Consider the following 72,089-nt stretch of genomic DNA (forward strand, 5'->3'; position numbering starts at 1 on the left):
TTGCTAAATAACGGGTTTTTTTCTTTCTTGAAAGTCGTTTCACCAAAGCGCAATATTTTCAGTGTTTTACATTTGTGGGTGGCACGCAGCGCCATACATATCAAAGGCAGACATGATTGTACTATTGCGTAACTGCCGTAACAATTAAGCACAAACACGTTTGACATACCGCTGCAGTCTATTCGATTACACATACGACAAAATTATCTTCTTTTATGTTGATTCGACGTTTCATGACGTAGGCTAAACATGGTTGAATTTATGATACTATTAGATTGAGTCATTTGTTTTAACATTTTCCATCGGTCAGGTTTTCAATTGATTCGGCCTGATTTGTCACATTTTGCAAAAATTTCCAGGTTTTTCTAACTTTGGGCGAACGTTTAAATAAATTTTTCTAAAAATTATATTTTTATGCCTTCTTTATTCTTTTCCCCAGATGACACAATAAGTTTTAACATCCTAACATCCTCAGTAGCTGTAATCAAAATCTGCAAAATGTGACAAATCAGGCCGCATTTCCAGGTGGCCATGGATTAGCCTATATTGACAATTTTCGTAAGATAACTTGGAGGACCCCTAATTTTGTCAAATTTTTTAAAAAAATTACGCCAATGTCTTCAGCTACCCGAAGATGCAAAGCTTTGCCGTAAAATTTAAAACATTCAATGTACAATTAGCAACGTTCCAAATGGTATTTTTTCTAATTTCTAAAAACATTAAAAAATGGCAGAAAAGTATACTTCATTAATCATTATAATCTTTGCTACCCAAGCATGAAGAAATAAATGAAAGCATATGTACTTTCATATAATGCGAAAACAATTCTGCAATCTGCATATGAGAAAAATTTTACTTTGTTTCTGCGCGCAATGCTTTAGGAGATAGAGCAGAATGAATATGGACAAATTTGGAAAATTTTAAGCAAAAAAGTTTACGTAATTTACAGTTTTTTTGATCGAAAAATTTTTACATTGTTTTGCCTGAAACACCTTTTTACCTTGGACGTATGGATACGACCTTGGTTATCATGGCAAAAATCCCAAGACGTGTATATACGTCCGTGGCCACGAAAGAGTTAAAGGCAACAAATGGCAATACACTAACTATGATGCCATAGTACGTCTCGAATAAAGATTTAATCAATCAATTGATGAGTAATGTCATTACTGCTATTGTGTTCTCAAGTGTTTAAAATGTTTGGATTGATATTTTTTCAATAAATAAATAAGAATTAGGAAAATTGCGGATCCGCGGTAATTTATACATATTTTCCTATAGACCAACATCGTTTTCGGGATCCATTAAGCCAAGGTTTGTTTTTTATTCGGATGAAACTATGTGAAAATAATCAGTAGGTATGCAGGAGCTAACCATGTCAAATGGAAGCAAATTTATTCCAAAATAAATGTGCAATTGAAAGATTTGTTGTATCCACGAATTTCCCCAATTGCACATTTACGCATTAGGGATTTTTCCCCTTCCATGAAAATCCTGCTCCCAATTCACGATCTTCTTCCGTATTTCCGAAGTTGATGGAGTTTTCACCTGAAATAAATTGTTTTGTAAGGTAGATGCAAGTAGCTAGAATTGGATTATCACCAAAAAAAAATATCTTCAGAATTAAAGAGTGGGTGATGAAAAATATTTCTTTTATTAAAATTTTCATTTTGCTGAAAATTTTGCATTTTTGTTTGTGGTTACATAACTACAAACTTCGTCAGTGACGTAAATTCAAATAAAAGACGTCACTTTTTCCTACTAAATTAACCCAATTTCATTAAAAATTGACGCAACAGCTCAGGGCAGGTCCATAAAGAGAAAGACAATGACGTTTTATAGCTGGCAAAATGTCTAACGCAATTATGTATCATGTAACCACAAACAAAAATGGAAAATTTTCAGCAAAATGGAAATTTTCAGAAGCTGTGAGGAAGCTGAAGGAATAGTTCAAATGACTCCAATTTTTTTTCTTAGGCTAATTAGATATATCTAAACAATATTGTATCTACCAAACTAAAAATATTTTTGAAAAAAAATGCGTTTTTGACCCCATTTTTCGATTTTTGGGCCCCATGAGGAGGCTGAAGACAATTTTTTACGAATTTCAAATTTTGTCATGAGCGTTTTCTCACTCATTGGCACCATTTCCCCACTACCCCGAGAGAATTAAAAAAAAAAGTTCAAAAACGAGCCACCCTACTGTAATATAGTGTATAGCTTCACTGGAATCACTTTTTCATAGGTCTTTGCTATGGGTCATCTGCCTCCTCCATTGCAACAAACTTCCTTGACGCCATATTTTTAGGTACCTGCATGGAACCACAAAAAGTCAAGATTCATTCTCAGGGGTTATTGGTAGCAAACTGAATGGGCCTGTGTCAGAATGGGATGTTGTTTCATTTAAGCCCATTCGGAATCAAAATTTTCCCATCCTGCCAAACAACGCAATCGACGAGTTCAGCAGTGACCAATATTATGGGTATACAGACGAAATCGGTTAATAGTATACTGCTTATCAATCGTTTATTTGAATCAAAACCTGAAATCCCAAACCAAATCCAACCTAATGTTAAGTAAAAACACCGGTTAAACGAATACCGCTTAAAAGAATAAGTCGGATAAAAGCATCAGGATTTGCTTCTAGTTTGCATACTTCATTCATTTAATCGTATAATTGTGCCTGTTAGCAAAAAGAGAATGTCTCTTTTTTGCTTCGCATAATTGTCTGCAATGTTCAAAGGCGAAATGAAGCAGAGGTGAGACATACGCATGCGATCAAAACAAAGACAAGTGTCTGTAATCCCCAGGCCATAATCTAATAGACATCGCACTACAAAAAAAACAATTTTCGCACAGCTGGGCTTCATTAAAACAGAAGAGCAGAGAAAAGGAATAATCACACTTCCCAATAAAGAAGTTTAAATGCTTTTGATGTCATCCGTCGGCGACTGGCTTTCCAAGGAATGGACAAGGACAAATTATTTCGGCTTGAGAGGGAAGTGTTGGAAAGCATGTCCAAAGGTTTAAACCAGAAAACTTTGGAGAATTTTTTTTTAAATTGCTGAAAAAAGCAGCCTACTGTTGTGAAATGCAGTGCGTAATTTGATTTGTGCAGTTTCGTTCAGTTGAAGAACATTGCAAATTAATTATTTTACCAGACAGCGCAAAAGACTTGAAAAAAAAAACCTTTGCAATTTCAAAACAAACAATTAGTGTGAGCCGTGTTTTTCTACCATACCACTATTTTCGTAGGCTACATTCCATACTCAAAACTACACAGCTGGTACGGAGCTAAAAATAGCACGCTTGAATCAAAAACATCAACGTCAAAGTTCGCGTTGTGACGTCACAGATATTGGTGAGATTAAAAGAAGTCCGATTGCCACAGTTTGCAGAAAAATGCTTTGATCGTAACTGCTCTCCCAGTCAGCAAAGCTGGTCTTTTTTACATTGTTTCAACGTCTGCAGATGAATAAGCAATGTAAAAAGGACCAGTTTTGCTGGCTGGAACATACAGCACAGTGTTATGTAACTCAGAACTAGTAAACTCTTTAAAATTTTCGTAGGCCATGTTCCATACTCAAAACTACACAGCTGGTACGGAGCTAAAAGTAGCACGCTTGAATCAAAAACATCAACGTCAAAGTTCGCGTTGTGGCGTCACAAATATTGGTGAGATTAAAAGAAGTCCGATTGCCACAGTTTGCAGAAAAATGCTTTGATCGTAAATGCTCTCCAAGTCAGCAAAGCTGGTCTTTTTTACAATGTTTCAACGTCTGCAGATAATAAATCAATGCAAAAAAGGACCAGTTTTGCTGGCTGGAAAATACAGCATAGTGTTACGTAACACAGAACTAGTAAACTCTTTAAAGTTTAACCAGAATTGTAAACAGTTGTAGGAAGTATCAGTTGTAATGTGCGTTGCAGCCTAGTCAGCACAGACATCTCAACAATTACGCCCATTCACAATAAACCTTTTTTTTAGTAAATTGGTTAAACGAATCAATCGGATAATCGTATCAAAACGTCTGGCAAATAGGTGATTCGATTAACCGATTTCGTCTGATATATATATACAGAATCTGCATGGGCGTAATGTTGGGCACTGTTGATGAAGATCTCAAGCTTCTCGAAGTTGGAGGACTTTCTCATGCAAGGTGGCTGACTTAAATGGCCTGTTGCATACTCTGTTTCTATGTTTCTGTACAACGACTAATCACAACATTGACAACAATCGTAGAATTTTTCATTAGAGTTCACTTTCCGGCATGTTTGAAATCAAGCACAACCACACGATCACAGATGGACCGAAGTACTAATGCTGCTTCTTAATCAGAATACCAAATTTCAGATTTGTATTATACATAAATGTTTTACATGAAAAGTTGTAAAGACCCAAACATGGAGGAAAATTTACATGCAAACGCATTTTGAGGGAGCTTGGTGACTTTGAAGGGCTGTAATTTCTAAACGTCTTGAAATAATAAACTGAAATTTTTTTTGTGTTGATTATTAGGATGGAGTGAAAAAACTTTTTGTTTAAATCGAAAAAAACGGGGTTCTTAAATCCCGACAAATGACCTAAAACTTCATTAAAAATTGACTTTAGGGGGTTGCCCCCATTTTCCAGCCGGCAACCCCCCAATTTATGCGGGCGAGGGGGTAAAATTGTCTATCTCGGTAACCACTGGTCGTAGAGTCATGATATATAGCTCAAAAGCTGCCAAAACATCATGTTTCTATCTGTCCTAAGAAGAAAGTTTGCTCTATTTACAATACAAAACGAGTTATAGCCAAAAAACCAAAATATACACACATTTTTGTAAAAATTCAGCATTTTTTCTGACAAATTGTGATCTGTCATAAGTTTTTTGAAAAAAAAATCTGATATGTTGCACAAGATATAATAACACACTGATAATACCGAAGATTGGGCCCATAATCTAAAAATATTCACAACACAGTCCTTTTAACATCAGTTCAAAACATCATAATGAAGCACTCACATTAAGCATAATGTTAATTGCAGCAGTGCAAAAATATCACAGGTGTTTGGTGATGAACTTGAAAGAACTTATATTCATTTTGCAAAAACAAGTTGCTTTGCCTGGTGTGACATGTTAGCGACATGGCCGAGCGGAACTGCTCGTGGTTTTCAATACTGCAGCGGCAAAGCACGAGTTTGATTACGGCTGAAGGCAGATCGTGTTTGACATATATTTGGGGGGCTGGAGACTCGAAGAGTGGTAAACTCATATCCCAGTCGCCCCCAAACTTAACGTTTTTTCATAATTTCGTTGATTCGTAATTCCTCAGTTGAAATATTTCAAGTGTGAGCTTTGCTAATCCTAAAAGGCTCTGTTTTTAAAATGACAATTCAGGCTTTCTGATGGCACGATAATCACAAAAAAAAATTGAATAGGTATGTCAATTGGATTAAAACGGCTTATTTAAAATGCATTTTTGTGTCAAATTTTTTCATCAGTTTACGAGACTTAACTTTTTGGCGAATGAGTCCATCTCGTCTTTCAAATCCTGAAACTTGTGCTGATGCTTCTGTTACGAGCTTCACATGTCGTTCCACTGTTTGATTGTGGCATGGATAAAACAAAATAAGAGGCTTCTCGCGGCATTCTTCCAACTCTGCATCGGTTAAGTGCTCAATTGCTGGAGAAAGTTGTTGATAAGGTTCAATATCAACTAACTCGTGGCATGCCTTTGCTTCCAAGTTCAACTTTGGAACATAGAACAAACGAATTGGACTGCAGTTCAATGGGTTGGAACTGCAACTGCTATGACTTTCAATGTCCATAAGTGAATTTGTTTCAGCGGCATGTTTGCGAATTGCAAGCACCTTGGTCACACCCTTATTTCGTATGTCTTCATTATCATCCCCCAGCATTGCAATCAGAATATTTTTGGGCTGTGCGAAATAACCGTTTCTTGTCACCACATTCAAAGCAATTTCCCGAACGTTTTGGTCAGAAAAATTCAAAACTCGTTGAATCAAGTTGAAAAAGTTTATGGATCAATTTGTTATATGATTGTTTAGCTTGATTTCAAACCAAGTCGGAAAATATACTTCAAGGCAAAAACGAACCAGAATCTCCAGGTTCAAAGGCGGTTCATCCACTGTCACATAATAACATAAAATTCTGCATCCCAAAGTTAGCCAGATCTTGAATGCACAACTGGTCCAACCTCCAAATAAGCCAGATCATCATCAACGTTTCCTTCAATAATTGCCCAGCAAATTTTATAAGCATAGAACTGGTCCGTACTTAAGTCATTCACAACTTCGGATGGGAGCTTTGGAAAGGCTAAAAGTGGTGGCGAGAGCTCTTTGAATTGAGTAATTGGCCAACAGGATACAGTTCCATGTAGTTTTTTCCAATTGGACCTGCAAATGTGTCTGGGCCACTTGTAGCACCATCGAGACCTGCAAACACATGTCCCAAAGGCAATTCATTAGCTGTAGCCTATGTAGCAGACATACTATCCATTGAAGTGGCTTATTCAGCAACTCTTCCAGGCCTCGAATGCATCCGTTGTGTTTTCCTGTCATTGATACAGTGCCATCAGTACCAACAACTGCCAGTTTATTTTGCAATTCTGTACCTTGTAATGAATTGAATAGATGTTGAGCTATGGTTCTGCCCTTGCCATCTTCAGGTGAAAAGTGGGTGAGGTAATAACTCCCCGGCTCGCCAACTACAGTATAGTGTTCTTCCAATTGAACAGATCTGTAGTGGTTTTCGTTTGGACCTTGCACAACCGTTTGTGTTGTATCTTTACGTCCATCAAAGTCCATTCACTATACTGAAATTTTGTTGCTCTTCTTGCCGTAGTTCCTCCTTGCATCTTTCACATTCGGTATTATCAGTGTGTTACTATATCTTGTGCAACATATCAGGTTTTTTTTTCAAAAAACTGATGACAGATCACAATTTGTCAGAAAAAATGCTGAATTTTAACAAAAATGTGTGTATATTTTGGTTTTTTGGCTATAACTCGTTTTGTATCGTAAATAGAGCAAACTTTCTTCTTAGGACAGATAGAAACATGATGTTTTGGCAGCTTTTGAGCTATATATCATGACGCTACGACCAGTGGTTACCGAGATAGACAATTTTTCCCCCTCACGCGCATAAATTGGGGGGTTGCCGGCTGGAAAATGGGGGCAACCCCCTAAAGTCAATTTTTAATGAAGTTTTAGGTCATTTGTCGGGATTTAAGAACCCCGTTTTTTTCGATTTAAACAAAAAACTTTTTTCACTCCACCCTATAATGATTATACATCAATATGAAACTTTAGTGTGAATTTCAAGAAAATCTATGAGGGTCGAGCTTGCACACCCTGTTGAGTTGACATGGAATGACCCAGCTTTGAGATGTCTTGTCTTTAATGCATGAGCGATTGTTGAATTGTTTTGCGGGCCGCACAAAATTCTTTGACGGGCCACAGGTTTGTCACCTCTGATATTTGTCATAATAGAGACTGAATATGCATGACTTTATTTTAATGAATTTGTTATTGTTTCAACTAGGCTATGTGGTTAATATTAACACGATAGACATATGGAATATTTTGGTTTAATTAAATCCAAAAATATTGCTTCGTCTTACTATGCTTTTCTTTAATTCAGATTACATAAACTAAGATTTACTCTTTAACTTTTCAGTCAAATTAATGATCAAAATGAACTTGCACTGTTGTTATACAAGGCACCCTTGTTCAAGATTTCGGTGAGTGATATTGTGAATACTTTTTGACCTAATTTAAGGATGTAGATGTTGTAAGGGCAAGTTTATAATATTCATTAAATGGTTTATATATGTATGTTTTTTTTTGTTTTTTTTTTCAGAAGTCTAATCTGTAATAAACTATTTACATTGTCAGCATGTAGGCTATCTTCCTAGCATTATTAGAATTGTTAAGCTTATAAGAGTTTAAAATAGACTTTGTGTGTTCCATTTGCAGACTATGTATCTGGTCCCTTTCAGTTAGATAATAATAAGTGATGTAATATGGTGTTAAAAAAACTTTCAACTAAGGTGGCTACTTGAATCTACTAGAATCAACACTGTATCAGTATGTTGCACTACTTGACTTTATGAACTACTTAAGGGTGATTCTTTACGGGCCACCCTCCCAAAAGCTTCCATTTACTACAAAAACATCTTGTGTAAAATATTTTTGAAACATTTTAATATTTAGGGGTGGTCCAAGGCTCCCGAAATTTTGACGTTTTTGACGAAATACTGCAGATTTAAAACGGCCGTATTTTGTAAACCCTTGAAGCAAACATATTAGTGTTGGGGTTCATTTTCATCAGCATGGTGAGCACTGTTGTTTGATAAAGTCAAACAATTCAAAATTTGTATTTCATGTATTTTCGGTATGAATTTTATAGCAATATAATCTTTCACAGAAAGGTTATATTTTGAAAGATGAATAGGCTACTGTAGTTATGTCTGAAGTGAATCAGCTAATTCCACAATCCACACAAGGTTATTTTGGGTCCTCCCCACCATGGCCAGGTGGGTATTAGTTGTTTAAAACAGGGGTGTCATGGCAACCAACCACTCAATGTTGCCCTATTAAGGTGTTCTTGAGTGGCCGAGGAAACTTCTTGCGGTGCTAAGAAACAACTTGCATAAGATACTATAGTTGGTCCTCTTCTTCAACGCTTCTTTCTGCATGGTCATTGGTTACAGCTAGACCTGCAGAATGCTCTGGCAATACAGAAATCTTCATTTTCTTCCCACTGAGTTGCTGGAAGGTGAAGAAAGGAATCTGAATTTTCAGTTTTTGAAATAGCAACCTCGTGTTGGAATTAGTAAATGTTGGCAATGCTATACCCAAAATGTTTTCCAACGACACATTAACTTTCTTTGGTGGATCCTATTTTTCCTCAGTCTGCAATATTGCTTTTGCCATCTGGTCTTTAATGTTTGGCATAACATCATCATCAAAGAGTGAAAGACCTACCAACTCTTTGGAGAGGTATCATGAATGGCTTACCGTCTTCTCAGTTTTCACCCCAGATATTGCATCGTTGATGGCTGCATACTCCTTTAAATGTTTCAGCAAACACAAATCACTGTTAGGAGCTTTCCCAGCAAGTGGAGTGTTAATCCATGCTTTAACATGAACACACGAATAGAAAATACACAGATCTCGAAGTCTTTTCTGCTCACGGAGACTCAGACGAAACTGACTGCGGAAGAGCCACACTTTGAGTGTGTAGATGACCTTAGCCATCCAACGTGCATGATGGTTAGGCCGGGGGGTCAAAATCGGATTTTATTAGATGGTGGAGCTCCGAGAAACAGCAACAACAATTCCATAATTTCCCGATAATCATCACAGGGTTGTGTTTCCCTGGTCAACACTGTGTTAATGAACTCGATTAGTCCTTAACGTCCTTGACCACTTGCTGCTACCTCATCTGTGGAGGCATCTTCAAACTTGTCTTGATCAATAAACTCCCAGAACTTCTTAAAACGTTTGAAAAGCTGGATATCTGGTGCTGATGATGATGTCATTACTTTTTTAAAAACAGCAACTGCATTCAATTCAAGTATGTGGGGGTGACATGCCAAATATAACAGAACTTGACCCAATAACTGTTCCATAATGACACAGGCTCCATTTATTCGACCAGTGTTTGAGCTTGTGGCATCAAAACACAGTGCCTTTTCTTCGATGTTTCATTCTTTAAACGCTTGAAAAACTGCTCGAGCTTGAGCCTCACCTGTACCTAATGACAGGAGCTGCGTTTTTCTTGAAAAGTAACTAGTGTGGTAAGGCAAGCAACATTCTTGTTTCCTGTTAAATCTGGAAAAAGTTTTCCATCCCAGTGGACAGTCAAATTTGCATTAGGAGAAAAGTTGTTCAAGATTTCTGTTGGAAACTGCAACAGAAATCTTTGTACCTGCTGCGCCTTATGCTTGATGTACTCAAGGTAAACTCTTTTCACAGTTTCACTGACTATGTACATAGCAGCTCTATCTGAAACATTGGTGTGGTCACGATTTGCTGATAAAGTAGGTGTTACAATTTCTTTTTGTGGTTTTCAATATTCTGAGCATTCCAGTCATTCAATTACAATTCTTGAACCGGCACAATTGAAGCAATAGCATGTACTAGTACTCGTACTGGTAGAGTTGAGTTCTAAAATAACTGCATTATCAAGAATTTTGATCAAAATAAAAAAATCGGATATTTTAAAATAGCATGTTTTGAACTGTTGCTGTGCACCAAATGACAGTGCTCACCATACTGATGAAAATGAACCCCAACACTTATATGTTTGCATCAAGGGTTTTCAAAATACGGCTGTTTTAAATCTGCAGTGTTTCGTCAAAACGTCAAAATTTCGGGGGCCTTGGGCTACCCCTAAACATTAATATTTTTCAAAAATATTTTACACAAGGTGTTTTTGTATAAAATGGAAGCTTTTGGGAGGGTGGCCCATAAACATTTCAAAAGTCGATTATTTTGAACCACCCTAGTGTGTATTTTTAAAAACTTATTGATTGTAAGATTATATGTATTTGATTTAAGCTTTTTCAACACCAGTTGACTGCATAGCCAGCTGGTGATGAACCCTGGCCTGTATTTAATTTGAAAGGGTGTTGGTTTGACATTGCTCAAGAAATTGTTTTTAGCAGAATGTTTAAAGACATGCTTGAAAGTGGACAAAAAATTAGCTTTGTTTGCCTATCGTCTACTTCATCTAAAATTTTTAACGATAAGTCTGGATGTAAGGAAAAAAATCATCTGTCATGTTTTTATAGGAAGTGTCATGACTAGGGCAACCAATTTTTTGACCTAAAACTTAAAATTTTGACTTTATAAATTTACAAATTTTAACCAATAACTTTCTTCGTTTGCAACCCAAATGCGAAATACAAAGCATATTAGAAATTAGGTAAGGCAGGCCGTTAGGTAAGGCAGGCCTCAAAATTCGTTTTTGTTGACGGCGGACAAACGTGTCCGGTCTGAGCAGCTATCTCGCCGGACTAATTAAGTCTCACAGCGGACACACCAGTTTTTGCGTCGATCGTCATGCTTAATCACTTTATCTTGAAAATTCTTCGCCATTTGAGAACTATAGCTACGGTTTAGAATGCATTTTATAATTGCAGCGAAGTCACTCTGAAAGACGTGCGCTTGAAGAGTCAAAGCGTCATGTACCTGCTCAAAACGCCGCATAACTGATTAACTTCTACCGAACGAGGTCGTGTGGCTTCTTGCGTCACAATGCTCTGGGCACGAGTCGGAAGAACTTCTACACTCACGCTACTATTTTCTGCTGTGCGAAATTTCACTAAGCTTTTTTTTAAAGTTTATTTTTGCGTGTCATGTGAGCGAAAGTGAATTTTCCCTGGGCCTTTTCTTACAGTAATACCAAAACTTAACAAATTTTGCTGCATCTTGCTGTAATAGCCTACCGAACTCGTATATACAATCTAATTTTGTATCCAACCTTGCCTTATCGATATTACTCGGAGATCAAAGCCAGACATTGTGACGTAAAACTTGAACAAAGTTGCGCTAATTAGTGTGGAAGTACCGGTACTCCCATCGATTCTTAGCGAAGAAATCACCTTTGTTACGACGATTCAATGTCATTAATCGTTGAAGTAACGTATAAATCGAAAGTTTTCCTGCTTGAATGGAAGCTACCCAGGCAACAAAATTTATCATTTTTACATTGATTCAACGTCTGCGTCTACATTGAATTAAAATAAGAATGATAGATTTTGTTGTCTGGGTGAGAGATACAGTATTCACATTTTCTAGATGCGCGGGAAATTCTATTCTCGCAACAATTGTTAGTACTATCCAATGACGATTTGTATCGCTAGTTTGCGTGTTATTTCTCGGCGGACAAATATGACCGATCTAGATGGTATTTCCCGCGGACATCACATGCTGTGACGGCGGACATGACCGCCGTATCCGCCGTGAATTTCGAGGCCTGGTAAGGATATCTTCTTTTTCTATTGAAATAAAAGAAAACTGTGGAAGATTCGGCGACACCACAGCCAACGAACAGGTAATGAAAGTCGGGTCTGCTACTATTCGGTGAGTCCGATTCGGTGAGTTCCTAACTTCTAACCCCTAACCCTAAAACGGCAATGATAATTAGGCTACGGTACCCAACAATTAAAAAAAAATTGAAAAAATCCCCTGTTAAGGGGTCGGACTCACCGAATCGGACTCACCGAAACGGGCCATTCCGATGAAAGTCACTCGAAAAACTGCAATGGATAAATATGGAGTGTCTTCAAATATCCCTAAATTACTGAGAGGGTTCTGCAGTATTATACTTCAACATCAAGTAATGTTTCACATTATCGCTTTTGAAGTTCCTGTCTTCTGTCATTCCCCGTTAGGTGCAGGCCTCGAAATTTGTACTTTTTTCCGGCGGTCAAGCATGTCCTACCGGCGGTCAAGCATGTCCTACCGGACTGGCCCTTTCAGCGGACATTTAATATCTCAACCGGACATACTTTTTGCATGTAGATTTTGCACAAAATCGCACTACAGTATTGTGTAGTCGTGTTTGTAAAAGAAGATTTTCTACAACAGAATAACTCTGCAATGGTTGATGGCTTAATTAACCGACCCTGAAGTATACTGGAGCAGTTTGCTTGCAAATATATCAGTGTGTTAATGACAGTCGTGTAATGACGCAATAAACACAATTGAAAACAACAATACAAATTTCCTTATTACAAAAGCAACTACGATCACTTGTTCCGTGGTTTTCGCGTTATAGAGTTGTTGTGCCAAGCGATTACTGCCGGTGCGGGGTCGTAAATCTCCAGCTCGCCACATTCGCCTAAGCACGTGCAGAACCCAGCAGCTGAGACTTGCTTCTCTGTGACGTTTCTTTTTAACAAACGATCAATGTAACGCAATAATCCTCATTGTTAAAATTAGAATACATATCCTGCCGAAAAGTTCAGACAACTTTATTTCAAGGCAACATCGCAAGGCGTTGAAATGATGTAAAAATGGCTACTTTTGCTATCAGCTCGTTAACAACGCCACTCTAATGTGATCTTTAAAGCAATTGCCTGTACTATTATTGTGTCAGCTCCGTATTTGTTCGCGTTAAACAAACAATTGTAACAATTCAAATTCACAATAATTTTTTGCTGCATTAGCTCTTTTTTTGTCAAGAATTTTGCGGCGGTCAGTCATGACCGACCAATGAGTCGGCTTCGGCAGACATTCGAGGTCATTCTGGAGGTCATGTCCGCCATGACCGCCGGATATTTCGAGGCCTGAGGTGTATGTATAAGTATAATCAGGGGCGCAACTAGGGGGGCTGTCTAGTCGGCATGACAGCCCCCTTTAAGATTTGCAACTTCAAGAAGAGGGACGACTAACTAGACTGAGACTTACGTACTACCTAACGTGTGTCCGTTCAAGCTACGTTCTATGCATACCAAACTTGTTTCACGCTCAAGCCGCATAAACCGCAATACAAAATATTAACAGACCGTCATTTATTCACGCAATATGATGTCATAAAAACAAAATGGCTTGGGAAACCGGCTCAGCTTTACGCTTACAACGGCATGAAAAAGAAGCTTTGCAAAGCCATCATTTTAACAAGTTCTCATTCTCAGGTTCAATCGTTTTCTTTTTCTTTCCTTTGTTCTCTCAAAACAACACGCGCGCGCACACACGTAAGGGACCTCTGTTAATCACATGCAGAAACGGATTGGCATGCACGACGCACGTGACTTGCAGGCGTTTTGCGGACGGCGGAGCATTTTTTCAATTTTTTTTTTATAATTTTTTTCCTTTCCCCGTATTATTTCCGAATCCAATTACCCGATAAAAAGCGGTTTTTACATTCGATTCTGGATGGATTCGAATCTTAAGGATTTGAAATTCTACTTTGGGCATCCCAACTTAGGATGCAACCTTATTAACCCACAAAACGAAACTGCAGCTGGCTTTAGGCTAGTCTGATTTGTAATCTTCGTATGGTCGCAACTTCACACATTCTTAAACCAATTTTATAATTTTGGTATCAAAAAGACGGCAATTAAGTTTTCTTTACAATCTTGACGTGTATCCAGGCCCTAAGCTTGTGTGGACTACTTTTTAAAATGTGGGCTTGGAGAGCAAACAATTTGCTGTCTACTTTCGAAAGCGCGGGAAACTTTTTTGAGAGAGTAACAAGCGCGGACAGAGCGAAAACGGTCGCTTCGCACGTCACAGAATTGGATCATTGCGCTGTCAAATTACACTAGGCTAATATTCTAACAATCTAACTGTGATATATCCACTTCTACAAATAATTGTTAGTTTTCTCTCTCGTTGCCAACCCCCTTTGATTTTTTCTAGTTGCGCCGCTGAGTATAATGGTCTGAGCATTCACCTAACCAAGAACAAAGACCACATTACCTGCCTTCCTCGCCTAGCCTGCTTAATATGCAATCGTCAGTAGTGGGCGAAACAAGATTATTACCTCAGAAATTGCAGCAAACGGATTATTATACGTCAGAATAGCAATAGAAATTGCAACAAAAATCAGTATCTGTGTAGCTTTAATAAAACGGAATGGCCCGTTTCGGTGAGTCCGATTCGGTGAGTTCCCTATTCGGTAAGAGCCTTTTTCGGTGAGAGCCCTATTCGGTGATTTTTTTTTAGACTATTGGGTACCGTAGCCTAATTATCATTGCCGTAATAGGGTTAGGGGGTAGGAGTTCGGAATGGCCCGTTTCGGTGAGTCCGACTCGGTGAGTCCGATTCGGTGAGTCCGATCCCTTAACGGGGGATTTTTTCAATTTTTTTTTTAAATTATTGGGTACTGTAGCCTAATTATTATTGCCGTTTTAGGGTTAGGGGTTAGGGTGAAGGGTTAGAGGTTAGGAACTTACCGAATCAGACTCACCGAATCGGACTCACCGAATAGTAGCAGACCCGTAGGAGTTAGGGGTTACGGGTTAGGGTCTTATTTCAACGTTTAGCGATGTTAAAACGATGTAAAAACGGCAATGATAATTAGGCTGCGGTACCTGATAATTTTCAAAAAAAAATTCAAAAAATCACCGAATAGGGCTCTCACTAAAAAAGCCTCTCACCGAAAAGGCTCTCACCGAATCGGACTCACCGAATAGTAGCAGACCCTTAATAAAATATCAATAGAGAAAAGAAAAACTATGTTAAAAGAAATTTTTGACCTAACCATAAAATTTGACTAATTTTTTACTTAATAACTTTGGAACTTCGTGTCAGTCTGAAATTTAGTTTATGGACGTTTTATAAATTTGAACAAGGCAAAAATTTTTTTACTTTAGGGTAAGTCTTTGTCAACTTGACCAAGCTATGTAACCCATGGTCTCAGATTTTGATGAAACTTAGACACTTTGCAGAGCAAGTCATTCTGAAAAAAATGATACCAATCTCAGCAAAATCGGTTCAGCGGTTTTCGGGATATGGCCATTTAAAAATGAGGTGTTTTCGCGTTCGCTCAAGCATGAAATTAGTGAAAAGTTGGTACAACAAATTTTAAACGTAAATAAAACATACACCATTAATGTTACAAACTTCAAATTTTGTGAGAACTTAAGTTTGGTTGAAGTCAACACATTTACAAACTTTCAACAATTTTGGTCATGGTTGAATGATTTTGAAGACTAGTTAACATTGTTGTGGAATTGAAATCAATCAACCGTGACGTAACTTCCAAGCACTATACTGAAAAAGGCCCCTCGTCAATTTTTTCGAGTAATACATCATTTGAAAGGTCTTGACTTCCCCTATACAGTGAAACAAAGATATCTTTGTGTATTTGAGAAAATCTAGGTGTAGTAAGTCGAAATGTAACATATACACAAAGTGGCTAAATTGATTGTTTTTATAATTGTTCAACAGTGCTTTGCTTCCCTTTTTTCCAATTATGCACAAAATATATACATTAGTAGACATAATAGGTAAGTTGAAAGCTTTGAATATCTTGCTTAGTCAATTAACCATACTAATTACTATGACTACTGAAAATCAAAGCAAAGATTATTGAAATTCAATGTGTAAAATGTTTTACTTGAAATTGGTTTTTAATGATTGTATAGTTTAATGCCAGAAGGAAATAAAACCAAGAATACTAATAGAAAAGTGGCTCTTTTTACCTGGTCCAAAGATGCAATTTAATCAACAAAAAAGGTTATCGTGCTTTGAGAAATTTTAAGAAAAACATAACGATATATCACAAAATTTGTCAGCAAAAGCCAAAGGATAATTATATTGAACTCTCATTGCAGTTTTGAACCATGATAACTTTTGGGCTGCTTTTCAATTTATATTCCCAATTTAAATAATTGGTTAAACTGGATATTAATGTATATATAATATATTCCAAAGCATATGTGTGACAGAAATTTATTAGCTGATCTCCAATGAGTTTGAATTTGTTGCTAACATTGCATGGAAAATTGATATTGGTCTTGAGTAGTTGCAAGGGTTGGATTGTCTACAACACACAAAACATGTTCAAAAGGAATCCAACATACGTCTTTGGTTCTTGGCCAATGAAAAGATGGAGACGGTCCATTAGGGTGCAGAAAATTTACAAAGATGTCACCATTTTCTGTGTCAACTACCAAAGTTACTCCAACATAACCACTTTCCATCATACATGGCTGCTACAAAGTTACCTTGATTGATGCTTTTGTTGCTGTACTTGGTATCAAAGTTGAAAGTGTAATTATATGTGAGTTCATTGCTTATTCTTTTGATGCCAATTTTAGACTTGTCAACTGGTTCAAAGTAATGAAATCCTCTGGTTCCTTTTATTGTACTTGCTAGCTTCCACCTTTCTTCCAGACGTTTTCTTTCATTCGTCAAATCTTCCTTGAGAAGTTTGATGAAATGTATTGAAGGCAACTTTTCAGTGCAGTGATCCATCATTTCATCTAAAGTACCAATTTGATGATGTAGAGGTCTTCGTAAACTTTCCATAGCTATTGAATGCTTTACAGTGCCTCCAGTGCCATCGCAAGGTGACTTACCATGACTTGTGGCAAAGAAAGACCATGATGTTTCCAGGCCAAAATCATGTTTGTGCAGGCACAAATGAAATTTTCTTTGCCAACAAGCTAGCAAGTGCAATAAAAGGAACCAGAGGATTTCATTACTTTGAACCAGTTGACAAGTCTAAAATTGGCATCAAAAGAATAAGCAATGAACTCACATATAATTACACTTTCAACTTTGATACCAAGTACAGCAACAAAAGCATCAATCAAGGTAACTTTGTAGCAGCCATGTATGATGGAAAGTGGTTGTGTTGGAGTAACTTTGGTAGTTGACACAGAAAATGGTGACATCTTTGTAAATTTTCTGCACCCTAATGGACCGTCTCCATCTTTTCATTGGCCAAGAACCAAAGACGTATGTTGGATTCCTTTTGAACATGTTTTGTGTGTTGTAGACAATCCAACCCTTGCAACTACTCAAGACCAATATCAATTTTCCATGCAATGTTAGCAACAAATTCAAACTCATTGGAGATCAGCTAATAAATTTCTGTCACACATATGCTTTGGAATATATTATATATACATTAATATCCAGTTTAACCAATTATTTAAATTGGGAATATAAATTGAAAAGCAGCCCAAAAGTTATCATGGTTCAAAACTGCAATGAGAGTTCAATATAATTATCCTTTGGCTTTTGCTGACAAATTTTGTGATATATCGTTATGTTTTTCTTAAAATTTCTCAAAGCACGATAACCTTTTTTGTTGATTAAATTGCATCTTTGGACCAGGTAAAAAGAGCCACTTTTCTATTAGTATTCTTGGTTTTATTTCCTTCTAGCATTAAACCATACAATCATTAAAAACCAATTTCAAGTGAAACATTTTACACATTGAATTTCAATAATCTTTGCTTTGATTTTCAGTAGTCATAGTAATTAGTATGGTTAATTGACTAAGCAAGATATTCAAAGCTTTCAACTTACCTATTATGTCTACTAATGTATATATTTTGTGCATAATTGGAAAAAAGGGAAGCAAAGCACTGTTGAACAATTATAAAAACAATCAATTTAGCCACTTTGTGTGTATGGTACATTTCGACTTACTACACCTAGATTTTCTCAAATACACAAAGATATCTTTGTTTCACTGTATAGGGGAAGTTAAGACCTTTCATATGATGTATTACTCGAAAAAATTGAAGAGGGGCCTTTTTCAGTATAGTGCTTGGAAGTTACGTCACGGTTGATTGATTTCAATTCCACAACAATATTAACTTGTCTTCAAAATCATTCAACCATGACCAAAATTGTTGAAAGTTTGTAAATGTGTTGACTTCAACCAAACTTAAGTTCTCACAAAATTTGAAGTTTGTAACATTAATGGTGTATGTTTTATTTACGTCTAAAATTTGTTGTACCAACTTTTTACTAATTTCATGCTTGAGCGAACACAAAAACACCTCATTTTCAAATGGCCATATCCCGAAAACCGCTGAGCCGATTTTTCTGACATTGGTATCATTTTTCTCAGAATGACTTGCTCTGCAAAGTGTCTAAGTTTCATCAAAATCTGACACCATGGGTTACATTTTCCCTTTTTTCTGGTCAAGTTGACAAAGACTTACCCTTTATTGACTTTTGGTTGCCCTAGTCATGACTTGTTAATTTTGTTTTTCAGGTACCGTGATTACAGGTTTTGCTTTCAGCACATCCTTGAAGACAAATCAGCCCCGTTTGTTGCTTGCCAATACATATCAAATACTACAAACCGTCGTTGTCACAATCCAGCTCTCAAAACCGATAGCAGCCAGTATGAATGAGCTTATGAAATATATATATATATATTATATAGTAATCCAGAAATTGATTGCAGCAGTTGCAAATAAAAGTGCTCAATGTTTAAAAGACAGAGCTAATGTAAACCATTATTTAATCAACTATAAAAAGTTTGCGCTACCATTGGTTTCGTTCATTACCAATGGTACCAATGGTTCATTACCAATGGTAGCGCAAACTTTTTATAGTTGATTAAATAATGGTTTATATTATATAGTACATATTATATATATTATATTATATATTATAGTATATTATATATTATATTACTTACTGGTTTATATATTATATTATATATAGGCTACTGTAGTTTAAATCAAAAGTTACAACTTTGGATTAAAACTTTTATCCGCAAAATTGTTTGCTGTGTGCATCTTCTTCGTCGTATGAGCTTTCTTCCGGACTATATGTTTGGGCATGAGGTCATCAGCCACTCGACAGTCTCATCATCCAGGGCCTTCAGTCCAAGCGTTCCATGTGGTGGTTGATGGATTGGGCAGTCATGGACGACATGGTCTACTGTCTGGTCTGTGGCACCACACTTGCATCCCGGTGAGGGAGCCAGGCCATCTGCACATGTCTGAACGAAAGCGACCGACGCCGGTTTGTAGGCGGTTAAGCCAGACCTACGCAAGTCTTGCGAGGGACATTTCCGGAGGGTGGGGATTGCATAATTATGAAGCATAAATTTTTTTAATTGTAAGCTTTTCATTTTTATTGCTTGTCTCATTTAGTAACATTTTATGTAAAACCTTTACCATCATTAATTTGCAAATTTGATGCTTATTGATTTCTTATGGTTGAAATTAAATGTATATGTTATATATAATATACAGTGGGTGTATATCCACCTGAATATCGCCCCAGATAAAATCTATCTGGTACATATTTCCCGGTTAACAATAAAAACTATATAAAATATTTTCCAGAGTTGGTTTTTAGGGGGATATTTACCAAGGTTGATTTTTATTGGTTACCACTGAAACTGATTTGGTTACATCAGCATCAGTTTTTATCTATCATGCACAATGTTCATTGTAGCATACTGAGATGCCTAGTGTCTACATTTTATTTATTTTGGAGGCAAAATGCAAGAATGTTTCAATTCAACTCCGCAAAGTTGTAATTCAGCATTTTTTTGCACAGTTCCACCATAACTTTATGTGAAGTTCATCAACAACGTAATTCAAGCATCGCTGATCAAGTGAGCAGAAAAAGAACAAAGAAATCATGGTATAGAATTTCCGAAAAGGTTTATCAAGCATAATTAAAAATAGGTTTAATCACTCATTAATACAGTAACATATCCTAAGTTTTACACTTCGAAATTGTTTAGGTTCGGTAAAGAAGATGAATCTGCATTCATAAGAAGATCTATGTTTAGATCATTAAATATTTTCTATCATTGCTGCATGTTTTGTATGAATATTGCTCTTTTTTGTTATCTTTTCTGTGCTACATGCTTTAACCAGGGCTGTGGAGTCAGGCAAAAAATATACGACTCCGACTCCTAAGTTTATAACTGCTTGACTCCAGACACGCTAAAATCCCTCCGACTCCACAGCCCTTGGTGGGCTGTGGAATCAGGCGAAAAATATCCGACTTCGACTGTTTGGTTCACGCCATAACATCCAGACACGCCAAAATCTCTCTGGCTTCACAGCCCTGGCTTTAATTACTCTTTTGTATTTGGTTGTTTGCACTATTTTCAGTCATACATCTCGTTTGGATTCTAGTCCAATTGGGAAGTGTAAGAAGTTTAAGAAAACCAAGTATGAAAAGACAGATGCAGTTCATGACAGTTTGAGTAAGAAATTTTTATTTTGAATTTCTTCCTGCAACAAACACTAACAATCTTTTACTTTAAAATCATGTTTGCTTAAATTACTTGACAAGAATATTGTTGCACATCATTTTTTCAGCAAACCAAAACTTGCTGTTAAATTATATAGTTATTTCTCTTGATGCTAAAGACATTCGTTGGCAATACAAATGTGCGTCAGAAAAAGATTTAACTTACTGGTATTCTTATTTACTGGTATAGTTAACTTACTGGTATATTTCAAATCCTTCAAATTTTCTCACTGGAAGCAATCATTCCTTCTTGTATATAGTAGATTATACATTTAAATGTCTTTTTACCGATCTGTTTACACTGTACAACTTCATCTGCAGACTACACGAGCGAAATGGCTGATGACTCCTATGAATATGATGCTGACGCCAACAGCAGGTGGTTAACTGCGAAGTCTCCCAGTTGGAAAGGTGGTGAACCTGACATTGATGCCGATTCCACTGATGAAGACGAAAATCAATTGAAAAATGCAGGTAAATTTATTTAAAAAAATATTGCACAGATAAAAGTAAACAAAGAAATAGCAGGTAGTATACATAAAAAGGTGAAGCAAATACTGTATAATAATAATATACCGGTATTGAAAGAAGTATTCTTGATATCAAAATCTGAAACGTCCAGCTTGATGTAAAAAAGACAACTTTTGTCCAAAACGGTGTTTCTCAACCTTTTGAGGTTCTGTGAAACTGGTCTGCTACTATTCGGCTAGTTCCCTATTCGGTTACAGTCCGATTCGGCTAGTTCCCTATTCGGCTACAGTTTTGAATTGTATTTTGTATTTTATTCCACAATATCGTTTCTTTTGCATTCCGACAAAGAAAAATAAATTGAAATGAAATTTAGCGCAAAATGTTTAAATTATTATATTGAAATGTTTACTCACATAAAATGTATATATCCTACGTCACCGTCTGTATGCAAACTTAGATTCTTCTGTTTATTTAGAGAATTTTGTATTTTATTCCACAATATCCTTTCTTTTGCATTCTTGCATTTTATCCAGTGTTTATCTTTGAGTGCTTCCCAGACGGCAAAATCCGTCGTTTTTACATTGATTCAACGTCTGCAGACTATTTGGCAACTGTCTTTTTTTCGTTGACACGTTTTCTCTGAGACTTTATCTCATAAACCTCTATTGTTACTCATGAAAAATGTTGTTTTGATGTAAAACACTTATTTTGAACGAACCCAGACAACAAAATTCGTCATTTTTGCATTGATTCAACGTCTGCAGACGGATTTTGCTGTCTGGGAAGGCACTCAAAGGTAAACACTGGATAAAATGCAAGAATGCAAAAAAAAACACGATATTGTGGAATAAAATACAAAATTCGTTTTTTAGTTTTAAGATCTCAGTGGTTAGGTCTAAACCCCACTTATTTAAAGCTTCGATAATTTCAACTATATATAAAAGAAACGATGTTTCTCGGCAGCCGATATTGTGGAATAAGATACAACATTCTCTAAATAAACAGAAGGCGTCGTTGGATTTGGAATTTTGTAATAGTTGAGGATTCTAATATATTCTAAGTTTGCATACAGACGGTGACGTAGGATACATGTCGATTTTATGTGAACAAACATTTCAATTTAATATTTCAAACATTTTGAGCTAAGTTTCATTTCAATTTATTTTTCTTTGTCGGAATGAAAAGAAACGATATTGTGGAATAAAATACAAATAACAATTCAAAACTGTAGCCGAATAGGGAACTAGCCGATTTGGACTGTAGCCGAAACGGACTAGCCGAATCGGACATGCCGAAACCGGCCATTCCGCTGTGAAACAGCACACCATTACCCGAGCGGACAACGTTGCACAAAATTTGTGAGTGAAAGTGTGATCACAATATGGTCTTCATGTTTTTTTGGATTTGTCTAATCATTCTAATCATCTAATGGATAACACTTAACCATTAGCCTATCCATTAGACAAACCCAATAAAACATGAGGACCATATTGTGATCAGACTTTAACTCGCAAATTTTGGGCGAAGTTATCTACCTGGTCAAAGTTGTGCTGTTTCACGGTTCTTGATTCCTTTTAGGAGTTTAATACTGGCTGCGACCCCCTTCTTGGTATATCTTCTAACGTTTCAAGAAACTACAACGCCACGGCTGAACTTAAAAATGCTGCTATTTTTTGTTACAGTGTTCTACACTAACAGTTTTAATTTATGATAGCTATTAGATGTTTTTCTATACTGAGTGACACCTTGAATCGTTAACAATTGTGTCTCTAGGTGTATATACTTTCGAAGAGGTTGTCTCCAATTCAAGGCATTGCTTGGTCAAGCTGCAGTCTCTCTATGTTAAGCAATTTAAACAACTAAATCGCAAGCTTCAAGCTAAACGTAGGGAGTATATGCTTCATATGAACCACGGCCACACATCAGGTAAACTCGCGTAAAGCGAATACTTTACCTTTTTGAAGAAGTTTTATTGGCGTGAATTTCCTTGAACGGTTATTTTCTATGCTAGGCTATATTATGTACAGTAAAAGAAAAAATTTCAGTGTACTCCTTGGCGCTTGCTAGTTGTTGTTTTGTTTTTATAACGATGAGAATTCACAAAGCAGCGGCCGAGTGTCTGTGGCATGAGTTAGTGGTGCGATTCTGATGAGCCCAGCTTCATGGACGAAACACGTGTCTTTCACTGTCAATTCTTGTTACTGAAAATTAATTCTACGTTGTCTTTTCTTGGCTTGTGTTCTTAACGCATACTTGTTAGTTGTTACCATTGTTTACACTTGATTTAGCTCAGGGGTCGGCAAACTTTCTGTAGTACTGGGCCAAATCTACAAACTTCTGGTAACGTGCGGGCCGCATAAATTTCAACATATAAACATTATCCTTACATTATCCTTAAAATCATGGCGCACCTGCAACCCCTGTTCCTGTGTCTATTGCACAATGAGACGTGTTTGTTGCCGTTTCATATTTATTATCAAACACGTATTAAAACGCAATGCATTGTTTTTATTTACTTATCATTTATCAATGTGAAGGATGATGTTGTTTCTGTGTCATGGCCAAGGTGTTTAAATCAACTGACAACTTTGTTGATGATATTTGCAATACGTAACTTAATTCAAATGACGATCTGACAGGCGAGTGCGAAGTTTATTCTTTGCGTAATTCATTTTTGAAAAAAGCTGCTCGCAGCATTCGACACAGCAATATGTGCTTCCAAACATGCACATTACACGTTTTGCATTGTCATACAGGGTTATAGGCGAATTCTTCGTAAACAATTCTTCGTAAAGCAATTCTTCGTAAGCAATTCTTCGTAAAACAATTGTTCGTAAACAGTTGTTGGTGAAATGAAATCCGTAAAAGAATTTTTCGTAAAGCATTTCTTCGTATACATCAAATCTCCATTGCATGCACGAATAAATGCTTTGGGAAGAATTGTTTTACAAAGAATTAAGTTCAAGACACCGTCATACAGATGAGGATAGGTGGATTTCTGGACATATTCTTTATGTATAAAAGTTAGCAATTGGAACTGAATCGTATTTGGCCTTCAATATGTTGGATGATTGAAGTTCAATTATTTCTATTTGCATCTCATTTGGCATAGTATTGCAGGCCTCGAAATTCGTTTTTGTTGACGGCGGACAAACGTGTCCGGTCTCAGCAGCTATATCGGCGGACAAATTAAGTCGCACGGCGGACACACCAGTTTTATTGGCAATCGTCATCTGAGACTTTTCGGTCATTTGTCCGAAATGACTTGAAAAAATTCGGACAATTTTTATTTATTTCGGTCATTTTTTCTGATGAAAATATTTTCTTTCAAGTAGCTGACACCAACCAAAATTTGCACTTCCTGACTAGCTACAACATTAAGTTTCGCTCAAAAATGTTGCCTTGTTTTATCTGAAAAAGGTTTGAACAGACAAACGTTTCTTCAACGTTCATCAGCGAAACTCAACCTTGCAACACCCGGCCGCAGACATCTTTTATTGTACACTAACATACGTTCAAAAATAACGCAAAACAAAAATACAGTACAACGGAAAGGAATAAAAACAAGTAAGAATGACCAAATAAAAAAAACACGTTAGGCTACGCTCTAATGGTTCGCAAGTACAAAGTGATTTAATTTAACAATGTCACCTCTCACGTTGTGGCGTGCTCGCTTCGCGTTACTGTGCCAGTGCGCGTATGCCGTGTCATAATTGAATGTTTTGTATGATGCAGCATTTAACCTCAAACGCATAAGTTTATCTGCAGTTGAACAACGCAAGCGATTTCATGTTGGAGTTCGCAACCGAGAAATTTTGACCGAATTGACTATATATTTTTCGGATATTTTGCTAAAAAATCGATTAATAACCGATAAATGACCGAAAAAAAAACCCAGATTGTCATGCACAATTACTTCATCTTGATAATTCTTCGCCATTTGAGAACTATAGCTACGACGGCTATTTAAAATTTCAGCGAAGTCATTCTGAAAGGCTTTCATCAGACCAACGACGTGCGCTTGAGGAGTCAAAGCGCCATGTGGCTGCTAAATACGCCTCATAACTGATTAACTTCGACTAAACGAGGTCGTGTGGCATTTGCGTCACAATGCTCTTTGTTACGGTGATTCAATGTCATCAATCGTTGAAACAACGTAAAAATCGAAAGTTTTCCTGCTCGAATAGAAGTTGAAGGATACAGTGTTCACATATTCTAGATGCGCTAGAATGCGAGAAAATTATATTCTCGCAACAATTGTTCGTGCTATGCAGTGACGATTTGTATCGCTAGTTCCTCTGTCATTTCTTGGCGGACAAATATGACCGATCTAAATGGTACTTCCCGCGGACATCACATGCTGTGACGGCGGACATCCGCCGTGTCCGCCGTGAATTTCGAGGCCTGTATTGACATCCATTGAAAACGTAAGGCAAATAAATCGAATCTGTTTTTTTGATTTTTCAAATCGCAAAATCGAGATTCAAAGTTAGTTTTAGTGGAAACGATAAGTGATATACGTACTTATTAGGGTGCATCAGCTGCCCCATATTTTTGAAAAATACTAACATCGCATTTCTTCTATTGCCTAAACTGTTAGACTGGGTGAGAAAATCAGTGTGTGAAAATGGTATAAAGTTTCGTGAACATTTAGGTATGCCACATGACCCTAATGTTATTGAACGGTAACTCTTGTGCAATTTAATCTCTTTTAACTCAAAAAGTCACATTCTAGTTAACAACTCTGAATTTAATGCCACTATAGTATGCGTGTACGGAACAACATTTTATACTAATTGATATTTAGAACATCATAATGATTGGGTTCCATCCTGTATAACAGGGTAGGCTGCAAAATCATGCAATGCACAAACATTCACAGTCTTGGGTTACTGGGTAGCTAAATTAAACTCTGAATAATCTGGTGTTCCAGTAAGCTTAGTTTAAGAATATATATGATCTTGGCCATCCAACGTGCCTTTAAAGCCCCCGGCCTCATGAAATTGACTGGTTTATTTGGATCAAGGTAGCCCAAGCATAAATGAATAATTTCTTTATACATACTTATCACGTTTAAACTTCTCCTGCGCTGTGCATAACCTGAGAACATCTTCTTTAAACTGTAATACTAATACTTTTGCTTGTTCATCAAAATTAGATAGGTCCAATCTAGCTAGTTTTTCAGCCGAGCAATGTGGAATCATTCCCCAGTTTTTGCGTAGTCTTACAAACAACATCACATGAAGGAATTTTGATGTCTCTATTTTTAGCTCATTGAAAACATGAGTGATCACCACTCACCTATATGGTGCCTGCATCCACACCATAAAATCGGTCGACCAACTGCTGCTGCAGGCTGATGCATGCTGCCGATACATGTCCAATGTTACTTGAAGTGGTATCAAACACTAAATTTACAACGCACTTCAAACAGTTCTATTGTTTATTGTTTAATCAAATCAGCTGAAACTTTTGCAACTATTTCACCTGTTTTACGGTCTGTTTGAGGTTCATAACTAGGGATGCTCAGAATTTTTATTTCCTTTGTAGTGCCAGCTGCTATAACTACTCGCTCCCCTTTCTCATTTATATAAGTTAGTTTGCATTGCAGCTTCGAATCCCAATGGAGGGATAACAGTTTTGGTGGATTCCATTTTTCTTTCACAGAACTTGCTATTTTTTTCCCACCTTTTGTCCGGTGCAATCCGCTGAAGAATATGATGTCACTACCTTCGATGTGTCACCTCCAACTTCTTCTATAAAAACTTCAAATGCAACCTGCTGAGCTGGGATCATTAATTCATTTTCATGCGTGTCGCAAGAGGTACTAGCTTTGGGACTGTAATATATAATGAGGTATAAATGCCTGTGTACCTGCTACCTTTTTGGCTTCGGCTAGCCTTTGCTTGATCGGACGAGGTACATGTATTTTCACTTTCACTATCGTCTAAGACTGCTGTGCTGGTGTTTGCACTCATATCAAAAAGTGGATTTTCATGACGTCGAGTCTCAGCCTCCTTGCGTGCTTGGCAGCGCTGAACCAAATAAGCTTGTTTCTTATCACACGACCCAAAAGTGGCTACTCTATCAGTTTGCATGGATTTTAGGAACTTTATGTCATCTTCATTTTTCATCAGTTTTTCAACATCTGTAGGCCACAGTCGAAAAGTCTTTGACAAACTCAAATTACTGGCTCCTAATTTCTTCATCACTAATGGAGTTTGTCTTCTGTTAGCTGGAATGGCACGAAGTTTCTTATTGCCGTCGAAAAGTTTAATGATTTTGTTACAGGCATAAAGTTCGGTTACCATTGGAATGTTGGCTTTATATTAAAATGGAATGATTTTTGATAGAACAATTTTAGAAGCCTGAAATTTAGTTCGATTGGTTTTGGCTTCATCTTCAATGTGATACAGCATGTAACGTTATACTTGCATAGACGATGGCAGTTTGCTCCCTGTAATTTCAGCAGCATTAACAGACAGTCCTTTACCTACACAAAAATGTTTGAACATTGTCGAGTTTTTGGTGTTTGAGTGGGTGATTTCACACCTGTTCCACTTGTCTTCAACAGAGTTAGTGGTGAAATTGACTCATCCAAAGACATATATAATTATATATATTAAATTTACTTCAATCACTGTTAGTTATAAATTTACCTGATATCACAATAAAAGCAATTTTAAGCAACAGAAAATGCTGAAAGGATGTTGAAACTGGTATCTACCATACCTGAACCTATCCTATTTTGCACTATATAATATAACAACGAAAATCAGCGATATTACCTTAGTACAGTTTATCTGAGCACCTAGCAATTTAATTGCACACAGTTACTGGATCAGGGTTGCCAGATAAAAATTTGATGTTCTGCCAAACAGTGTCCAAAAATCTTTCAAAATCATCTTTAATCTGCCAAACCAATTATGCTTAGTTTACTCCTAAGATAAACTGAAATGAAACCCACTAAAATGAACTAATATGCTTTCCATTTTTAGATTTCATAGTTACTTTGTTAAAAGCAAATGATTACAACCAAAACATAATCACCATTTACTTCACAAACAACAAGATAGAACCACAATTTTGTCACAAATTCAATGGAATTCAACTAATCTTATGAGTTTTGTGAATCTGCCAAACTTAAAAATTCTGCCAACTCAAAATTTCGCATCCAAACAGTTAAAAAATTTGCAAAATTTTTCAAATTTTGCAATAAAGTCTGCTAAGTGGCAACCCTGTATGGCCTGTACTGGATCAATCTTTATGTTCTGTGTGGCATACCTAAACGTTGAAAGAATTAAATAATATTTTACCACACATTCTAATTCATATAGCCTAACAATTTGAACAATAGAAGAAATAAAAATTGCATGGTCGGGGCTCCTGATGCACCCTAGTACTTATCAGGGTTGGAAGGTTTACAAAGGCCAAAATTGGGAAAATGAGCAAAGTTGGAATTGATTAATTGAGTTTCCCAAAGACGTAGCTTGTTTACGAAGGCAGTAATATGATCATACATCTGATTGATAAATTGCTCCTTTCCTTGTAGTTGTAAGTTTAGCTTGTTCATATGAGAAGTGAAATCAGTGAGAAAGGCTAAATCTGTTAACCAATCAGGATCACTAAGTTCATCAATGCCGAAACCTGCATTCTTTTGTTTCAAGAAAGTCACTATTTCCTTTCGCAAATCATAAAACCGTGTAACATAGCATTGCGACTTAGCCATCTAACCTCGCAAAAATACACCAGATCTTGATTCACAGCATTCATCTCTTTAAGTAAACTTTTGATTTGGCTGTGGTTAAGGCCTCTTGCCAAAACAAAGTTGATTATTTTAACAACAGTAGACATTGTTATGATATAAAATAAATTCATGCGTACATAATGATGACACTTTAGTTTATGCACTAAAAGTAAGATCGTTCGAGGGCCGCAAAAAGTTTGTCCGCGGGCCGCATTTGGCCCGCGGGCTGCAGTTTGCCGACCCCTGATTTAGCTGTTCGAAAGCTACGGTACTTCAGTTGTAACAACTTGTTAGATTAAAGTTGTTTTAGATCTCCTGAAATCTTAGGCGTCATACTGTATCCTTCAGTTCAGTATATTTTTTTCACACCATGTTTTATTCAAAGCATTATCCAGCTTAAATGTTACTCTGAGTTGAAATGATATAAAATTATAAATAAAAGTTTTATTTTCTTTGTGCGCTAACAGCACGGGGCAATTCTAAAAAAGGAATTGTCGAAGACACGGAAAAGAAGGCTGAACTTCAAGCTCTACTCAGCTATCGTCGCCATTCCAAAACGAGCATCTTATTACAAAGACAGGCGAAGCGTCGTAGAATTGATTTGAGCAAAGGATCCGTAAGTAGCCTTTGGCTGTGATATACAAATGGCTTAAATTCGGGTGATTTAACTTATTTTGTAGAAGACTATTTTTACTGTATCTGGCAGACTATCTATACAATCTTTTGTCCTAAACGTTTATCTTTGCAGAACGTAGCATCCATTGAGCCAGCAGTGAACAAAACGCGTTGCAGCCTCGTCAGTAATCACACTAGATGCAAGAGTACCAGTCTCCCTTATACGAAATATTGTACCATGCGTAAGTTGAATATACTGTGCAGCAGACCTTTTATAATTATTTTTTAGTCAAGATATTGTTTCAACTTGTTGGTGGAGTGTTTCTACGATTCAGGTTTAGTTTCTACGTCGTCGTTACTGGCAGGTTTGAGCTGATTTTTACATTGTGCATTGTGCAATACCACAGAATTCAAAACTATACGTGGTAAAAGACCGTACGTCAGTCCGAGAGGTATTGTGATCAATATGACACAAACTTGAACGGGTCTGCTACTATTCGGTGAGTCCGATTCGGTGAGTCCGATTCGGTGAGTCTGATTCGGTGAGTTCCTAACCCCTAACCCTAACCCCAACCCCCTAACCCTAAAACGGCAATGATAATTAGGCTGCGGTACCCAATAATTTAAAAAAAAAATTGAAAAAATCCCCCGTTAAGGGATCGGACTCACCGAATCGGACTCACCGAGTCGGACTCACCGAATCAGACTCACCGAAACGGGCCATTCCCAACTTGAACGGTGGGCACTTTTACGTATTACACTGCCCGAAGAGGTAACCGCAACCATGCGTATCGTATATGACATTACTGGTGTTTTAGTCACAACTTTTCTCATAAACTCCATTGTTTGCAGTCACTACGATTCTTCTTGCACTCAGTTCAGTTGAAGAAAAAATAGTATTAGCAGAGGGTGGGAATCGAACCCATGCAATCGAAATTACTACCCCTCTGCCCTAACCATTAGGCAACGTTGGTTGTGGCGATGCATTCAGTTAAATTTCTTTGTATCAAAATCTTTCGATAAAGACGACCAGTTAATCACGTGTTGAGTCATGTCACGCATGATAGCGCTACCAACATCAGCGATGTCGTATGTCACGCATGGTTGCGGTTACCTTTTCGGGCAGTGTAATACGTAAAAGTGCCTACCAACTTGAACGCCACTCCGTAGTCGCTAAATAGCCTTAACAATTGTATGTTTGAGGGTAGAATATTTATTAATGTAATCGTGGAGAAGTGTGCGACTTACAGTAGAAGACCAACTTAGTCAACCTTTTGTCGCAGACATTCTTGAAGACCCTCTTCAAATGCTATACAAGAAATGTGCTTTTGACTCGTGCAAAACTCCAGTTTGTACGCTGCCCTATGCCGTGAAGCGTAAGGGTGAGGATCTCACCCTGTTCTGCCCAATGCATGAAACATTTGGTCCTATAAGTGATGGTCTGTTGGCCAGTATGAAAAAAATCGAAGCTTTTAACTCAAAGGTTAGTTTCAAAGTATGGATAATATTTGTCAATTGTATATTCTTTTTCGCTAATTATGACATTAATTATTTCTACCGGCTAGAGTACTACACTCTAAGTTTGTTTTTCAAATGGATTGTCTGGATCCAGTTGTGTATCCATACGTGAATAAACTGAACATTGATTGATTAGTCATGATGTCCCACGCTGAAAGCGGCTTTTGAGAACAGATTCACGTTGATAGTGTTTTATCTTGCATTCTTATTTGCCAATTGCTGTTATGTACAATCTGGGAACAGTTGCCGTTAGTGACTTATAATTTCAAACTGGTATTCCATTCCCACAAATATCTTTCATTCAGATTTCACATGAAAAAACTTACCTTTTTCAGAGCATCACCTCTGATGCAAGCTGTAATGATGACGTAGTTGTCGTGCCTGAAGAAGAAGCTAAGAGTCCGTTTTGTGAAGCTGAACCTGCACCCCAGCCCAAGCCTGAGGGCAGTAAGTGGATTCTAAAACTAAGTTTTGTTGTTGTTGTAGTGGTAACTCTCAGTTATTATACCCAGTTAGTCTTTCTGGATGAAGTACCCTTGGCGCATTGCTAGCTGCACATATCGAGAGTTGAATCGTGACCTGTACATCTTGGAATGTGTTGCTGCTGATGCCAACAAGTAAAGTAAGGTATCGGGGCAAAACAATGCGTTATTTTTTCGCGCATGAAAGAAGTGTCCCTGCCGAGATTTTGCTAAACATTTGTTCAATTGTACTCACTAGGGTGCATTAAAAATCCCAAACCTAAAAAATGCCATGGCAATATATCAGAGTTGTAATGCTTTTAGTAAAGTCTGGTTTTATCCAATTTTCTCACTCATGTCGATTCACTTACTCTAGTTAAACATCAATGAATGAAAATTTAACTGTTTTTTTTCGATTGTGGTCCATACTTGGTTTACAATCTGTGCAATATATTTCCGCTAGATGTCACAACAGGTCTGTACACAAGGCACAGGACACCACGGTGTGTGAATTTGTTTTTCGGACGACAGTAGAAGAGGCAATTTTTAATTCGATATTTTGTTACACCTGAACTTGCTTTCTGAGCAAAACCTTAAATGATTGCGTTAAAACTAACTGCACTGCTCTTATATAACGTTAAATAGTACAATCTTTTGCACATTAGACAAAAAGTGACCCTCTTCAGAGTGACAGACAAGTCTAGCGCAGAGTAGTTCCGCATCCCTCAATCTAAAACCTCTACTGTTTACAAGCCTAAATTTTACACTTTATTAAGTAAACATTACTCCGTTTAGCCATATTGCAAGACAAAGCTGACACTGAAGCATCATCCGACAACCAGATCCTCGACAGTGCCACAGATCAGGTAGACTCTATAGCAGTGGTTCCTAAACATGGATCGCAAAATATCAAAACACGGGTCAACGCATGTAGGAGCGATCCAAATCTACTAAAATGAGGTAGAATAAAAGGGTTGAAGTAATGATACCGTGCTGAAATTGTTCATCCCGATTGTCCGTGTCTTGAGCCACGAGATGTTCATCAACTCAGGTTTGGGTCGCACTTAAAACGTTTGGGAACAACTGCTTTTAAGATTGCGTTTACTTCTAATAGCCTGAGTATCGTATCAATTATTCGTTGTGTCAATCGGTGAAACAGTAATGCACTAAAGGAATGATTCAAAAAGCTTATTTTTTAAAGCTTTAAGAGTTCTGTATTTTGGTAAAGGTAAAAGATGATTTTACATTTGTATCAGAGTTTGTATCTCATTTCATTTTCCTTTTTTTTGAAAGTTTTTCTTTGTAACTTTCACGGAATGTTCGTAAATTTGCACTTTGGTTATGTTCTTATTGTGAATTTAATGTTTATTTACCGCAGGTTCCTCTCAGCGTAGAGAATGAAATGGAGCGGCCTCTCTTGCTGACGATTGACGAAGGTATGATGACCCAGCGGCAGTATCTTTGCACACTTTTTTCCGTTTTTATTGTAGGTTTAAATTTATTCAGATAGACAGAAACTATCTAAGAATGTCTTTGGAGAATGCGATGTTTCAGAAACGTAGCTCAAGTAAAATTTGTAAGGATAAAAATATATTTCCTTTTGACCCGAGTCAAGGTAGTTGTATTTGCATGAGGTCGAAATTTTATCCGATTCAGCAATCACCATCGAACCTACTCCAGTGAGTATTGAGTATACTTTAGTTCGAATCGACAGAGCAAATCTTATAAAACCTTGCTCCTCTAAACCTAAAACCTTATAAGATCAAGCTCTGGGAAGCTTTTTGAACTTTTTCTTGCCTGGATTTTGCGTTGTCTACGGCAGTATTGTAAGTACCGTACCGCAACAGAACTGTTGTTAAGTCGCCTTTCTTCGCTTTCAGATCAAATCAAGCCCGATGTATCACAAACTGATGACGTGTTGCGTCAAAATCCAAATCAAGACGATAAGCCAAGCGCAGTTACTCTAAATAAAATAGACATATCAAAACCTAATGAACCACCAACCAGTGATATTACCCTACTCAAAACTGGCCAATGTTATGTGTTGAGTCAAGTATCGCTTTGCGATGGCGACGGCCCTCCAAAAACACCCGCCTTACAATTACAACCGGTTGGATCCAGTTCTCAAACTCTACTTGTTAAAGCTTTACCTCAAGTTCAAAATACACAAGAAAGCGGGTTTGATCTTCCCAGAGAGCAAGGAGCGGTGCTTCATGTGAAACCAGGTGATGAAAAGTCGAGCTCCTCTCATGCCGAGCTTCATCATCAAGGATCGATCATGACTGTGAGCAGTAATTTTCAGTCTGCAGACAAACAACATCAATTTAACGTAGAAACTTCAAAAGTGTCTACTTCAGCTATTTTGATACCACCGGTTGAAACTGGTTCAAACCAAACAGCTGACGACACAAGATTGAAAACTGCTCATGATTGCGACAAAGAGAAAAAGGATTCTGACGAAATGGTCGCAGCAGTGAGATACCCAATGCCACCGACAGAACCCATTGCGAGTTTCTCTGGTGTTGCTTTGGAAGACAAAATATTGAGTCCGTCAGATAATATGGCTACACCAAAACCGGAACTTTTGCCAAGTAAAGAAAATACGTCTACTCTGGAAGAAAATACAACTTCTACACCAGTCGCAGGTGATAGTAACAGTTTATTTTTCAGTTGTCAAGGATAACGTTTTTTTTTTTTTTTTAATTCCAAATCAAAATACCAGACAAAAAATTCACTTGTATGTGCTTTGCTATATGTAAAATTATTCTTTATAATAATGTAGCGTGCATGTACATTGTACATGTACAACATTGCCAGACTAACTTTGTCACCGTAAACTCAATAAAACAATTGTGACTTCACTGTCTAAAGTGGTGACGTTTTTTTAGACCTGTTAATCTTCCGTCAACTTTCATGGTTCATCGGCATACATTGCGTATTGGAGAAGAAACTTGTTACCCCAAACACGTTAATGACAAAATAAATTTTGACTAGGCTTTGAATTTTTCACAAAGTTTTCATTTGTAGTTTTGGATATTCCTCCACTGGAAGCGCTAAAGAGCAACAGTCTGCCACTTTCTTCAAACTTAGACTCCGCAGATTCAACTCCAACCGATGTACCTGCGAAAGGTAATCTTTTGTAAGCTCTAAAACAATCCAAAACTTGATAATCAATTTTTTGCAATATTACTTGCATCCTGCCACTATATTGTCCTTTACGTGGCCACATTAACAAAGCGTGTGTTTTGCTTTCGAAATGCTTTTGGTATGACGCCGATTGAAAGCATCTGGCGATTTGTTGACGAAACACTTAATGCCATGTCATAAGGGTTATCATGGTGATTGGTTGCTTTGTTTTCCCTCACTCATTGGCCATTAGTTTTCCCTTCAATGAAATCGTTAACCTCCATGTTTTTGCTTGATGTGACCAAATAAACTGCGGAAAAATGTTGTATGGTAAAAATGTTAAAATATTTTTTTAACTGATTGATCATGCTATTGCTTATAATCAGCTGTCACTTGCTTTATGAACTCCCCCACAGTAATTTCGACATGCTTTACACTGAAACAAGCGATAAATGACTTACTTTTCTAACAATTTTTATTTGCCGACTCAACAAATATCAACAAGCAGTATTTCTTTCATTGCTCTGTATATTTTTACGCTAACGACACGTTTTTATCACGTTATCTCTTAGCTCGTGGTTGACAACTCGATGTTATTTGATTTGCAGATTGTAATGCCCTGGAAAAAGTGATTACCAGTAAAGACACCCCACTGTTGACCGAATCTTTATCGGGACCTGATATTTTATGGAAAGGTATCATTGTTTTTCCTATAACACTGTGTTGCACTGCGCATATTATCGTATATTATATATGAGTGGCTTTACACAAGGAAGGCAGTTTTAGCTTTACCTTATAAAGGCGCAGTCCCAGGTCTGCTTATCTGTGCGTAGTATCAAAGCTTAACATATGACATTGTGTTGTGTTTCACAGTAAAGAGGATTGGGGTGAGAGAAGGGATAGATTCCTCAGTCTCCAATCCGTATGATTGATCTATAAAAAATGTGGGGCTATAAAACCATATCTTGATTTGAAGTGACAAGTGTCCTCTTTAAGTGCTGAATGTTTTCCAATGCTTATTTTTCCACCTTCAGGATCTGAGGATTCAATTCATTCATCACGTGATAATGACGTTGCGCAAACTGAAAACGATGTTTTAACTTCCAGTTCGTTTGCACGTGAGTTTTGATACAATTTATGTCATTCAGTTAATACCCAAACAATTGACAAGCTTCATTTACGACCAAATTTAGTACTACCACCACCACTTGGAATGCATGCTCGACTGGGTATGACTAAAGAATATCCTCTTTAGAGTCTACAATGTTAAGTTCTTATTATAAATCTTTAATCTATTTTTGTTCCTCTTCATTTGTTAAAACCAATATTACGTTTGTGAGCTAATCCCGCATGCCTTGTAGTTTCATCAGACAATTGTGATAAGCTGCCTTCACTCTTCACAACTAAAAATGACTTCATCTCTTTCCACACCGAAACATATGATCCTCTTTGACCAAATGACGTCACATGATTTCATGATTTGATGTTACAGTGAGAAATACGTCATCAGAAAGCGATCGGAAGCCATCGAGTGCTGATGAAGAAGCCGCCATTGCTTCGCTGCTGTCGCTGTCAACCGGAGCTGCGGCAAGCAACAAGACGTGAATCACCATGCAATTGCTGAACTGCAAATTTATAAGGATTGTTTTTAACGACGATGTATTAACTTGAAAACTGTAATAAACCGCTAGCTGAATTCCCGTAATCTCTGTTTTGGTTTATCGATCTTCTCAAAAATAATAAACCAAACAGAGGCCTACCAGGGATTAATGAATGCAGGATGTCACATGTGCACTGCAGCACTCGGAAGGCGCCAGTATACTAGCAGAACTAAAAAAAACTATTCTTGGGGAGTTTGAAGGGAATTAGGGCATAAAAGTAGGCTATGTATTGGATTTTTTATTGCTTTTTTTTTAATTAGGCTATTTTACTTTTTATTTTAGATAGAGATGTACCGATACCAATATGTTGGCCGATACCGATCCCGATACCGATATCACTTTTTTAGGCCGATACCGATACTGATACCGATATTTTGGCCGATACTTTGGTGTTACAAAAACAAGCAATTTTGGTATTTGCAAGGAAATATGTCAAATGTTAGGCGGCCGAGAGAAAGGAACTGGCCACCCTACTCTCCTTAGTGCCGAAGGCTTAGTACAATGAGAACCTTATCTTCTCATACCCAACACTTGAATCAAGTATGGGACCACCTTTACCTTTATATCAAATGTTAAGTTTTACCTTATTTGCATAAAACTATTAAAAAAAGCTTTGAATTGGCATAATTTATTAAAGATTCAAGAATCCAATCTCAACCGCGTTGTTGTGTCATAATAGTAGGTTTTACTATAGTAATGAAAGGCCACCATAATTGAGGATTGGGATATGAGGAAAGAAACATTACATCATAATTGGGGTTTCTGAAAAATTAATAAAGTGTTTGCGCAAACTCTCCAAATAGGCTATCATAATTGATAATGAGATGTAAAATGTAAACCAAGTGATATGTGTAGTCGTACAAAAACTATTCGACAAGTAATGTGCAACCTAAGGGCGCTTGTCGTTTTGTTGAAAAGCTTTTGCCAGGCCAAGACTACCCAGGTAGCAAAAATGCACAATTCTGCATCGCTCCCACCCTGCCAAACGCTCAAAAAACACGTGCAACTCGGCTGCCCCCAGCAAGCCGGCTCCACCAGTCGGCGATTCAACTTTCACCCTTAGCCGCAACAAACTCACCAAGCCCAAACAATGTCATGGCAGAATAAGTAGGCCCAAAAAGAAAGCAATGGGACCACGAATCCTCACCAAACCAATCAAAATGGTCTCGTTCCGTTTAAGATGACAACCTCATTGCAAAGAAAGGAGCATCCCCCCCCCCCCCGGCCACCAGCACAAGGCTGAGCACTCACCAGCACAGCAAGTTGCCGCGACCCGCCAACCACAACGGTGCAGCTTCCACACTAGCCATTTCAATTCTTGTCGATGTCAATTCTTGCTACAAAACGGCTGCCGAGAAACATATATATAGTTGATTGGATGGTCTAAATGGCTAGCGTGGAAGCTACACCGTTATGGCCAGCGAATCGCAACAACCCGCCGCACCAGTGAGCGCCCAGCTCCGTGCCGACAGCAGGGAAGGACACTCCCCCTACAATGAGGCCGCCATCCCAGGTGCAACTAGACCACTTATTGATTAGTTCATTGAGGATTCGCAGTCCCACCGCCCCCACCCCGAGCCCACCCAATCCGCCACGACATTGTTCAAGCCTGGTGGTGAGTCCACCACAACGAAAGGCGGCAACTAAATCACAAACTGACAGAACCAGCCCACCAAATACAACCAAGCCACACGGGTCCCTCAAACGTTCAGCAACGCAAAAACGATGCAAAACTACAGATTCCCGCCACCTGGGTAGTCTTGGCCTGGTTTTATCCTCTGCTGAGAGTAAAAAAGAAACACAAATGATAAATATTGGAGAAATTGAGTCTCCTTCACAACTTAAGAATCGAACAACGCAAAACTGCTGAAACAAAACGTTTTGTTTGAGTGAAAGAATCACTGTAAGCAAACAATGCCAAAAGGTGCACGCATGAAGTCATGGGAGTGTGAGGTATCAAAAATTTGAACAGGTTGTTATTTTTTTACTTCAATGTGACGTTAGTTACTACTTTAAAAAATCTATATCTCTGCTTCTGCAGAAAATCCGCAGCAAACGCCCTTTTTTTACATGTTTAGTATCGGCCAAATTTTGCCGATACCGATGCCGATACCGATACTCAAAAAATGGCCGATATCACCTATACCGATATATCGGTACATCTCTAATTTTAGACTTACGTAGGTTAAGCTACGTTTCAAGTTGTCTGTGAGCATAGCCTAAGTTGCTATTGATTGTGTGACAAGTAGCAGGAAGCTTTCTTGTTTCATTATTAACAGTTCAGTTTGTTTTTTATTTCTGACCATCACAACGAAAAAAAAAACTATAGGCCTATGACAAACATAGCAGAGTTCCAGAAAAAGGTAGACTACAGTTACCGCTTTGACTTTGTTAAATTAGCTCCTCAGCATTTTCGAAGTGAGATGTTTGCTTTTAGGCCAAATTGCAGTTCAATAAGTGTAGGTTTCGTGACTACCTGAACAGAAAGAAATAGCTGAGGCAGCCAGAAACTCTTCGCGATTAAGGTCGTGTTTGATTCAACCAAAAACATCCAAGAAAGTCACTTCCGTGCAGGCGCGGATTTATGGGGGGGGCCCGGGCCCCCCCCGAAATTTTGTGAGGAATTGTATGTTTCCGCATCAAATGGTTTGATATGCTTCTAAACAGCTAATGTTAGTCCCACGGCGGACTTAACTTACCACGGAGGGATAGGTTTTTGTTATTATGGTTGAAATTACCCATCGATCAGACTCCGTTATTTTCTTTCATACAACTTCAAATACATTTTAATAGTAACATTTGTTGGAGCTGAAACCAACGCTGAACCAAATGGCGTCAGTTGCAACAATCTGAAACCCCTGAATGGCTCAGTGGCGTAGCCAGGTGGGGTTGAGGGTTTCAACCCCCCCCCCCTTTGGCACGCGTGTGACGTCACGATATTGAGAATGATGCTTTCAGTCTCTTTATGTCTCTAAAACAAAGTTTACTTAACTTTAAATGAAACTGCATTAAATGAGCGAGTTTTGCCAATACCAAACATTCAAATATCTCAGCCAGGAATTAGCAACAAGAAAACATAGAGACTTAGCTTTATTTCCGAAAAATGCCGAAGAAAACATGATCTTATCCTTTTGTTATGCCACCGGACAGCACCATTTTATAGGAATATTCATACCTACATTTTTGTTGAAAATGCTCTCAGAATGCACAAAATTTAAAGTAAATTTTCAAAATTTTCAGGCGGAGGCCCCCCAGACCTCCGCTGCTGGGTGTCGTCTTAGGCCAACACGCAGGCGGGCTTTGCCCGCCCGACGTCATAAAAAAAAACCTTTCAAAATTTCTAGCCAAGCCACTGGAATGCCTGTTTTATAGTTTTTAGTCTTCTTTATAATTTCCATCAATTACGTATATGCCTGCAAACATAAAATATATCCAATAGGGTGGGTCGATTTCTCCATTTATCATATAAATTTGAACATAGGTGAGACTTTACCTTCTAAACATTTTGTCAAAGTTTAAAATTGTTTTGGGCACAGCAACCCCTTACCCCAATGACCTTCTGTTTCTATAACAGGGTTGCCAGATTGGGCAAAAAGTTGCGAAAAAAATTTGATTTTACCTCATTTTTGCGCTCAATCTGGCAATTCTGCGCAATGGGCGAACTTCTAATAGTTGTGCGGTTTAACTCACCACAAAAAGCTTTGTGAAACTGACTATTTATCTTATTCATTCGATAATGATCCGAGCTTCATGGAGAGTGTCTCAACAAGTCGGCAGGAGTGGCCGAGTGGTTAGCGCGTTGGGCTCGCAGTCGAGAGCCTGCGTGTTCGACTCCAGCCGCCCGCACTTGCTGTTGTTTCTCTGGGCAAGAAACTTTACGATAATTGCCTCTACCCAGTGATCGATTTCGAGTAATGGGTAGTACCAAAATTAAGTCATAAATAGAGTAGACAACCGGAAACAGACATTGCCGTCGGCTGCAGCGTGGGTCAGGTGTACGTCGGAAGGCGTACACCGATGGATAGCGCTCAAGTCCGCTTTCCCGCAATGCAGGATAAAGATAATAAAACAAAAACAAACAAAAACAAAGTAGTGCCTACAATACCATCCCAATCCCTTGTGGTGCAAGGGAAGCCGATCGAAATATGGTTTCTGATGAAACGGTTGCTGTTATTGCCACTGCTACTTTGCGGGATGTGTTAGAAGAAAATTTCTCCACAGACATCATTTTTGACCCACGGAAAGTGAGACATACCCAAGTCAAGATGGGTACTGGATTGAAACCAACCCAACATGTCGTCAATAATTTTATATCGCTCTATTTCGATGGGAGAAAGGATGAATCATATGTCCTTGATGACTACCACCACAGGAGAAAAATAAAAAAATACCATTACGTTTTACTGACATAACCTGGTGCCATCTACATCTCTCATGTCACAACACCAAGTGGTCGTTCAGTTGACATTTTAAAATGTATGATCGACGAGAATATGAACATGGATGAAATTCGAATGACAGGTTGTGACGGGACAGCAGTGAACACTGGAAATCGTAATGGAGTAATTGCTAGAATAGAAGATCATATCCATTATCCAGTATGAAGTTCAGTGGAATATATGTTGGCCTATGTTGCCCATCAATGAGTTACCATTGCAGCATCTATTTGGATTATTTGGAAAGACATCTGGTGCAGAAACATTCATAATTGGTGAAATTGACGATATTCTGTAGTCAAACCTTATAGCCGGGGAGATCGCATTGTTTGATAAAATTGTAACTCCCCATTTGCCAAAATTGGACAATTCAAAGGATCTAAGCACAGACCAGATGTAGCCTACCTTTTGGAAATCTGCCATGCAATCAGTTCTGGGGAATGCTCTGAAACACTCTTACACAGAGATCTTGGGAAATATAATCATTCACAGGAGCAAATCGAATGTCCCGCTATCATGTTAGTCAAACCCATCCATCAGAAGCTGTTAAGTCATTGACACGATTCCATTGCAACTGATAGGCCTGTATAGTTTGCCACTAAGATGGCCACAGATATCAGCGATGCTCCAGCAGTACTTTTCCTTATGATACAACTCAGTCGTGGACTTGAGCCAGTAGAAGTGCACTTTGTCATCGACAAATCTATCAAGCAAAATTGTTATGCAGCTCACTCCAAAAACTTGCTATAAGTTATACCATGTTTCATGACAATGGACCTGACATTCGTGAGGTAGCTGTTAGGCGAATTCTGAAAGCTTTCATCTACAATAATACGAAGATCCCATCGCCCTGCTTATCAACTTAATCTTAATGCAAAGGGAAAGGATTATATTGATATGATCGACTGGACACAGATTGACGTAACTGAACCGCCATTATTATCATCTAAGAGTGAGGATGAACTTTGGGATGCAATAAAGTCAGTCCCAGTAAAGTCGTCATACACACCACAGACTCAAGCCGTTGAAAGCATGATTTGTGTAGCCTAGTCGCTGACGTCAGCCTCAAAACTGTCGGAAAGGAGAAAAGGAACTCTATGATTCATTCTATCTTAGATGCAAGGAAGCAGCGGCCTGGGCTATATTTGAATCAAAGAAAGACTGTGTTGTTTAGTTTAACATCCAGGTGTGATTTTAACTCATTAAATTTCAATTGTGTTTCGTTTTCACTCCAGCCTACCTATTGAATATAATTTACCCTGAAGAAGAAAATTGTATTTTTCCATACCACCTGGGGTAAGTGGTTAGGAGCACACCATCACATTGAAATTTTAACACTTTATTTAGTATGGTAAGCCTCACCTAAATACCGATTTATGCGACAATCCGACAATTTTATGTGAAAATCGACCCACCCTAATATCCAATTGGTCATGGATACTCCATGCAGGGTTTTAAACCAGATTTCAAGTTTACTTTGCATGCTTAGCAATTTTTATTGAAGCAACATTTATTTTTTAAACATTCACAATTGATGAAAATGGCTGTTTTAATGTCTATTTTATATCATATCTAGGCTATATGTCGTAGTATCATTATTGTTCATATGTGCTTTATCTTTTTCTTTCTTTTTAATTGATTTTCAAATTTTCTGGCCCCCCCCGAAAAAAACTCCTAGATCCGCGACTGCTTCCGTGAATTGTGTTGGGGACAATCGCAATATTTTTATATCACGCAAAATCTCGATCACAGGACAAAAATTATTTTCACATTTTTTGTTCAATTTTCTGCACATTTTTTGTTCAATTTTCACAATTTTTTGTTCATTTTTTGTTTTAGACACAATATGGAAATCGTACCTTCCCAGTTGTTGCTGCCAGTTGCTGGAACTGTTTGCCTATTTGTGTGAAAGAAGCAGAAAATTTAAATGAATTCAAAACTCGCTTGAAAACGTTCTACTTCAATGAACATTATGACTGAAATTACCGTATTAATTATCACCATTGTCGTGTACAGCGCCCAGGAGCATAGTTTGACTGTGGATGTGGCGCTATATAAATGTTGTTATTATTATTATTATTAAGAAAGTTGTAGCCTAGTAGCTTAATGCCCGTGAAGCTTTAATGGGTCTTGATAATGAATAGTCCAGTCGTTGAAGGGTCAAAAGTTTTTGATGAAAAAAAGTTATCCGCTATTTTCGAAATTCCGCCATTTTTTTCAAAATGGCGGATATACAAATACAGTAGAACTCGGTTAATCCGGATTCGGTTAATCCGGATCTTCGCCTAATCCGGATGAAACTGGAAGTACAAATGATTTGTAATCTTTTTCTTAAGAAACAGCTTCGGATTATCCGGATTATTTAGTCCGGATCTTCGCCTATTCCGGACAAAAGTTGCGCTTTCTCTATCGCTTTATCCGGATTTTCCAGACAGTTTTGCCATTTTATGCTAAAACGTAACGTGGCTTATTGCGAGAAATTTCTTATCTAATGTTCCGTTAATGTGACGCAATAAATTATTGCAGATTTCTTCTTTCCATGAACAGTAATCCCTCCTAACGCAAAATTCGTGCGCAAATGCCCAAACTCGTACTGTAACTTGAAAAGATGTCAGTGGAATTTTCGGCGGTATGTCGGTGATGTTTTTCCAATAGAAGACTTTGTTTGATTTTTTGTAAGTTTTCCAAAGAAACTCGTCTTCCGTAACTGTTTTCAAAAGTTTTGAGTGACTACAGATTATTCCGACACGCATGTCTGAAGATATAACTTTTGCCAGTGTGTTCTTGCGTTAGACGCAGAGTCTACAAATACAATCGTTTTACATGCATAGGCTACTGCATTTCAAAAGAATTCTATCGCTAATATGGTGATCGCGCGTCTCGGAATTGACAGATGACCACACTAATGCGTTCAATTTCGGTGATTTTTACTGATACCCTTCTATCTAGGTAACGTCAGGCTTGATAAAAACCGTCATCGGTTAATCCGGATCTTCGCCTAATCCGGATGGAATCGCCGGTCAAATCGAATCCGGATTAACCGAGTTCTACTGTACTGAATTATTCAATTTTTATGAATTATTGTTAGTGTTGGTGCTCATTTAAAAGTAAATTTCATATTGCAATTATTTCACACTGGCAAAGTTTTGGTCCACCGTGATTGCCGGAGGAAGTTTACGGATAGGCCTACACGGAAAAAGGTTTCAGAGAAAATGCCTGCAAAGAAATCACGATCTGTGACAAGGAAATTCAAGCTTCTGAAGCCTCCAGTAGGCTATACTGCGTCAAAAGGGTGCTGATAGGATTAATGCTGCCAGTAGCCTACTAATAAAGAGGACAACACTGTTGCGACAGCTGGTCGAAAAGTAGCCTACACATAGACTGTCGTAAACGTTACACCAACCCAATCAATATACACTACAGCTTAAGAAGAACAGAGAAGAAAGTGGGTCCTGCCTCACGGGGAAACGAAGTGTTCGAATTCTTGATGGCAATTTCCACAGTAAGACTCATTGTTTGTTTTGTGGGACTCGAGTTCTCACGGACAGACCTGGCTTTAGTTTTGTTAAAACAGATGTTTTTGCAAGGACTATATTAGAGTGTTGTGAGAGACGTTCTGACGATTGGTCATTTGCCGTGAAAGGTCGTATTGAATCTTACGGTAGCGATTTGCATGCTGCAGACTGTTTATACCATCATTCTTGTAGTTTTAATTTTATATGTGGATTTAACTCTTTCGCAACCACCGAGATCACGACGTTTTAATCTATATAACCAGACATTTTTCACAAAAACCTGTTGTATTTACGCCATAATAATATCTCATGTGATCGACGTAGACGCACAATCTTGACATCAAATGAAAGCATACATCTTCAGCTACCCGAAGATGAAAAGTTTTGCAATAAAATTTAAAACATTTAATGTACAACTAGCAACTTTCCAAACGGTATTTTTTCTAATTTTTAAAAAAACTAAAAATTGGCAGAAAAGTAGCCTATACTTCATTATAATCTTTACTACCTAAGCATGATACAATAATATGAAAATATATGTACCGTAGTTTAATCGAATGCCAAAACAATTCTGTACATGAGAAAAATTTTACTTCGTTTCTGCGCGCAATGCTTTAGGAGATAAAGCAGAATGAATAAGGACAGGTAAAGACTATGGATGGATCTGCCATCATTTACATTTTTTTGTGCTTGAAACACCTTTTAAAGTTGGACGTATGGATACGTCCTTGGTCATCATGGTTAAAATCTCAAGACGCGTGTGTACGTCCGTGGTCGCGAAAGAGTTAACGTATAGGCTACCCTTGCAATGCGGCAGAGTACCTGAGGCAAAACGTCTAAAATCTGGGCGACCGAAGGATGAGGAACAGGACCAGGCATTTCTAAAGATGTGTTCCCATCTTGAACGGAATGATGAAGAACAGTTAATGATATCAGACCTCAGATCTAAAATGAAGGAGTTTTTAGCAAATGATGATTGCCTTCCTTAAGGATCAAAATATCTGAAGACCCAATTATAGAAACAGTGCGTTGAATCTATTTATATAGCTGAAGGTCAGGGCCTTCATTGCATTGTCACTATGAGAGAGAAGACATCCGAAATCCTCCGATCTCATTAGGCTACCTAAAAGCAAGGCATGAGGATGATGAAGAGTCACAAAAGAGAGAAATAATTAAAACTGCGGCAAGGCTGATCAATAATGGTGTTCCATCTGTTAATGATCACTATCCAAGCACAGACGCACTCCTAAATAATAATAATAATAATCGTGTTTTATTTGCGCCCAATGCGATACATAACATACAGTAACACTGCGATCACAGATGTGATAGCCTACAACAGACGACAGGAAGCAGCGAAGTGACATATAGGCCTAGTCTTCGAGTCAGCTTCTCCCCTTATTTTGGCTTGCCATTAAGTGTCTGTGCCTAGACACAGCCGCGTGCTCTGGAGCGATGTCGAACTCACGTCCTTTCGAACGTCGCGCAGACGTTCTCACCACTTCGCTACGCAACCGACACTCAATCTCGGTCTTGAAGACGCAAAAGACATCCTGAAGCGCAGAAGACATCACTGGCTGGTTATGTACCTTTTTCTCAGGATCAAACCCTGAGGAATATTGTGAATGGTGTTGTGGCCGAGGATGACGTTAATGTAGGCATAAACATACGAAAAAATGATCGACTTGATCAATAAAACACTTCGGAGTAACAGTCTAAAGGGTTGGTACTAAATTACCACTAAATTGAAACACTCCTGTGTGGCACAAAAGCATATATATTAAGCCTAACTGGATTCAACAACAATTTGAACTGAGACTTCAGCAATAACTGGATAACAATTGCTGAATATATCTATGTCGCCAGATTATTTGAAAAACTCCAGCTGAACTTCAATAAAAGGCCAGACCAAAAGTAGCTCAATCTTTTCATTATGAAGATAGTCCAAAGACTCAGTGTTTATAAATTTGTATTGAAAAAAAAAAAAAAACTAAAATAACAACCTATTTATAGTGATTTCCCTAACCACGAATTTATTTTAATAAACACAAACTATTTTTTTTCGTCACCACTCTTTAATTCTGAATAGCCTATAGGCCTATATATTTTTTGGTGGTAATCACTTCTAGCTACTTGCGTCTACTTTACAAAATATTAATTTCAGTTGAACAACTTTAATGATATACCGACGAAAATCGTGATTGAGAGCATGGATTTCGCGGTTTAACAAAATATCTCTATTGGGCAGTTGGGAAAATTCGTGGAAACTACAAATCTTTTAATTGCACATTTATTTTGGAAAAAAAACTTGCTTACATTTGACATGGTTAGCTCCTGCGTCAGTGGTTTAAAGCCTCTACATCAGGGCTACAGCCTACAGGGCTACTACTAATTCTTCAGGAAGCCCCGTTAGCTCAGTGGTTACGCGCCCGGCTCAACAAGATCACGCGGTGCTGGTTCGACTCTCGGAGTGTGCGCTTGAGCAACGCATTTCAAGGACTGCTCTCCATTCAGTGGCACCTAGTGAATGGAATAATTCCCCGGCAACAACACTTCAACAATCGGAAAAACTTCACTCTGCCAATCTCGGTAACCGGCCCTGCGTCAAGAGCCTCTACAAGTATGCGAAATTACCAGGAACAACCTATCAAGGCTTTGTCAGTCCGAGGATAAACATTCAAAACCAAAACCAAGCCCGAGGTCCACCTTCAACACACAGAAGGTATGGATTCGGACCGCGGTCCGCCGGTTGAGTAGCCCTGCTCTACGTACAAGTAGGTATGCGAAACTGCCAGGATTAAGTTCTGCAAGAAGCTTTCCCAGTCCAAGGATAAAGATTCAATCAATCTATAGCAATCTATCGAAAATCAATGATAAGCTTACTTTTGTTTGCCAACTGCTTTTTACAATTACTTTTTGCGGTTGTGGAATTGAAACTTACCGTATCATTTTGCTCAAATTGCAATAGGTTACAACAGGTAATTGTTTCCAAAATCGATGATAACGCATTTTACATTCATTGGAAAATATCAATGCATCTCATAAATTATAACAATTATGTAAAGTCTATAAACTAGTGAGACGTTGAAACATCATAGTAAGATTGATTTGCCCAAATAACTGGACATTTTTGCCCAAATTTGCGACATTTTGTTTTCAGCGAGGGAGCGACACCCCCCTCCCTGCCCCCCATCTCCTACGGCTATGAACGCAAATAGTTCGCACAGCAAAGAGAGCAGCAAAATACCGCAAAGTCAGCTGCCACGCAACACACGGATAGGTTGCAATATTATCTTAACTTTAATCTAAGGCTTGTGTTGACGCTGTCAATGAAAATCAGTTTGACTACCACCAACAGAAAAAGTAAAGTCTTAAGCAAAAATATCAAAGTAGCCAGAAAACTTTTAGTGGATCATCAAGTCAGTTGCAATCTTACCGTAGGCTATTCGTTGAGCAGATTCCGCTATATTCATTTTAAGTTTGTGTCTTGTGGGAGGAGGAAATGATTTTAGACACAGTGACTGTTAGCCTATCTCTCTGTGGTATGCTAGATTTGAGCATAGAGTCGGAGTGGAGCCGCAGTCAACCCTATTTTCAGAATACGAAGTGGATGGGGAATTTCGTTTTTCACAAAAGTTTTTGGTGGAGCGGAGTTGAAGTTTGGTTCAGCAACTTGGATTCAATTAAATCAAATCAGTCCGGGAGGTTATTGTTCTGTTGGTAGAAAAAAAAAAAAAACATAATAAAAACTATTCCTACGATTTTTGACTAACTTATAAGTGTGCACCCCTGAAAACATTTAGGCTACTTAATTTAACAAAGATTTTTGCACCCTTGAGCTATTTTGTGTTATCGCATTGACTAGTAGCTTATAAGTTAGTAGGGCTATCACATTTAGGCTACTCAAAGTTAGATTTTTATAGGAGTAGAATCGAAGTCTAAAATGATGAAAATTTTCGGAATCGGATGGGAGTGGAGTCTGGTTTCATAGAGCAGGTGTGGAGTCAGAGTCTCAAAAATCACACTTTGCTCAACACTAGCCTCTCTCTTGACATGAAATGTAGGCAATCATTCACAAATGAAATATGAAAAAGTTTTATTTTCAGCAAATTGTAAATAAGATAAAAAAGGTCTTGGTCATTTAATGTAAAATATAGGCTACTATAGTTACAGACTAAGGCTTTGTTTGGTGTGAAATTGTCCTATAAATAATTTGTAAGCAAGCTGAAGCGTTTAATTGTTAGAATAATTGAACGTAAACAAAGTTTAAAATAGCAAATCTGCTATTAATATTTTGTTTAGAAACTAGTCAATGACAACAACAAATGCTATGGCTACAATTATGCTTAAAGTATGAAAATAGAAGTTTTATAGCATTTTAAGTCTGTGAAAGCAACTGATCCAAGATCCAACGAGAAATTTTGGTAAAGACAAAAGTATAATTCCTATGAGATAATCTATTCTTGAAGCCAATTGTTTAGACCAACTTCCTTCCGTTGATTTTTGGTGAACTCATTTAGAATTAGGTCACTCATTTCTCACTAAAAAAGCTTTCCATTTATGGTTATAGCAAGCTGTTTATATCATGTTTTGTCTGAATTAGAAATACATATTCTAATTGGTAGCAAGAAAGACAAAACTTCACTCCGTGTGTTCTGTGTTTCAATTCTGATACAATGCAATAGACACAAAGTGAATAAGATGATTTGCCTCTACTTTTTTGAGATTGCATTCAATTTTTATTTGCTACATAACAGCAATTCCACGTCACATCCTTTCGAGTCTATTTGTAGCTCCTCCAGGAATTGTGTCAAAGTTATTTTTTGAATGTTTGTAAACTTGATTTTTATATCTAAAGCGTAGTAACCTATATGCTGTTTTATTTTGAATGCATTGTTGAGTAAGGAAACGTGATTTATGTTTGAATAAGACGTTGAAAAGGTCACAAATATGTTAGCAAAGCCACTAAACCGGGAAGATTATTATTTACATTTTAGAGTAGGCAGTAGCCTACTGCGCACTCAGTGCAGTAGGCTATACATATGACTTCATTGCATGGCTGCATTAAAGTTAGACGACAATGAGTTATACAAGCAAACGTTTCGAAAAAAAAACTTTTATCAGATTTATTTAAATATTATTGGCTATTTTACTATCTCAGATCGAAAAATTTTTGACGCCACTAAACTTAAAATTCAAATGGATTCTTATAATTGACGTCACCAATGATGTTGTTGTTGCCAGAAAGCTTGACGTAGCTCATAGACTTACACCATCCACTTGAGGTTTGTTTCATTTTCAGTTTGAAGCGGAACTCTACATATGATAAGATAACGAACTTCCCAATGTTTGTCACGCAAACTATGCGATCTATGTCATGATTTGTATGCTTATTGCAAAAAGTATAACTTTGTGAGAAGAAACACTTAAATCGATACTTTCAAAAATCAAAATGACGGATGGAGTGAGTGGTGAAACAAACAAAGCAAAAATACTTTTCAAAACTTTGGTTCATGAGGGTTCAATAAACATGGCCTTTAGCTATGATTATGAAGAGAGGTTCATCAGAGCACTTCAAAAATGCTGATGATAAAAACGTTGTAGGATTTGACAAGTCAGGTCATAGCAGTACAATATAACTAATAGCTACTATAAATATTCTAATGAAAAATTTCCCTCGCTAATCAAGCATGCATATTTTCAAGCACAACAAGGTAACGAGAGTTTATCCAGCAACAAATTGCCAACAGTTTGTTGCAAATACAGAAGCTTCAGAAACTAAAATCTCCAAACTGAAATACATGATAAGTTAGACACTTCAATGAACGCACTAGAATAAATTAAAGTTTAAAAACTACTAAATAGCCTATTTCACTTTTAGTAGGCTATTCCAAATTTGTTAATTGTCCACGGGTGGCTTGCGTTTGGTCTCATGGGTAGACGGTGCAGCTAGCACACGTCTAAAGAAATAAAATTTAACAGAAGATGATTGCTAAAGGCTGTGAAAGTTCATCAATTGATTTACTTTGATTCCATGCAATACTATTTTCTGGAAACACTAATTTTCACTCAGACCAGCTGGCCAACAATCAACATGAAAATTGCATGGATTGCAATTCACACACTCACATTTTTGGCAATTACATATCTCAATTGCTATAAACTTTTTAATTACAGTACAAGAGCACTTTAAATGCTCAAACATTTGTGATGAAAGAGGAACCCATTCATTCTAAAACATTAGATTTCACTTCTTCATCATATTCTTTGTCCAACTTTATAGGCTATATGTAAATTTATCTCCATTATCCTTATTGTATAGTATGTTAAACTTGGACACGATAGGCCTATCTAGTTTAGTAGTTTTACTATAGGCTATGTTCTCTTTGGTCACTTTTTGGTTGATATTTTGGCAAGTATCCACAGATTGTTCAACTCCTGGCTTGTTCAGCTCATGATTAGCAAACACAGAATGGAACGCAGGTTGCTTGTTGTTTGCTTGTTTACAGGTTCAGTTTGATTTTCGTTGGTCTTAAATTTCATTGAAACCGAACTGATGGAAAAGTTCTCTGTCCGTGTTGGAACTTTGGTTTACAAAAACGTAAACTAATCAAGCTATTTCAAGTTAAACTCGAGCCGATATAGACCTGGAATCTCAGTAACAACTTGCCAGTGACACACCAATCTGGAGAAAATAAACAGAGATAACACGAAAATTTTCAAAACAACAAACAAAAGCACGAAATAAAAGGTTCAGCAGAAACAGAAGATTAGAAAAGAAAATTTAACCCTATCTTAGTACGAGCTTTTTTGTACGTACGACTACGAGGAAAGTACGTCACGGGCTATCTTAGTCCCGTGCTAATTAGTCGCTAATAACAAGAGCTACGCAAATCACAGAGCCAAAATATTTTACAAGATAATAGCCATGTGTACTGTGCGTATAGAAATTAAATTTTTACCCAACAAATTTATTGAAATAAAGTGTTTGAGATGAAAAACATCAATAAGTCGGTTTTTATTCTAATTTTCCAAAAATGGTTTCAAAATTAATTGACCGTTCGAACGCATATTTAACGCATACATACATAGAGTAATGCTAAACTAAACAAAAAATTATTCTTTGTTTAGGGGTAGGATTAGAACGAATGTCCTAAAAAGATATATCGAAGACTATATGTCACTTCGCTGCTTCCTGTCGTCTGTTGTATCGCATCTGTGATCGCAGTGTACTGTATGTTATCGCAATTGGCGCAAATAAAAGCATTATTATTATTATTATTAAGGTTACCGTACTACATTGGCTACACACTAGGCTACACAGCATCTGGTACGGTTGATCAGAAATGACCAAGCACACTGAGTAGCGTAGGCTACTCCCGGGCCTCTGCTTTGAAATACGTATGCAAGCTAAGTTATTTATAGCGTACCGTAAAGTCAACTAAGCCATCAGTACGCCAGAAGGCTACTAAAAATCAAACTGATCGGCGAGAAGTAAGTGATACGGCATTTAATGAAAAGAAAAGCTAGTGTGTTCGGACAGACATTTTTAGGCTAGCCTACATAATTAAGCGTAGGCTACGTAGTGCTTCAACAACTTAGTGCTTAGTGCTTAACAACATTTTAGCACAATCTATTTTATCGAATGCTTTTAAATCCGATTTATGCAACTCAAGAAAAGTAAGATGTGGTGAAGTAGGCTGCTGCAATGCTGCTGAACTTTTGCCTGTCACGTGACGATATCCTGCTACGTGATTGGAGTAGATGAATATGCTAGGTTTCAGAAAATTATTCTTGCACAGATTAGAATATGTTAGGTTTTACACACCAATTATCTCGAAAACCATACTACATTGTGGCACAAATTTTTGTTAGGAGATGAATGAAGTCTTTAAACGTAGAAAAATGCAAAAAAGTCATTTTTGGCAAAATGGTGGATATTAGATTTACCAAAATTACTGCAGAGCTCTTGACAGCTTGTTTACAGCAAGGGCCTCTTTGTGGAGAAAGCAATGAGTCCATACAGCACTTGGGGCTTTGTCTTTGATGCGTTTTACCACACCAGACTTGATGCCAGCACAAGCTGCTGCACCATCGGTGCAATGGCCAGCACATTTATCCCAAGGAAGGGAATACTCCGTAAAGAAATTATCCAACAATTGAAAAATATCTTCACTATTGGTGTGTAGTTTCAGAGGTTTGCATTTATGTTGGGTTAGTTAATTAATTTTTGTTGGGTTTGCACATGACCGCCTGGAGATGCGGCCTAATTGTCATATTTTGCAGATTTTGATTACAGCTACTGCTAGTGCTTGACTGATATTTTTTGAGATGTTTTTACTTTTTGCGGTTTCCTAATGACATAAAACTTTCTTGTTGCCTTGGGGAAGCAGTAGCAAATGAGAAAAAGTAAGTTGAAAAACACAAAATCAGACTGTTATTGAAAATTAACAGTCTGACTAAAATCTTCGAAATTAAATTTTCTTTGTTTTTCAACATGTGAGAATGTTAAAACCTATTGTGTCATCTGGGGAAAAGAATAAAGAAAGCGTAAGAATATAATTTTTATAAAAAATTATTTAAACGTTCGCTCAAAGTTAGAAAAACCTGGAAATTTCTGCAAAATGTGACAAATCAGGCCATATCTTTAGGTGGCCATGGGTTTACATTATTTTAATAATAATAATAAAAACAAAAACTGTTAAAAGTTCTTGCACTACGAACATGCTACTGTACAAAACTTTCCGATCTCTCGCTCTCGACATGAAACGCTTCATGACTTGTGTTTGTATTTTCCAGTTTTGTGATCGATCTCTTCACGTTTTAATTTTTTTATAGTTAATTTTTTGCGCAAGATACAATAACTTATGCATGAAAAACAAGCGATCCAAAAAATAATCAGGCGAGCCAAATTTGGGTCGCGACCCATACGTTGGGAACCACTGACATAAGCTATCTGTCTTGGGTTCCGTATAGGCCTACAGGACATTGGTAGAGAATGTTGTACGCAATCTGATAGTCTGAGCTACATGCTTAAGATGGTGAGTCAGCGAGGCCCCATTGAAACATGTTACTATTGCACCGGCCGGCAATACGCAATAAGAAGTCAACAAACAAAATAACACAATTAAAACGCATTAAACAAAGGTAGTAAGAACACATCAAGAACGTTAGACCGCAAGAAAAAGTAGTAACAAAGTGGTCACAGCGGAAAACCATAATATCTTCGTGGGAAATTGTAACATAAAATTCCCGAATCCTTTCGTCTGTATGCGATGACACCGAAAAAATACTCTTCTGAAAACGTCTTTTTACGAATTGTATTTCAAGAAAAATAGCCACAGGCTTTCGAAAAGGGGCGCAAAACGTACGCACTAAAACTTGTCACTACAATACAGATTACTGAGGATAAAAGACGAAAATTTCGTCTAGTTGATAAGCACAAGCAAAATAGTTTTAATATTCGACCAACCTTTCTAACGACAATTCTAAAATTAAGAAACTAGATACAGTGTTTCAACCACATAACTTGCATACTGTGACGTAACAGTGTTAAAAATTGTCGTGTCATTCCAGCACAAGGTAAATTTGGCTTATGCACCATTTCGTAATTCAAGATTTAACAGGTGTTACAAAAGATTGTGCAATCTCTGCTCATTTTTTAGTTCCATGATGTAAGACGCCTTTAGCAATATTCCATGACATAAGACGTAAGACGGTTTTATGTGACGTTTGATTGGGGGAACGATTGTCCGTAACACAAAGAGATGAAAAAACACTGTACAAACGCAAGAAAAAGAAATACAAAAAAAAAACGAAAAAGAAACGACATACCTGAAGAGTAAAAAAATCTGGCAATAAAATGGCGCGACAATATTGTGCTGAAAAGTCATGTGAAGTTTGGCATTTTCAGGTCTTTTGAGAAATTTTAGAGTGCATCTTATCTTTCTACATTTATAGACAAAATATGCATTGTAAAGTTATTATGTATTTCAAAGTTGAAAAATGCCTCTCTGGCCTCACCAAAAGTCCCTCCGGCCGCGTGTTTGAGACCCTTGCGCTGTACTGTGTCTGTATTGTATATAAAGTAGGCCTACTGCTCTTTAACAGAGGCTCCTTGAGCATGTCCAAAAAACTTTTCGGGAGGTTTCTCGTTTTTTAGCTAAATGGATTTCTTGCTTTAGTATTGATGTGTCACCAGAGCCGTGTTCACACTCTAGGTAGGCGTGTTAGTTCAACAAGAGGTTTAGTGCAGTCAATAGTCGAAAAAGAAACATTGATAAATTGTTGCGTCACTTGTTCATTGTTGTGATATTTACAAGAACGTTATTGTTTTGATCTATTTTTTGTTGGTGGGGGTTGCGTGACAAAAGAAAAAGTAAACCAGGGGTTCCGCGATAACGAAAATGTTGAAGAAGGCTGTCACGAACCAATACAACTTGAATATTTTTCTACCCCAATTCTATCTCAGATTAGGCCTATAAAGCCACATCTGACGTCACCACTCATAAAGACAAAACCAATGTTCGACACAAGCTGGAGCCGATCACCATCAATCAATTTACTGAGCCTAGTTACAGTAATTGTAATCTTCAAAAAACAACGCTTTTTATATACTGTACATTAAAAATAATTAACTTACAGTTTTGCTCAACACTTCAGACAAACCAAACACAAGCAAAGAACAATATGATGCGATGTAGCTTAGAACAAAGCTTTTGGAGGGCAAATAAATTGTTGAAGAGAGCGAATATTTTCATGTTTGAAATAAGTTCAAAGAGTTTAGTCCAAAATATTGGTGTTGAATGCAGCCAAACATTAATGAAACGTCATTTAACGTGTAATACAATGTCACTAATACGTTTTAATAATGTTCAAACAGTTTATTGGGGAGGGCAAGATAAAATTCTGTGGGTGATTGCTCCTCAAGCCTCCTCCGGTCGCTACATCCATGAAAAAAGAATAGGCTGCTTATCGATTGAAAAAACGAAAGTACTTTTTTTTCCTTTTGGTAATGATTAATTGAAAAGTGGGAAATTTTAAAACAAAAGTTTGTTTGAAGGAAGTTCTTTTGCCGGCTTTCTTAAAAATGGTTCTAGCTAGCATGCTTTATATAGTATCGTTTTCAAACAACTTCCTGGCGGCTTGGCGAGCCGCCATGTAGGTTGCTTTGTCACAATACGTTCTGTACAATATCTCTACGTTGCTTGACCAAACCTCATCAGTATTGTACAGTATCAACAGCATGAGCTCATTATTCATGAAATTTGTTATCAGTTGTCTTTTGCCAAATGGGATTTTTGCAATTTGATCTGACTGGACAAGAGCAGCGGACACTTCCATACGATTTCTGCAAAATTCCATTCCTGGAAAAACGTTTAATTTCTAAGAAAACTTTAGTTTCTTTTTTCTTTTAAGCATAAAAATTCCAAAACTGTGCTTTTCACATTGAAGTTTTTTTCCCGTTACTTGTCACAATCTTGTCCACAAGGCTATATGTCGCTTCTACCAATTTGGCCCACAAGACAAAGATGGCTTTTTCAACACTGTGGCCTACCGGTGGCCTACCGGTGACCTACCGGTGGACTACCGGTATTCTAAGTCAGGTTTTTCAAACCAGCCGCGATAGCGCATAGTTGACTGTAACAGCTTTGAACTCGATTTAGAAACTGCCTTAAGCCTTTAAAACTTAGCCTACACAGTATACAAATGCATACCTTTTACTGTGCTTACTTCAAATATGGGTAGCCTACTACTTTCCAAAACCTCTACAGCCTGTTTCACCCTATAAGAAGATCATCAGAAGGTCCTTATTCAAATATAATAAAATAGAAATATCTCCTTTTTAGGGTTGAACAGGCTCTAGAGGTTTTAGAAAGTAGTAACTATACATTGCTCTGCTTGGCTTTTTTGCTTGGCATTGAGCACTTTTTGTAGTATTAATAGTATTTATTGTTTTTCTGGGTTCATGTTCCTTATTCTAAAATTACCTTGGAGTTTATTTTAGTTCAAGACAAGGTTTGTGCTTTGATGAAGTGATGCAAATTTTAAACAAAATAACCTTGATAGCTAGTAGCCTGCCATAATAAACTTCACTCTATTGTAATGAGTGTAGGTGTACTTTCATGATGTATGGTAGAGACATAGTTTTATATATTTTTCAATTGTCGTCATAGTTTGAAAATTGAATGAGGCTGTTCACCAGGCATTTAGTTAAATAACGTGATGCGTTCTACTAGTGCAAATTAAGCTAAACTATCACAAGATGTATAAACAAGGATGCCAGCGACAAATTTCCAATAAACTTAGATTGTGTGCTAAAAAAAACCCAGATAAGGCAAAAAAAACCCAGGTCCAGAAAATATGTAGTAAAGCGGTTAAAAAAACCTGCGTGCGCTTTCAGCACCATTTTTAAATCATTACACAGAAGCCTCAGAAAGCTACAAATAGTAACACGTAGCCTATATATATATAATTATACAATAAAACAATGAAAACTATTAATACTACAAAAAGTGCTCAATGCCAAGCAAAAAGGCAAAGCAGAGCGAATTAAATCAAATATAGTTATTACTATCTGAAGCCTTTTGTTTTTTATTTTATTTTATTTTTTTATTTTTATTTGAATTTTATTGAATTTTTATTTGATTTTTATTTGAAGGCTTCAGATAATTATACAATATATATACATGCTTATGTTGGTATGGTAGTTAATATATATGTAATATAACTATATACAAAAACAAGAGCTTGGTAGGCCTATATGGGCTCACAGCAAAGATTTTGGTTTAAAATTACCTTTATGGTAAAGCGTCTAGCTAGCAAGGTTCAGTGCGTGTTTAACCAAAATTTCTAAAACTGACTAGACAAAACCAATAAGGTTAGTTTTGACTTTTGAACTAAACTTTTTGCTGTGTGAGTTGTAGACTGCAGCTGAGGAGAATCATCATGCCTGCTTACTGCTTGGTGTACAACTACGATAACTTGGTTCTTAGCAATAAACCCTGCTTAGCCTTTTTCATTTGAACATAATGTTGAAAAAAGTAACTCAAATTCACAATAAGTAAATGTTCAGTAACACAAATAGTTGTACTACTCCAATTTTTAGTCATCCACATTTTCATAAAGTTGGATCATTTCTTTAGCATCCTGTACCTCACTGACTGCAGTAGCTGATGCAAAAAAACATTACCAGTAGGCTACCTTATCATTTTTGTGTTGCAGTGTGGACCATTTATCGAAGATCCCAGTGCCTTAATACCGTGCAAGCTCTGTACAAAGTTAAAAACCAAAAAAACCTAGATTTACCTAAATTTGAAATAAAAAAACTTAAAACCCAGATGTGGTCAAAAAAACCCAGATCTAGGTGGAAAAACCAAGGTCTGGCATCCTTGTGTATAAAGTGTCAATCTGCTTTTATTGCGACGTTTCGTCAATCAGACACGGCTGACTTATTCAGGGGGCTAGACCAGGTAGGGACTACCTGATCTAGCATGGCAACACACAGGACGTGATGCTGAAATCAACTAAACATGCAAAATGAAAATTTAACTTCTAAACAAAAAAATTATCGCTGGTAAACTTTGAAACTAAAAAGGGGGTTTAAATGTTAACAATCAACAAGCAATTTAAATAACAGCGCGGAAGAGAGTGAACGGTATGAGTTATGATGAATCGAATTGTGTAGGCCTACGCACTATGCTACACAATTTACAACTAACATGAAACCAATTTAAGTAAATATCAGTCTGTTAAGTAAGTCATTGAGTTTTTTAACCTCATACTGTACAATGTCATGTTAATGTGATATAAAATATCGTATTTTTGCCTGTTATATTCTTTAGAAATGATTTATTGTAAATATTGCCATGAACGTTATGATGACTTTTACTTTTTATTCTAAACGCTTTACGTAATTGACCTTCGTTTGGCTCAAGATAAACGAGGAAATCTAACTTTCATCGTATTTTAGCTCTATGTTTTTTTTAAATTGGAAGAAAAACTGGATTGTGGAAAAACATGTTTTAATGTGTACTTTATGATAAATATTGCAGATGTAAACTATAATCGTCAAGTAAACGTGACATCAAGCATTGACTTGCATTTTTTAAGTCGTTATAGAAAAATCCAAAAATAACCGAAATGAAAAAATTGTCCCTCACAATCTTTGTTAATAAATATCAATTTTATTGTTTCATTAAAACAAAAGCAGTTTTTTCTGTACATTTCAATATTTTTGATATTTGACAGGTTATAGGCAATTTATGCCGACGACTTACATACACACAAGTTAATTAAGTATGCTCGAAAGTACATTTTGAAGTGGCGATCGTTAGAACACTTTGCATGTTATTAGCAGGGGCTCTATCCACTTCTAGAATTCTGGGGGGGTGATTTTTGGACAGTGGGCTAAAATCCTCATAGTCATTTCAACTTCACTCCAATGAGTGGGGGGGTGACCACCCCTCTCACCACCCCTTGGATACAGCCCATGGTTATTAGGTTTATCAGGAATGCAAACCAATATGCAACGTAGATCAATTTATTAGACAAACATATCAAGTTTTAGTTTCTATTGTAATGTTATCTTTTCAATCACCATTAACGCACCACCATCCATGAACCAAGATACAGCCGACGGAAATGACGCATCCCCTGAACACAGACAAATACATAGAAGTCATCGCCAGGTTCTGGTATGCCCCTCTCGCAGTGACGTACACAATTATATGCATTCTATATCAAGCTCGTTTTTCTAATCGCCTACAAACCTTGGTTCTTACAACAACAAAACTGTGATAAAAATTTAACTTAAAACAAATGTAACTTAAAGATTGTCTTTTCAATCACAAAATAAATTTGTAAATTTAATTGTTGTGACGCTAGAAACAACAAAACATAAAATATTTTATGAGCAAAGCCTCATGGATTTTAATATCAAATTCATAGAAGCATTTACGTACAATTCTGAAAGACTTCAGGGATGGTTTTGTTTGAACAAGTTTGACAATCGAGTATATGATCTTTAATGGCACTTTTTCTGTTGAGAGCAGCTCTCATTTCGGAAGTTTCACCCGACTATCCTTATGCGGAGCAATCACTGGGATATAATCTAAAGAAAAAAATATTACTTTCCATTGGTATAACCTCTGAGTAATTTTTTCCATAACTGTCTCAAGTATTTATTAGAGGTACGTTGATGAATCCGTTTTCATTTTTCCACTTTCTTTGTTTAATAACTTATCACAATGCTCAAGGTAAACTTAATTATTTATACATCCCAATACGCGTCTGCTTGTTTTAGGTGTGTCGAAGTACGGTATTTTTAGTGTTAGGCTAATAATTTAAAATGCTTTATAATTTATGTATCTGGTAGACTGCGCTGACAGTGACATATCTCATCCAAGCAGTCTGAAAACTATAGCCAATTAGACATAGGCTATTGTAACCTATCTTGAAAGCAGACTACAAAAGGCAATGGATTTTTAAAACTTATCGTGTGCTGCCCTATGCCATATTTGTGCAAAATGTTTCACTTTTAAATTCGTGTTTGTGTTGAGTTTTCTTATTTCCCTTTGAGTACAACGATTGCACTTTGGAAATGTCTACAATTTGGTTGGTCTGAAAAATGACAAAAAGTGCTTATAAAAACAACGATTTCGTAGTTACTTTCCAAATTTTCTGACTTCGTTATTGTATGTTTATTTGATCTGTCTTGAAATATTTGGAAGCAAGCTATTTTTGAGATACAGTATCTCTTATAGCCTTGTTAAATGATATTTTAAACTGGACAACATTCTTTCGGTTTATACAGGCGCTATAAATTAGGTTAAAACCTTATTGTAAGTTTACTGCAGTAGAGTAGCTCAAAATATTTCCTTCTATTCAGATAAAGTACTGTAACAATAAAGTATGATCTTGCTATCTATTTTATCAAAGACATAACCACAAGCATGCGATAATCGATATATCCTACCGTTATGCCATGGTATTACCAAATTTATCAATTATTGCTGCTTTTGAAAAATAAAGCGGATGGCAGATAGGACAGACATTGTAGTAAACTGTCTTCTTTAAAAAAGTAACATATTTTTTGACTGAGAAAGATTTTTTCTCTCTAAATTTATTGTAGTTGCAAGAAGCTTTTTTTCCACTTTTATAAAACAATTTTCCAAATGCTTGTTGTTGAAAACCTTGTTGTAGATGCAGTATTTTAGATGCTTTGCTTGCATCCGCAACGCAGCAAATCAATCAAAAATAATGGAGTGATTGACTAAGCTATTTTGGTGGCAATATTTTTTATGTTTACACGTCAAATCACGATCTTAACGTGCGATGTATAAAAATATTTGCAAATGTGTTCGGATCAATTAATGTCTGGAAGTGTAAGCCATGCAGTGTTTTTCGCAATTAATTTCCTGTTTGAATAATAGAAAAAGGTTAAAATCAAACAACATTTTAATTGAGACCAGCATTTCTCTTTTAATGCCATATAAAGTATTTCAAACAAGAGCTGGTTTGGTGAGCTTGGCATCTTGTTCCGTTTCATGTGATTTAGACAAAACCTTTGGCTCTTCAAGAAGAAATCAGCTGCATGACCTCATTTGAAACTAAAGGAACGGCTATGAATCTTGTGAAGTCTGACATATACAAACAAGTTTGCAGACTAAAAGATATGCTTTGTCATTTATATGTCCAGTCGGGAAAAAATGACTTCCCTCAAAAATGATTTTATAATTAAGGAATGGCTAATGATTGGCTTTCATAGAAGCTAAGCAATAACGTATACCAGCAAACATAATAAATTAATATACTAAAGAAATATACAAGAAAATTCACTTGATTGAGAATCATTTTTCTACGTGGACAAATACATGTCCGGTGCTAGCAGCACCAAAACCCAAAAACTAGCAAATTTGTATTGTTTTGTGTTGCCGATAAATTGCAAACTTGCCTTGACTAATGCTACAGTATCTACTAGTATTGTCCATCGCTAAAATATGACAGCAACAACATATTTCTTTAATGAGACTGATGCTGTCGATAAGTTACTTAAAAATATCAACAAGATTCAAAAAACGCAGTATGACGATTGTTTCGCAGCCTGTAAAATTGTAATTTACCACAACAGCGAAAGCTGAAGTAGTTTTGTCTTCATATATCGAAACTATTAGTCAAGGCTTGACAATATAACAAATTTTTCTGTCTGGACTAAAATAATTTTGTACTTTGTTATTTCACATTAGTTTGAAAATATTATAAGACGTAAACATTACAGTCTATCATCGGACTATACTATCGTGACATTGTGAAAGAGTTCCCGTGCCTCAGTGACCTTTAGAGCTGTACTGGTGGGAGCTAACTGCTCCCAGAAAGGTCACCAATGCCAGGTTGGTCAAAAGTAATGCCTAAAAACAACGTAGCCTACTCCAGAATATCTCCTCAACTATAGAACAGCCAAATGAAATGTCAGCTCAACGGATGTGAAGGTAGATGAAATGAAAACTCAGGGACATTGCATTACGAAACCGCTTTTTCGCTTTTCCGGTCAATTGTCATTTCGACATTTTTTACGTCTTGCTGCAAGCTTGCTTTCAATAGCAAGAAAAACTTAACTAACCTTAAAACCAACTTCATTTCTTTTTTATACGGTAACCTATGAAAAGTACATTCTTTTGGAAATCAGAAAAAAAAACGTAACCCTTCTATGTTGCGGTAAAGCCAAAAGTGAATGTAGTTTTGCAACCTCGTGATCTAAAATTCCTAATGAAAGTTATAGCATTTCACCAGCTACAATCGTCTTAGCTTGCCTTGCTATTTGATAAAAACTGGTGTCAAGTTCATGCGTGCTTGTTGAGTGTGCGACATCAAGTCCACACTAACTAAATTCACACACGGGCCTCTTCCATAGACACTAAAATCTAGCGGCGATCGGTAATGCATGACGGCATCAGGCAAGTGAAACCTGGGAGTTCCTTATGCAGATTCAACAGAACGTTGGTTGAGGTAAATTGACTCAGTCGCTCTATCTTCGAGGGTATAAATAACCGTATGTACCACCGTATGTACCAACCGTATGTACCAACCGTACCTTCGAGAAGTTTCAACAAGGCTGTCTCCGAGAAAGTTTGAACCTCACCTGGGAGGATAAAAGAACAAATATGTACTTACTGATAGAAGCGGAAAAGATAAGCATCAAGTCCCTCATCATTTAAAGCTCTTAGATGATAATGGCATATAGCCTAAAGTAACTTTCAAGGGCCAGATCACTATCTCCTTAAGCAAATACATTTCTCAAAACTGGTTGAACATAAGCGGAAAGTTGTCAGAAAAAGCAATACAAAGATTCTCTGAAAAGCCACCTCGAAAAGATAAAGCTGAAGGAGAATAGAAGCAGAGAACGATGCGCCAACTTTACCCCCAACTTGCTCTTTCACAGTGATCTAAATGCTTCAAATGCAACGCAACGTTTCGAATTTTAATTAAACTTAGGCTATTATTGGTCATTTATAATCTCCCCGTTATCCTTTATGCAAACACCATGATCCTTGAACACTAGAAATAGTCATCATACATAGAAGAAAATGTTACTTTGACTACAAACTGCGACAGAAACAATCAGGCATATGAATAATGAGGAAATGCTTGGAAAAAATTACCACTTTGCAACGTCAAAAGTTTGTTGTCATTAGTTGAATAAACCTGTTATCAAAAGTTTTTCAATCAATGTGACGCACAGCTTAACTTGTTTTTCCTGATAACGCAAATTCAGTTTTGCGTTGTCACGTAATGACGTCATCACACAACTTTGACGCACACTTGCATCAAAAACGAAATGTATCGATTACAGCGCTTCTTTTAATGCCTTTTCAAATTCTGTGCATTGTGCATTACACAAAACACATTGCACTTTGATACTATTATTAATTTCGTCCATCCTTTCATCCGCACTGTTAAAAAATTCCCGTGGGTTGCTGCGACTGACAATGCGTGACCAAGCTGCTGTAGTAACGTAACCGACAAAAAATTAAAAAACGCAAAACTTACAAAAAAGATCTACTGTAGATTCAAAGGCAATTGGAAAAGGCATATCTTGTTTTTAAGACTTTTTGTCTAGAACTTTTAAAATTAAGACCTTATCAAAACCTTTATGATAATGCCACACTACAAATGTCAGCATTATTATATAGTAGCCTACTAAGTGAGGAAGGAAATCATATTTAGCGCTATATAGCCTCACTAAAGGATTGAAGAAAAGAAATAAAATAACGTTACATCACATTGGCGAAGCTTCTTGGTACGTTTGCTCATTTTTATTACTGATGATAATCTCAATATTTTTACAATATTATTATTCCATTCCAATGAGTATAACTTACAAAATGTTGCTTTACCATTTGTAGCAACAACGGATGTTTTTACGCGCCCGATTCAGCTACTCATTTCATTAGATAGGCTAATCGAGAATCAGTTTGTAAAAATTCGTCTGTGGATTAGAAATCGGTGGTTCTAATCAGCGGATTACTGTTGCTGCATAAGGAAAAAAGCAGCTTATGAAGTAACTTTCTTAATTGGTTGATTTGTTTAATGTACAAGTTATAACCTTTAAAGTGATAATTTGCTTTGTCATAACACGTCAAAAATTCCACAAAAGTGGCCATAGACTCTACACAAAATAACCTTCTTTACCAAACACAGCTCTGGAAAAAAAAGAACACAATGTAAATTATTGTGACCAGTTGTGACTAACTATGGCATTCTATCACTTTAGCAACCCAGCGTTTAGCTAATTAGCCCATGTCCGAACTTGTTAAAAAGCATGTTGCATAAAAACTTCCATTGTCGTACATTCCAAAGGGAAAATTAGATCTAAATAAAGATTTTTAAACCCAATTTTTTAAACTTATAACCTTTTTAAGTCATAAGCTACAATCAATTGCTTGCAGTACAAGAAACACGAAACATAGCGTGACAGAAAAAAATCGCCAATTTTTGAGATTTTAAAAATTCACGATTTATTGCATAATTTGTTTACGTCTAAGTCTTCTTCAATGATGAATTTGAAACACCAAATGCTGGTGCTTTTGAATAGTCGTATTTGGGTAAATGACAGACACTTCTCGTTTTCCTTTTTTTTCATTTCTGTTGCAGTTTAGTAACGTTAGTTTTGCGTTATGATTATTACCTAAGTGTTAGTGCATTGCACCAAGTCGCGTGCGTTAGATTCCGTCGTGCCTCCTTGTGGCTGTGAGTAGTTAGTAATTATTGCAGCAAGACTTGGTAACCACACAGTGATTTGTCACTTCTACACATAGCTCTACTCGTTTTAAGACCTTTTTTCAATTCCTTTGCTTTTGTGGGTTTCTGTAGCTATTCTGCCGTACCTACAAGCGTAACAATTTCACAAGCTTGTAAAAATGTATATGACAATATCCAGATTTTCAGCATAAAGAACGATTTCCATATTTATAGACAAATAAAGCCTAATTTCAGTTTGATGCATCATAGTTAACTAGACCGAATACTGGGGTGGGTGGCCTACGTATCCTTCCCTAGGGGACGATATTGGTTCAAGAGGAGACGCCGTTAGCAAGATCTCCTCTCTATCCAGGAGCGCCGGTGATTTAAAATCGACCACACACGTGGAGGCTCCGTCACATCATCAGAACAGAAGAATTCGAAAATTTTTGTCTAAGCGATCGCCTTCTCGGGAGACGTGCTCGTGGCAGGCAACGAACAACCTTTGTATCTAATTTTCAACAAAATAAATCAATCAGCCAACCGAGAACACTTTGGGACACTGCACGACAAAGGGAACATTGGAAGATTTACGAACTGAGCATTTAGTTCATCAAAGGCCGCATCGGCTATGATACTGTAGTACAGTACCGTAGTAGTAAAACCAAACAATCAGACAGCATTTAACATAATAACATAAAAATAAACTAAAAATTACAAACGTTTCCGGCCATACTCATGTTAGCCCTTTTCAAGTAACCAAGTGACTGATGTTCTTCATAAATTGAAATTACATAACTTATCTACATACACAAAAATCGAAAAAAAGGAACGCATAAGAAAGAAAACAGCATGGCAGAGGAGAGACAAAATCACATGGCACTTTATTGCATAAGGAAAAAACTCACATCAATGACGCCAAATTACGTGAATACATTTAGCAGATAGGATGCTCTTGCGGCGACAACTGCCTATTGAGAAGAGCATTGTAGGATTTTATGAACAGAGTCTCGTGGATTTTAGTATCAAATTTGGTGAAGCATTTACACACAATTTAAAAAGACTTCAGAAATGGTTTATTGTTTTAACAAGTTTGACAATCGAGTACTTAATCAATAAGGCACTCAATCCCAATAGTACAGAAACGGTTGAGAGTCACCCATTCTTTTCTTGGCATTTCTGAACCATGTGGTATTTTAGCATGTGATGTAGCCTGAAACTGATCGGGTCTTGGGGTATTTTCTATGCAGTCTTTCTATGATTGCATGATGTCAAAGTCATTTTCTCGAAGCGAATTTTTCTCTGAGTTGGGAAAAAGAGTGAAACGAGCTCAATTGTGAGATGTTGTGCGTCAAGGATTACGTTGCGGAAAAGATGACAACCATTGATCTCTACCAGGCGAGTGGTTTGTTGGAATTCTTTCTGCGTAAAGTTGAAGCGTAGCTTTGGTTGAACTATTGTAAATATAAAGAGTAGAAAAATATCTCAATCAACCCGAAAAAAATCTATGTTACATTCTCACACACTCTTTGTTTTTATTCACAATATGTAGGTGCTTCAGTTTCAGTTAACACCTCTAGCACAACTTTACACAAAAAGTAAGTTATTAACCGTGATTACACAACTAGGTTGGTTTTAAATAGTGATTGCCTGGCTTTCAAATTTTTAAATGCTGAGTTTTGATGCATGCAGTCTTTTATTCATTTTTGGGATGAAACAATGCAGAGGTCTCTGTGTATTCTTGTCTCCAGTTGTTCAAAGGCCAGTTCCCAGACGAAAACAAAACTATTGATCAAAATGGGACGAGGAATTGCTATCAAAAACAAACCTGCCAAATAAAACGTCATAGTCGCAAGGAGGAACCAAGTTAATGACAAGCAAAGGGAAACGAAAGTGCTATCTGTTTACAACTAAAATTTAATTTGTAATTATAAATTTGAACAATCTCATTTCTTGAGTTGATAAAAATGATTTGATAGTGAATCTTCTTTTGACAAAAATTACAATTAAACTTTAACTGACTACAGCGACATCAGTGATTATTTTACATTGCATGCAATATTAACAAACCAGGCATTGATGCTTAATATAAGATTGTCCCAATTAAGTTGTATAAAACAGTTCAGCTGTTAATAATTCTGTTTTTTTTGTGAAAGATTTTATGCTTTGCTGGATAACTATAAGGTTGAAAAAACACAAAAATGCGTTTTGGCTTACATTGTTTAGGCTATATTGTACACTAAGTCTTGTTTAAAGACCAGATAATTTCTTGTGTTGTTGGAAAACCATATTAACTTAGTATTGAGTAAAACTATCAGCTAGGTATAGCCAAAATGCCTGTTGCGTTTTCGCTGTAGGCTACACAAGCAAAAACAAGTAGGCCTAATGTAACAACACATCAGTAATATTTACCAAAGTCGAAACATACTCAAAATAGAATGTACTAAAATGTCCACTACGAAATTTTTAAATTAGTATCAAAACTAAGGAAACGGAAAAAACAAATAGACTAGAAATCTTAGAAAAACTCTTAAAAAAACATCCTATGACGAAACTCAGAAAAAGTCACTTGCCAAAACTAAATGGGCAGAGCTCGGGCCTTCTTTTGGGTTTCTAAGAAAGAAAAGCTATAAACCTTTCGGTTTGGTTTTTATTGAAAAAACGTTTCACGTTTTTAAAGAACGCAACCGATAAACGCGGAAAGAAAAAAATATGGAAATATAATGATTGGATCACTCAAGGAGTCTTCGACGTGTATTCGTATCCGCTGTGGACTTTTACCAAATATGGAAATCAAAACAACATCGTCTGAACAAAATGACTAAGGATTTTTCGTGTATTTGTTGTCTGACCTATTTATAAGTTGCTTTTCGATGGCAAAGTTTTAGGGCTAAAACAGAACAGATTTTCACTTTTTGACTCATTTAAAACTTACTTATTTGAAATTTATTAAAAGAACATGTGTTTTTATATATTAAGTTTGTCCAAGACAATCACATTTCACAATATTTGAAAGTTTAACAAAGGTTTAAAAAAATTGTTTGAATTCATTCACACCGTTATGCATAAGAAGTTATACAATGGAAGCAGAAACTGCGATAATACAAGATATCATTCTCTACTCTGGTCAGAAGTTGTAACGTTAAACGCTTTGTAGGTGATAAGTGGGCGATTACTATTTTTTCAAACCTGCAGTAGGCTATAAGTAATATAAAGTCGATCCTTGTTATCCTGTACCAGCTGCATGGAAAACAATTTGGTGAGACCAAATATGAGATATGTCTTTAAACATAATATACGGTACATAAAAGAACGATTCTAAAAAAAATTTAAAGTTATTTTGTGAGATCAAAATCAAATTAAAGCACCCTAAGAACATTGTGATATAAATTAACTTCAATAAAAATATGCTACAATCTTTTTCTCTGTTTGTGTTCTTTCATTTGTTGTAGCCAACGGGATGACCAACTCGGCTGCGATATCTAAAAAGTGGAGGCCAAAGTGCTACCAGGTATTTTTTAATTCATAGATGAATTTTTTTTTTTGGCATTTTTAAAGTAGCGGTCGACCCAAGCTTGTTCGTTTAAAACTTACGTTAAGTTTACACAAGATTGAGTTAAAACAATTTGTGGTTGTGTTACTGTGCAATAAGAATGTGAATTTATGTACAAAACTTAAATTGAATAAAACTTACAGATTTGAAAAAATATATTAGGCCTACTACTGTAAGTTTTTAAAAACAAAAAAAAACTGAAGCAACTTAAATACATCTCAGAAATATATTAAATCTTCATGTTTTAAGTGTTGAAGCCGATAAATTAAAAAATATCTTTAAAAAAAATATCTGGCAACACTATTGGTTCCACTTGTTTTGTTTGTTTTGTTTTGTTTTTCATATATTTATCCTGCATTGCGGGAAAGCGGACTTGAGCGCTATGCATCGGTGTACGCCTTCCGACGTACACCTGACCCACGCTGCAGCCGACTGCAATGTCTGTTTCCGGTTGTCTACTCTACTTATGACTTAACTTTGATACTACCCATTACTCGAAATCGACCACTGGGTAGAGGCAATTATCGTAAAGTTTCTTGCCCAGAAAAGCAACAGCAAGTGCGGGTGGCTAGAGTCGAACATGCAGGCTCTCGACTGCGAGCCCAACGCGGATTTGACTTTGATACTACATACTACCCAGATATCGTAGCCGAGTTGGCGATCCCCTGCTTCAGGAGAGTTCAAAATCTTTCTCACGCAGGCTAAATTTGATAATGCAGAAGTGTCCGCGGGCCAACAGCCTCCGACAATCTTGTTTAGCTTTAAGATAGATGCATATATGGCAGTATTGTATCACTTAATGTCATTTTCATACAATAAAGCAATATGTAGGTTCAACAATTTATTGTAGCCTATAGGCCTACATATCACTGGATGTCATAAGTAAAGCCATATAAGTTATCTGCTTTTCTGTCAGAAATTAACACATCCAAAGAATTTGCAAAACACAGCTATGTTGATGTCAAAGATAAAACTGTCGTTTTGACTTTTATATCCAGGTCAAGTCTGGTGCAAAGTATATGATAGAGAAGCGTAAAATATCACGTAAATAGGAGCCGTTTAGCTTTAATCTCAAGCAGTTCTTGTAGGGTGAGTTCTTGTTTAAGTTCATAACCGAGAACGTCTGTTCATACAAATATGTCGAACCGAACAAGCCCAACACTTCTTTTTGCAAACTTTGGCATTTCTGGGAATTTCTATTTATCCAGCTGCTGATATAGAAACACACGAGAGAAAGAAGTTGCCGTCGGTTTCGCAGAGAAGCTCAATTAGCAGCGGTCATTGAGTTTGCTAGCAAGAAAATAAATGAATGTTCGACCCATTACCACACTCTCAAGCAATAATAATAGTTGATTTTGCGTTTATGATGCAATGATGATTTCATCTTTTCTTGCCTGGATTTGTCCGTGAGAAAATGCTGTTTTCATCAATTTCTTTTCAAATGCAAGTTGAATGTGTATGATTTTTCTCTGTTTGCGGGCCAAAGATAACACATTGTGCAACAAAAGGCGCAGGCCACACAAAAACATATCGCGGGCCAGACTTTGGACATCCCTGCCCTACTTCTATGAATCCATGTAGGCTTACTGTTGGAAAAACAAAGCTTTGATACAACAAAGTGAACTCTTAAAGCTTTATCATGCTTTCATTTTTTGTTTAAACTTATTTATTTGTGTCAAGTAAAGAATAGAAAATCACAGAACATTTTTGTGCTAAAATATATGGCAATCTGTAACTTTTTCTCCATAACACAAAAACAGACAACATGCTTCATTTTGAGTTATGTTTGGCAAAAGTCTTAATTTTGTTCTTCTTTTTCATTTTTTGATCTTTTTCTTTACTTTCCGAGTGGTAGAATGGCCAATGGGAAAGGTGTTCAAAATTGGCTAGAATTGATGCACCAATGCTAGCTTAGATTTAACGTCAGAACATGTATTTCTATGTGATTTGTTTTCCTAGTGGAGTTCACGGACTCAACGTGGAGTTCACGGAGTTTTTAAAGGTTTTTTTTACCGTATAGTTTAAGGAAGCGAAGTTAAGAAGTTAAATATGTTCAGCAAAGCGAAAAGTTTTGAGCGATGATTATTTCAATGCCTGAATTAAACTCTTTTACTCAATGTCGTAAGTTTTTAATAATAATCAGTGTGATAAAAATGATCATTTAGCTTATATGAGTAGGCCTATAAATAGCATCACAAATAGCCTATTGATGTCACCTATCTTATGCCTTCAAATTACTATATGGTGACTTTTAAATAAGCTTGATGCATTCAAAATACGCCTTGTCTTTTCTCTTTTGAACACATACGGTACTTTTTGCTTTTCTTTATATTCTAACGTATTTTTTTTACTGGACAATGAAGAGCTGTGTGTTCAAATAATGTCAGCATCGGTGTGCAAAACAAAACAAAGGTTTACAAAGTAATGAACACTAAACAGGTGTACAAAGTACTAAACGCACTGAACAAGCTATTCACTGCATCTTAAAAAATAATTCTTTTCAATTCGACAATCAACATTACTTGCAAATTAACGGCACTGCCATGGGAACTAAAATGGCTCCAAAATATGCAAACTGCTTCATGGCTAATTTGGAACAACAACTTTTAGGACTTTTTATTAATCAACCCTTCAAATATTTCAGATGTATTAATGACATCTTCATGATATGGACAGATGGAAAAGAAGTTTAACCAATTTTATTCAAACTTCAAACAATTTCATCCCACCATTAAATTCACATATGAATCTTCTCATGCAAAAATTAACTTTCTTGACACCACAGTACACATACTTAATAACAAAATTCAAACTGAACTCTACAGTAAACCAACCGATGCACATCTTTACCACTCCCTATTCCCTTGCCATACGCATTCGTCGAATTTGTTCTAATTATAAATTTTCAAACTTTCACCTCGCATTTCTCAAGATGTATTTGGTAAACAGAGGTTACAGTGAAAAGACCACCAATCGCGCTATTTATCGTGTAAAAAACATGGACCGAATGTCTTTATTATCTTACAAACACAAATCTTCTTTAAATAATGAGTGCTCAATCCCTTTTGTAACTAACTACAATCCTCACCTACCCAAAATCAAATCAACTTTTGTTAAATTTAATTATATCTTGAAAAACAATTCTGTTCTAAACTCAATTTTCAAAAATCTTCCAATAATTTCTTATCGACGATGTCCCACTTTCCGGGACATCTTGATGACTTCGAAACTGAAACCTCTTCTCAACACAACACAACCAAATGGATTTTATCACTGTAATAGAAAAAACTGCTGCACTTGCAAATATTCAATCACTACAAACTCCTTCAACAATTCCAATAACACAAAAGTATTTTCAACTTTTCAACACATCACTTGTAATTCAGAAAATGTTGTTTATTTAATATCTTGTTCGAAATGTTACAAACAATACATAGGTGAAACCGGCCGTAAATTAAAAACAAGGATATCAGAACATATACTAAGTATCGAAAAGAAAAAAGTCGATTACACCGTTGCTGCTTATTTTAACCAACCTGACCACAACATTCACAATTTTCAAGTCTTTGGTATCGACAAGTTATGCAAGACAACAACCTACAGAAAAGAAAAAGAATCGTGGTGGATTAATATCCTCAACACCACTGAACCATTCGGTTTAAATAAGAAAGATTGAGTACACTTTTATTCAGCGTACTTCCTGCTTACTTTTTGTTGCTTTCCCCCTCCTTGCGATTTTTTAATTAAATAAAACTTTTATTCGCTATAATTCACTTTATGACGTCATTATTCTAATGCATTTTTATGTTATCTTTTTACGTTGCTAAGTTGTTACAGTAGAAGGAAGGTTGGTATCACAACATTTAATTTGTTAGCAGAAAGCTTCAAGTCAGGTTAGAATTATTTTAAACCTAGACTTTGTTTACATTTAATTTAGATTATCATTTATTAATGGTTCAAACGTTTCCTTTTTGAAGTGTTACTCTGTACTTTTATAATTTTTTACAATTCTTTTAATGCTTTTTATTTGTG

General features: G+C 36.8%; 2 protein-coding genes across 3 annotated transcripts in view; both read left to right on the forward strand.

The window, feature by feature from the left end:
• The first annotated feature begins 7,647 nt into the window (after positions 1-7,647).
• On the forward strand, positions 7,648-36,386 carry LOC145766989 (uncharacterized). Of its 2 annotated transcripts, XM_082578715.1 has the most exons (17): positions 7,648-7,749; positions 18,705-18,836; positions 20,009-20,095; positions 20,575-20,669; positions 21,038-21,190; positions 22,961-23,113; positions 29,402-29,550; positions 29,683-29,791; positions 30,833-31,032; positions 31,403-31,514; positions 32,324-32,394; positions 32,907-32,964; positions 33,409-34,173; positions 34,556-34,657; positions 35,263-35,349; positions 35,689-35,772; positions 36,147-36,386. In XM_082578715.1, the coding sequence occupies exons 1-17, from the start codon at positions 7,694-7,696 to the stop codon at positions 36,257-36,259; spliced, it is 2,526 nt and encodes an 841-aa protein (XP_082434841.1). In that variant the 5' UTR covers positions 7,648-7,693; the 3' UTR covers positions 36,260-36,386. The 2 variants fall into 2 exon arrangements, with proteins under 2 accessions (XP_082434841.1, XP_082434840.1); XM_082578714.1 differs by lacking the exons at positions 7,648-7,749; positions 18,705-18,836 and adding an exon at positions 19,160-19,521.
• A 35,513-nt stretch (positions 36,387-71,899) lies between these two features.
• Positions 71,900-72,089, forward strand: part of LOC145766993 (uncharacterized) — a 12,469-nt gene continuing 12,279 nt past the window's right edge. Inside the window, exon 1 of the mRNA XM_082578719.1 lies at positions 71,900-71,950. The gene's annotated coding sequence lies outside the window, so the exon portion shown is untranslated. The remainder of the gene's footprint in view (positions 71,951-72,089) is intronic.

The sequence above is a fragment of the Aplidium turbinatum genome, chromosome 3 (genome assembly GCF_918807975.1).
Source record: "Aplidium turbinatum chromosome 3, kaAplTurb1.1, whole genome shotgun sequence".
NCBI classification, from domain to species: Eukaryota; Metazoa; Chordata; class Ascidiacea; order Aplousobranchia; family Polyclinidae; genus Aplidium; species Aplidium turbinatum.

Excerpts from the sequence above, each read along its gene's own strand:
- LOC145766989 (XM_082578714.1), top strand. The coding sequence starts at position 19,280 with ATGAGGTCATCAGCCACTCGACAGTCTCATCATCCAGGGCCTTCAGTC. Across the intron at positions 31,515-32,323 it reads CCAGCCCAAGCCTGAGGGCA|CCATATTGCAAGACAAAGCT; the intron begins GTAAGTGGATTC and ends TACTCCGTTTAG. Across the intron at positions 34,658-35,262 it reads AACCGATGTACCTGCGAAAG|ATTGTAATGCCCTGGAAAAA; the intron begins GTAATCTTTTGT and ends TTTGATTTGCAG.